The 72,089-nt window shown below is 42.9% G+C and overlaps 2 protein-coding genes across 3 annotated transcripts in view; both read left to right on the forward strand.

Moving 5' to 3' along the window:
- The first annotated feature begins 5,055 nt into the window (after positions 1-5,055).
- Positions 5,056-31,348, forward strand: LOC308095220 (TGF-beta receptor type-2-like). Of its 2 annotated transcripts, none has more exons than XM_080442193.1 (7): positions 5,056-5,337; positions 9,921-10,071; positions 12,482-12,672; positions 15,843-16,642; positions 18,226-18,367; positions 28,108-28,232; positions 30,146-31,348. In XM_080442193.1, exons 1-7 carry the CDS (start codon positions 5,265-5,267, stop codon positions 30,338-30,340), a joined length of 1,677 nt encoding a protein of 558 aa, XP_080298319.1. In that variant the 5' UTR covers positions 5,056-5,264; the 3' UTR covers positions 30,341-31,348. The 2 variants fall into 2 exon arrangements, with proteins under 2 accessions (XP_080298319.1, XP_080298320.1); XM_080442194.1 differs by having other exon boundaries at positions 15,864-16,642.
- Positions 31,349-68,931: 37,583 nt separating this feature from the next.
- Positions 68,932-72,089, forward strand: part of LOC308095219 (dolichyl-diphosphooligosaccharide--protein glycosyltransferase subunit STT3B) — a 143,996-nt gene continuing 140,838 nt past the window's right edge. The window contains exon 1 of the mRNA XM_080442192.1: positions 68,932-69,464. Within this exon, the coding sequence (XP_080298318.1) occupies positions 69,172-69,464 (293 nt within the window). The 5' untranslated portion in view covers positions 68,932-69,171. The remainder of the gene's footprint in view (positions 69,465-72,089) is intronic.

The following is a 72,089-nucleotide window of genomic DNA, read 5'->3' on the forward strand; positions in this document are numbered from 1 at the left end:
TTTTCTTTTAGCGTTTTGTTTGTTTCATTTCGGTCCTCGATTTTGCAAGAGAAGTAACATTCACATCCACAGTGCAGTCACATGTCTCCGTATAAAACAGATTAGCTTGTCAACTTTCTGCTAGATGCATTCATGTGATTCATGTGACTGTGACTGACATTATGTAAGTAAGTTCCATCCAGATTTAGTGTGCTGTGTTTATGCTGGTTGTTATGCCGATGATTTATGCTCTGTCATATACGATGGTGTCCCATGCCAGGAATAGCCGATCTACAAGCTCACAACGCATCACATTGCGATGCGTTGTGAGCTTGCAGATCTGCCATTTCTGGGACAGGAGGACACTGGCGCATGTATGATTCAGTATAAATCAGTCTCAGCGAGGCCTCCTCAGCTGAGACTCTTTGATGTAACTGTATCAAGTCATCTCCATACATGCCCCAGTGACAGTGTTGCCAGGTCTGCTTATTGTAAGTTCCCCCCAAGATTTGATTTGAAAATAGCAGATCTTTGCACAAGCTCACAACGCGCCGCGATGCGACGCGTTGTGAGCTTGTATCTATTTTCAAATAGCTGATGTATGTTTAAAGCGATGCGACGCGTTGTGAGCTTGTAGCTATTTTCAAATAGCTGATGTATGTTTAAAGTGCTCATTTGGCCCATAGTCGCTGCTTTTGGGCTTGTTTTCCTAGACCTGGTTGCTGTTGTTTCTGTCACAGAATCTGGCAACACTGCCCACTGACTTGGTTCACAGCAAGATATTCCTGTTGCAGGAGGACATTTCCAGAAACAGGATGTTTCCTAGAAGCAGCCAGGCATGTTTATTTACCACCACCACCGCACCAACATGCTCCCTTGTCAAAAAAGCTTTCAGCTCCGTTTTGGACAGTGCTCAATACTCTGCCTCAGAACAATAGCCTGATAAATGTTTGTGATACGCTGGCTGTGGCTTCGGAGCTGGTCAGATAAACTTTCCCTTCCTTCAGGGACGTCTGACTAATGCTGGGAGACAATGCCTTTCTCGGAACGGTCGGAGAAGATAGGGAGAGGCAGTTGTCGCAGGGCCCCCACTGGGACTTGTGCACGTTTTACCCCTGGCACGGAGAAAACACTGATAATCACTGGTGTGTGGCATAGGTTACATTCAGCACGGCTGAAAATAAACGGTGTGTGTGTGTGGGAGAGATTGTGGGGGGCATGCATACTGCGTTAACTCGAATTCCTTTTTTAATTGTTTGCTGTGTTACCAAGAGACAGGGTGTGATACGGTCATGGGTAACAGAATGACCTGCTAAATTGTGTGAGCTTAAATAGATTATGCAAATGTGTGTTAAAGGCAAGTTGGTCATAGACTGGCGGCCATAGATAAGTGGGTAGAGGGGCCTTCTGGGAATTGGAAGATAGCTGGTTCAACCCCCAGCTCACCTACTATGTTTTGAAGTGTCCCTGAGCAAGACACTTTACCCCCTAAAATCTCCCCCCCCCCCTGTGAACTCATCTCATCATAGTGACCTCAGCAGCCATCAGCTGTGTGAATCTGTAAAAGCAGGCAAGATGGATGCTTGTTGTCTGTTACTGTATGAGAGGTATATTTGTTCACAGCCTGTTCAACATAAAAACACAGGAGGAACAGTAGCATAATACAGTAAAGAGTAGACGTACGTAGAATCTCCAAAATGCATCCATACTTCTTATCACACAACATATCAGAGAGGGAGGTTGCGTAATGCAGCAATGGCCGAGTGGAAAAAACTCTAGCCAAAGTGATGTTTTTCCCATCTCAAAGTTCTATATCTCTGTCCAGGTGGCATTATTGTGAAGTGATCAGTAATTTGCTAATTGCTATTGTGAGTACAAGGCGTGTGATGGCTCTGTTGTTCGGGGAATTTGGGCGTGGGAATGCTCATGATTTTGAAAGGTGGTATGTGTGATGTTTATTTTTGTTGGAGATGGTCAGTTATGTTGAAATAGCACGGGGAACAGTACAACAGGGTGGATTCAATTATGTTTTTGTAGAGTATAGCAACAAGAGGTAGGGGGCAGCAGACAGTGCTCTGAGCTTATGGATAACATGGAGAAAGAAATACCTCACACGCTTGGTTCAGTTTGGTGGAGCGTACCAACCAGTGTGACTTACTACAGAATCTGTTGACAATATCTCAACATTGTGATTTGGGCTGTAAATACGTGCAGGGATGCATTGGACTGCTGCACTATTCACTATGCTTTTGTTTAGTACTTTCTGTAGCTGCTACAGTAAGTACTAAACAAAAGCATAGTCAATGGTGCAGCAGTCCAATGCATCCCTGCATGTATTTACAGCCCAAATCATCTCTGTTGAGATAGGCCTAATAATAGGAATTGGAAATCTTTGCTATAGTGTAGCAAAGATTTCCAATTCCTGTTCCTTTTTTGTTGTTGTGGCATTCTCCATTTCACGTTCAAGTGCGGGGGAGAGAGAGAACTTGTACATACAGTACAGTACTTTCATATACCTACTGTGTGTGTGGGAGAGAGATGCTGAGGAATGCAGCTAAAAAAAAGGCAGAGATAGACGGAGAGGTGTTAAGAGAATGTTAATTAAACGTGTGCAGCGGTTTGTTTGTCATCTGTGTTTTCTCAAGGCATGAGAAAATGTTGTCATCAGGTCTCTCTGTGTTTGCATTTCCACTTGGTCAGAGCAGTTTACAGAAACGCCACCACGCACCTGCCATTGAGCATAATACCACTGAGGAAGTTTGCTCTGTGCTTGTTTATCTGCGCTTGAGCAATGTCGAGGGGCTAGCCGGGGTGGGTGTGCTTTCAAGGATGAAAGGAAGGTTTCTTTTATTACCACACGGCTAGGCTGGCGGAATTAATCTCGGTACAGATGGAATGGCTGTAACAATGCACCACATACAGTACAACACCGATGCAAACAGAGAGGACATACAAAGTTAACAGAAACATTGACAAACTAGAGTCTGAGGAGAGATGAAAGTCAGACTGAATCACATAAAGTGATGCGTTGAAACGGTTTATGTTTAACCACATCATGAACTCTAGCATCCTTATTCTGGGGTGGACATTCGGCGTGTGTGTGTGTGTGTGTGTGTGTGTGTGTGTATGCGCGTGTGCGTGTGCGTGTGTGTGTGTGTGTGTGTGTGTGTGTTGGGGGGGTGTAAGGTGAATCTCTAGGGACATATGGGATCCGGTGTCCTGAGGTCGACAGGGAATAACAGTTTGTACAACTCAAACACTTGTGATGTTTTAGACCTTTAACTGATTCTCTTATCCAAACAACAAATGTTCCGTAAACTTCTGTCAGCAGAAGAAGCAATATATAGTGCACAGACAACATCACCCTATATGAGCCCTAGAATACTATGTTGCTTAGTATTAACCACAGGCGTTAACCACAGGTGTTAACCACATGCACTGTGTTGACATGCTATAGGGATTTTACAGTGAATCATCATGCAAGACGGAAGTGAACAGACTATAGGAAAGCATGAAATTGAGAACTATATCAGAATGTGCATACATAGATTTGTTATGTATACTAGATATTGTTGTTTTGTCATTTGCCATTTTCCTTATGATTATCTATTTTGAAACTGCAGTTTGTTGGAGCTATTATGGAAAATTATTTCACCCACGCTCTCACCCACCCCCCCACATTTTTTTTGATTGTGACGTGCCAATGAACTTGAACTTGGGGGTTTTACACACACACACACACACACACACACACACACACACACACACACACACACACACACACACACACACACACACGCGCGCGCTCGTGGACACACAGATATCTTACAATTTAAAAAAAAGCCTACAGAAATGAAACCATGTTTTATAAACTGTGCTTTGTGGTGTGCATTAGTCTATGTAGGAAGACAATTCTTCCTGTGAGGAGAGCTATAAGTTGTAAGGTCAGAGGGTCATGTCTGAGAGCTGACATCATGGCCCGAGTATGCAGAGCGAAAACATATGTTTGAAGGGAAAAAAATCCCCCAGCAATAGAAGAGGTAATTTATGGCCTTTACAGTGGACTTAACCCCTGAACGTCACCAATAAAAACCAACACTATGAGACAGGAGATTCTCTCACCACCTCTCATGTTCTGTTGATAAATGGCAGGTCTCTGGACCCTCTCCAGCAGCTAATGTACAAGCAGAATGTAATTTAGAAAGTGTCTCTGAGACAAAAAGGTAATGGCTATTGGCTAAAGAATAATGCACAGTTCCACCAGTATCGAGCGCTAACATTTCAAGGCGTATATCTCTTAAGTACCTTTCAAATGGTCTGAATGTTCTTCAACTTTAGAATCTGTAATCTGACATAATGTTGATAGGTTCAATGTTTTTATTGTCAAAATCACTTAGCTATACAGTTGGTATGGGGGTCAAATGCCTGTATTTCATGTTTCCTCAACTGTGTGGATCATTGGTTCCCAAAGTTCCAGGGGTCCTTGGAGAGGTTCCAGGGGGTCCCCAGCAAAATGTGTTACCTTTGAAAATAGCAGATATACAAGCTCACAGCGCGTCACTTTGTGCCGCGCTGCAAGCTTGTACATCTGCTATTTTTGAACATTTTTGAAAAATGTTGAAAGTGTTTGAAGTATTTTCTGGGGGTCCCTGGCACACACAAAAACGTTTCAAAAGAGGGGGTCCGCGGCCATATATATATATATACATTTTGGGGGTCTTTGACATAAAAGTTTGAGAACTACTGGTGTGGATAACAATAAAATAACATAGAAAGGTAAAATAGCAGTAAAAATATATAATAATTAGGCCTAAACAAAAGAGACACTAATAGGCAATAGCCTATATATGTAGTATACTGTAGAGGCGAGAAGTTATTTGCACAGAGGTTAACTTCAAAACCTATTTTGGAGCATGCATGCCATTTCAAGTCTCTGCTGCATTGAGTTCTGCTCTCATAATAACATGGTTCAAGACTCAGCGAGCCACGGGGAGAAAGAAGAAAAAAACGCAGTGTCCAATATGTCCAACCCTCTGTGAAGATTTCCTGTTTCATGAAAAGTGCACATAGAGTGTGTGTGAGTCATATAGTTCAAGCTGTGCGTGGTGCTGCTATAGAAGGATTATACATGTACCCTGGGCTGTGGTGGGAAGGCGCAACAGGCGCACCACAGAAAACTCTTCAGAACGTCGCGTATATTAAAAAGTTTTGATATTTCCCCGTATAGTCAGAGGTTGTCAAATTAATGAGAAAGAGAGCAGTGAGTGCTCTCGGTCCGTTTCTAAATGGAGCTACTTCGGTTTTCCGCGTTTTGGTGTGGAACGATCCTCTTGGGTAGTGTCGTGTTAGAGCCAACGGGTGAGTGTCGAACTTTTATTCGCTGAACCTCTTGATGGTTGCTGTTATTCTGCCAGCTTGTCAGAATTCGATATATTTCCAAATATTGTAATAGAAAGTAGCCTATTTTTAGAATTAAACGGCGTGAATTGCCGAAGGTTTCGTTTGGCGGTGTCTTTTCGCTTCCTTAAAGTAAAGACTTAATTGTCTGAATGTAAAGCAGGTGGGGAGATGCATACACGCACGACTACACGAGTCTACAAAACAGACGCGGTTATTTAAATATGAATAAGCACCTTGTTATGCAAATGAACAACTTCGACTTGCGACTCAAGTCAGGAGCCAAAAGAAGTTGTGTAATTGCTCATTGCGACAGGCTCATTCAACGTTGTGCATCACACGGCAAGTGGGTTAAATGAAATGTAAATTGCGCTCATATTTCAACATATTTTTTAAAAAAAAATCATTTAAGAATCTTGCATGGTGTATATACAAAAGTTTCCCCGCTTTGGTGCCTTTCCAAAGCTGAAAAGCACCACCTGTTGGCATTCACAACCTGCATAGCTCCTATCTGAGAGGAATTCAGCACGTTTGATGTTCAGCCACCACACACACTGGTCTGTCATTCCTCCATCTGCCTCAGACTCAGTCCCAACGGCACCAAGTGGCTTTGACTGCAGCTAATCCTCTCTCCTTCTCTCTGCAATTATGTGTAGCCCTGGGTGACAATTACTACCATTCACCCCTTGCATGTCCCCGCCTCCATGGGTTTAAATAACATGCTCTGTGAGACGACTCTTGCTCTAATGATATAATTACTCTGGCTCAAGCTATACACTAACCCTCAATGCTGAATTACTACTCCAAAATAATTCACCTTCGGGGTCCCAGATTTTTAAATTGCACTTTAGAAACCGTTTTGTCTGGAGTTCTCACGTCATGTCATGTCATACAGTATATACTGTGTATACACACACACACACACACACACACACACACACACACACACACACACACACACACACACACACACACACACACACACACACACACACACACACACACACACACACACTTAAATAGTAAATTATTTACTATATTATGTATGTATGTATGTATGTATGTATGTGTGTGTGTGTGTGTGTGTGTGTGTGTATATACACACACACACACACACACACACACACACACACACACACACACACACACACACACACACACACACACACACATACACATAGTTAATTATTTACTATATATATATGCTATACATTTAAAATATATATATATATATACATTATGTGTGAGATTTGGCATTCTCCAGCTAGGCAAAGAACTATATCCGTCTGCAATATCCTGCTACCGTTGAGAGGAAATCTCTAGCATGGTTTAGAGTGCCAGTTGCACCAGGATGGTTTCTGCTGCTGCTGCTCTCTGTCTTCGCACCGCAGGTTGTATTTATCTTCAAGCCTCAAGCCGCACTTCTAACTCCACCCTGCAGAAAGGGCAGAAGGAGTTACAGTGGGCCTTTTGTCCTCCTGGGTCACAGTGAGTGCGCGCCGCACCTTTTCCTCGAGTCAGTGAGAAGACTCAACATTTCCAAGGGTGAAGAGAGGTTGTATATTGGCGCTGTGAAGAAGCATGACCCCCACAGTGTGTGTGCAACCTGAAGGCACTGCAGAGGCTCAGAGCATGGCCGGTGCAGAGACAGACTGCATGCAAGTGCTTTGAAATAATGGTCTATACGACCACCAAGAAGGCATTTTCCTCTCCCCCGCCTCATAATTACACACTCAGGTCAAAACTGTCCCGCAAATGTTATTCCATTTTGCTGAGATAATTTAATTCTCTGTGTGACAGAACATCTTGAGGAGGAAACCTTGAAGCTGTTTGGGGAAGATGGTAACCTACTTTCAAGTATTGGTTTGGTTAAAGCAGGCCTATATGTTGATGTAACTAACAGGTTCAGCTTCCTGTGCACGTGGGGAATCAGACATGCCTCAAATGTGCGGTTGCAGTATATGGCAGGGCTATAGCGATCACGTGGCCTGGCCTGTATCTGTATTTCTCTCTCACCCACCCCACCTCCTGTCTGCCCCTCTCTGTTTTAGTAATTAAGAGTTTCTGATTTCTACATGTCTTAGTTTAGTTTTTTATCGTTGAAGATTAAATGAACAGATCTGGAATAAGTGCAATGTGTACCACATGGAGATCTCAGTTTTTACTTTCTTATTCGGAATGTCTGTCTCTCCTCTTCTCTTTCTCTCTCTCTCTCTCTCTCTCTCTCTCTCTCTCTCTCTCTCTCTCTCTCTCTCTCTCTCTCTCTCTCTCTACATCTCCCTACTCACTCTCTGCCAGGCCAGACCAACAGACTTACAGCAGGTGGCCTACAGTATGTGCTCTGTTTTCACTATTGTGGTCTGCAGTCTGTGTTGCTATACCTCAGTGCTGCCTTACCAAGAAGTATAACCATATTATTATATAATTATAACCAACCAAGATATACTGTAACTCTAATGCCACACTGATGAACTATAACATTCTGTAAACATGTTAAACGTGAGCGATGTGTTGAATGTGGCATGTTGAGCATGACACCTGAAAATTGGATGGATCTTGATTAGCTGTTAGTGTTTATCATTCATCAAATCCCTCAGAAAGTGAACCCAGCAATATCATTCACTACTGACATTCTTATACAGTAGTTGTGGTGGGGCCTCTGCAGTTATTGGTGTGTGGACACTGGACATCCCTTAACTCTGTCCCAGGATGGAAGTAGGGCCATATGGACATAAATATTATAACTATCTTTTACCAAATGCCTCAATATTGTGACAGTATTGTGGGGATGACTATTTGCTTTCACAAAACAATTTACACAACTAGATATTTGATAAATAATCATCTCTAATGCCTATAAAATAAAATAAAGCAGCCTTTAAAATCTGGAAAAGATAACACTTATGCCATATCACAATAATATTGTGATAATTAGAATAATATTATTACTGTACAGTGCAATATTAGAAATCCCAGATGATATCTAGACTCATATCATTATATGGATATATAAACATATTGCCCGAGATGGGAGTGGGCTGTCCCTCACATTCACTGGACATATTTTCTTAGTGATTCCAACACTGGCACAACACGGAGGGAGTTCAAGATAATTGACATCTCCTCCCCTGTGCAGCTTTCAACCCTTGGAAGATCCACTTTGTCCACATGCTTTAATGTGTTGCTGTTGGAGAGAGCAGCGTTCCCTGTTGTTGGAGCTGTGAAAGGAGAAGAGAGTAGTGAGGTCGGGCGTGAAGGGATCGTCTGTTATCAGCGATGTCTCCATCAGCAGTCAGTCTGTCTGAGAGCAGTGCTGCCCACCACAGTGCAAGGAAAACCCGATAGCTACAATTGTAGAGTTTGTTGTAAGAGCACAAAGCTCACAGACACACATGCACGTGTAGTGCATAACATCACACACCTCAAACAAACAAAAACCCTTCCAGTTCCTTTTTGATATTCACAAACTCAATTGGTGCCGCCACTGCCTGCCTCCTCTGATGAAGAGCGACTCACCGGCTCGACAAATTAGAGAGTTGTGTGCCGAGGAGGGGAGATGTGTCGCTGTACTCTTTGTTTGTTGTCGTTGCCTGTCTGCCGGTTGTCTCCGCAGATGATTATCCTAGCCCACAGGCACTCATCATCACACAAGCCTGTCTGGCTCTCTCTCTCTCTCTCTCTCTCTCATATACGGGTCTGTCTGCCAGCATAGTCAAGTCTGAACAAGACCCTCTCAGCCCGCTGGCACAGCACACTGCTCTTATTGTTAAGACTACACATGAAAGCCTGCTCCTCCCTCCCACTTCCATCTTCTAGGAAGAAATAGTTTGGATGTTTTATTATTATTATTGCGGTTTCTGTGCGTATCTGTTCCCACTTTACTGCCATCAGTGAATCCTGAGTGTTAATTTACTATTCTGCTACTCATCACACAGTTTTGTGTTTGTGTCTTGTCTCCGTCTCGTATTTTCTGTCAGAGATGGTCAGGTAAACCTTTGTCTGGGTTGCCTGCATCAGCTGCATGAGTCATAATTCATAATGCTGAGAAGCTGATTATTGACTACTTTAATGGTCTCATGGACAATTTTATCTTCTTACTTTAAACAAGTGAGGCAGGGACAGTCTGTTCTGTTCGTTAGGCTACTTAAGAGGAGCACATTCATGCAGGTCAGCAACTCTTGTCGGTTTCTTAATACCCTGCCTACAGCAATCGGTGAACAAAATAACTCGGGAACAGATGGGTGGATTTTTGTGAAACTTGATGGGAACTTTAGGGTCTTTTGGGTTGAAAAGGTCAAGGTGACACTGAATGTCAAGGTCAACTTTGAGAACAGATGGGCAGATTTTCTTGAAACTTGGTGGGAATAATCATTAGACTGCCCTGAAAAGATTAATAAAAAAGGTCAAGGTCACGATTACCCTAACCCTAAACCAAAATGAAATGAAATGGCTGAATGAAGCTCCACTCAGCTGAGCTCAACTGAAGCTGTTCTATGAATTCAAACCGCCAACTTGTATCCTCTCTCTTCCCTTCTCCATCGCAGAGGCCAACCTCAGAGGCATTATCAAGTTAAGGCAGCTGTGCAAGTTCTGCGATGTTGAAGCCTCCAGCTGTACTCCTACAGGTAGCTGTGTGGTGGGCTGTAAGATCACATCCATCTGCCCCCATGTGGATGACGTCTGCGTCAGTATTTGGTGAGTAAATGATAACAGGTGTGCATTTCTATAGTGCCTTTTTCCAAACCGATTTACAATGTGCGTTAAATTCACCCATTGACACAAAATCACACACCGACGGTGGACATGCAAGCCAGTACCACCCTCATCGGGAGCAAGTTAGGGGCTCAGTGTCAAGGACCTTTTGACACGAAGCCAGCATGAGTCAGGGATCAAACCAACCGCCTTCCGGTTCCAAAACCCCCACGCTACCTCCTAAGCCACAGCTGCGTATAACTGCTGCTCTATCTATATTCACCCCACCTGCATGCTAACGTGGTCAATGTTTGACTTTAACCACTTTCAATGTGGCGTCCCTATTTTGGGCATGTCATTGAAGCTGGTTGCAGATTATCACAGTTTACGTGCTTGTTGTATTATGTGCATTTTAGAACCAACACCATGGGGTGTAAAGCTGGGCTGGAAGCTAACGAGGTTCATGCATTAAAGGGAAAACGTTAATACTCTTGTGAAAATTATATCAGATGAGGAATGTTTTTAGAATGGCTGTGATATAAGCAATAGAGCACTAGAGGGATGGTGTTATTAGCTGCAACCACACAGCTAGTTTAAGCCGGTCTTCAAACTTTTCAAGCGCAAACCTGTTGGCAGCTTATCAAATTAAGTACCTTTTTTGCATTAGTTAAAATGAAAAGAATACTTACAAGAACAGATGTAAAACAGCCACTGTAAATTACATGTCAATATGATGCAGTACCTTAAAGGCCCATTCAGTGATGGAATTGTAAACAAAAGGGTAGTCCCACCACCAGAAATCGCAGTGGAGACATGTTTTTATACTCTTTATAGAAGTACACTTCTATAGATAAATGATTGTTATAAAGAGACATACGAGACATGATAGGCACCAGATTCAATAACTCACTGTATAATACTTAGATTTTTGAGGAAGCCATTGGTTTCCATTCATTTCCGTATGTGAACTTGAGATAGCCTAGGTAATCCAACACAGTGAACATTATGGCCCTAGTTTGAGATACTGTTTAGCCAACATTGACTCAGTTATTCGGGTAAGGTTGGAAATATTTTAATGGTCATGTAGAAAATGTGAATAAACTCAAAATCTAAAAATAAAAAATATACAAATACAAAAATAACAGAAAAAATGTAATGTTTATGTACAATAAATGGCAGAAGCTGTGAATAGACAATGACATGTATTGATAGCAGTACGATCCTTTTAATAGTATCATAGTACCCAGAGGGACCGGCTCTCATGAAAGGTCCTCTGAGAGCCTAACATTTTGTCTTTGAAATGACCTGTAACTATACAAATAATGTTTTCATTCATTTCAAAACCATTTGTAAACAATTTTTGTGGGTAAATTATGGCAACGTGGTGCATGGGTTGCTGATGCTGATCGGTTATAGTGCTTAGAGCCCGAGCAAAATGTTCCTCTAATCAATTTGATCTGAGAACATTTAACTTAAATGCCAAAAAAATAAACACAAACACAAGTTTTGGATAAATAAACACATAAACTGAACTTTTTAGCCCTAGTAAAAAAATTAATAATCTAAAATGGGTGATCTACAAGCTCACAGCACGTTGCGTTAGCATGCAATGTGAGCCTGTAAATCTGCTTTTTCAGTTTTCAAAAATGTGCCTACAATGACAAATAGGGACGCCGATATCGGCCAAACCTGTCGGGCTCTAGTTGGCGTGTCAACCACATAATCACAGCATCTTGGTTTGAGTGGACACATGTTACCTGTCTTTCCTCATCCCCATCTCTGCTCTCGGTTTCCTGTCTGAATAAGAAATCATTGTAAAAGTGTTGACAAGGCATGAGCACCTAACCAGCAGGTGCTATCAAATCTAACTGTAAATATGTGAGAGGTAGTGAATGACAGATTTGTATACTGTAGGTCTTAAAAGCGTGCGGCAGTGCTACTGTTTCTTATTATGCTATGTGATGACAGCGTACTGTAGTATGAGCTGATGTCAGCAGAAAGCTAATGCCATGTGTGAGCACGTACACACCCGTTCAGATACATTTCACAACAGCATGGCCAGTGCTGCTCAGCAGGGAGCCATTGTGACCTCTAATTGAATATGTATATTTCTGCACCTCCAGGGTTTGCCTCGCTGCATGTTCTGTATACCATATGGCAGTATATACGTTTCCTCTGAATAACCTCTGAGTTGCAATAAATGTCTTATTGCAGAGACTGTAGGCTGCTTAATCACAAATCACAATGACATGAACCCTAGCGTCCCTATTCTACATACTCTTTGTCCATGTGTGGCTGAAATATTATAGTATATTTGCACAACAGTACTCAGATTTCATCTAGATCTCAATAATCTCAAATCGGTTTCAAATGAAAGCCAGCTGAAGTGGAACTTGTGCTTTTTGTTGTCCAGGAGGAAGCAAGATGACAACATCACAGTAGAAACCATCTGCCACAACCCTGCTCATAAGCTGCGTGGCCTGGTGCTGGACGACTACAACAACAGCAAGTGTGAGATGAAGGAGAGGAAGGGAATGGGCCTACAGTTCTTCATCTGCTCCTGTTCTGAAGAGGAATGTAATGAGCATCTCTTCTTCACCCCCTGTGAGTTAAACCTTTATGTACCAAACGATTTAATGGACCATACCAGTGGTCTGGCATGTTGAGCCCATTAACTTTGACTCACTCTATATTTATGCCATTTGATCTTTTATGGTCTGAAAATCAACTTACAGAGACATGTCTATTGTCTATTGCACCCTCTTTTTTTTGTCAAAGTTCAGTCAGGTAACTCACAAATAGATTTTATTTATAAAATGTAAAAACAAGTGTGAATAATATCACATTTGACAAACACATTTCGGTGGTTCAGCCTTCCCTCAGCGTAGTCAAGGAAGGCCGAAAACACAAAAACACGCTGGTATGCTGCCCATGCCTAACTAAATTAAAAAAAGAAATACACCCAAAGGACATCTCTGTGAGTGCTCATGATTCTTCTTCTACTCGAAGCTGTGAATAGACAATGACTTTTATTGATGACAGTACGGTACTTTAATATCACATTGGTGGATTTTTGTAAATAATGTCTTGTATGGATAGTTCCATGTAACACTGGTCTATGCTTGCATAATGATAATGATAATTTGTTATGTTAGGTTACTAAGACCGCTCATTAACGGCAGTAACCAGAAATGTGTTTGTTCAGAACTGCCATTTTAATTAACTAGGTATAATTAGCTATAAATGCTGTGATAAAGATGCTGTGTTAGTGGATACAGCCTAGCGAGCAGCTGTTTGCAATAGGTTCCCGTGATTTGATGATTTCTCCTGGTCGAGCTATAATTTACATACAAACACACAGACATAAGCTTTTGCCACACCAGAAATCAACTGGTGATGGATGGAAGTTGCAGAACCCAGAACCCTTAACACTGTCGAAAGGTCTTCCAAACAATTCTTCTTGATGCGGAACAACAGTACGGCATGCAGGAACAGCCACAGCGGGGCATGTAGCATGTTTCTCCATCTGTAGAACATAACACAGTCACGTCAGCATCACTCTGTTATGCAATCCCCCATCAAGCTTGTCATGTAAAGTGTCACGCATGAACACTAACACGTGTGCAGTGTAACACGCTCTTCCAGATACATGATTACAAACAGGCTCTCTGCACTTTTTTAAGAAGCATCTTGGCTTGTAATCCCGGGCCCTGGAATCAGATGTATTTTGACTACGGCATCCAGGCAATAATAACACGGAGGTAACATTTCTGGAGACCTGGCTCTTCGCGTAGAGTCTTAATTGAAAGCATCTGTGCGTCGCAGACGACGTCATGGAAACACATTCCCTTGGCTGTTTGAGAACCGCTCCGCTTCCCCGGGTTGACTGGTACATGACAGCGTTCATAATAAAGGAGCTGTTGTAGAAATTAATGGAGAAAACCAGAAGACATTAATACCAGCAAATGCTCTTAAATAACTACCTAAACCACCCCTGAGCCTCTGCGCTGATGTGCCAATCAAACCTCACGCTCTGACTGCTGAAAAAGACACCAGTCCCCCCCCCCCCCCTCACACACCTCATCTCTGAACTGACCTCAGATGTGTTACATTGTTGAAATTAACCACGTAGGCCCTACATTATTCTTTGTATTTGTTTCTTTTTTTGCTTTATTTTTTTCTTTTTGAAAAACATTTTCTCCTATAATAGTTTTTAGTGTTTTTATTGTTTATTTAGATCCCCATTAACTGCCACTCTACTCTTCCTGTGGATCCAAAACATTAAAAAGCTAAACATTTAAAGGTCCATTTTTAAATAGCAAGTGAAGTAATTTAGCAAGGTTATATACAAACCTGCCTAAAGCGGCATCCCAAATCCCCCACCATCCAACCCATTCCCTTCTCCCACCTACCTAATGACATGCCCAAAAATAGTGATGGCCGGTTGAAAGCGGTTAAGCCCCCTTGTATTTTTTGCCCAGTCCCCCAGCCCCCCCCTTTTTCACCGTGGCCAGACGTTCAGAGCTGTAAACCTCTCATGATGCGAGGCTCCGTCCGTCCGTCCGTCCAGAGGTGCGAGTGGGAGACGAGGACGCGCACAGTGACAGGTTTGTTGTGTGAGACATCGCCGCCTCTCACTCTGCGAAAAAAACCAAAACAAACTGTCTGGGGCCACGCTGAGGATTTCAGACATGTGGTTTCCTGTCTAGAAAAAAAAAATAGCTCCAAGCAGAGCACTAGCGAGATGTCCTCCCTCCTCCCTCCTCCACCTCCTCCTCCTCCAGTATACTGTATGGCTCCCAAGCACAAAAACATTTATACTACTGTACAAATATGTCAAAAATGTTTATATTGTTTGAAAATATGTAGAAATTGGACAAAAGATATTTAAAAACATGGGCTGGGTGTGCAAAATATGTGTCATATACTGTATATAATAATATTTTAGATCTACAGTATTTTGGCCACTGAAAGTATTATTTTCCCCCATATATTTTCTTTCTGTATATTTCAAAATGGGCCCAGCAAACCTTGATGCATTGTCATTATCTGGCACACACAGTAGCCAGCAGAGAGAACGTGATAATGACTCACTCACAACTCATCAAACTGAGCAGCATTCTGGGAGTTCTGTTGTGACACGTGTTGCCTATGTCTGGAGATATTCTTTTATTGCGTTTTTTTCTTTTCTTTTCTTAACCAGCCTCAAAGAAACGGGACTATAAACATGAGCATAAACTTTCACTGGTTTCTAAAGCAGACACGCCGCCCCTCCTTCAAAATATCAGAATCAGACGTGAGCTATAAAGAGACACAATATGTGGTTGACTGGGTCATGGTTTTGCGAGCAGTCTGTGTTCGCAGACCAGACGCTAACTTTAGCTTTCCGATGCTTATAGACATTCCTCAGGGAAGTGTCAGGTTCCCCTGCAGTGCTGAGAATATTACTTTACACTCACCCAGATGCAGATATGGTCTGCAAAGATAGAATGGGAGTTTTATTTCCTTTCACAATGGACGATGAATTATCACATGCACGGATCCAGACAAGTGCAACTGGAAAAAAGAATACTGTAAACTTGTCTAAAATAGAACTCAACCCTATTGCCAAAGAACAGAGAATGTTTAAAACTCAGTCATTTAAAAAGATTCAAATCAAACAAAACATTTCTAATCTGTAACACGGATACCTCTTCTTTCCTCTTTCACATGCCTCCTTCATCCCATTCTTCCTCCTCTTTCTTTCTCATCATCATCATCACCCTCATCATAAGCCTTTCCTCTTGGTTCCTCAGACTCAGACTCGCTGGATGTCCAGGTGGTCTACGTGATCCTGGTGAGCCTGGTCCCCCTCCTGGTGCTGGCGGTCCTGGTGGTCACGTCCTTCTATTTCTACCGGGTCTACCGGCAGCGCTACACGGGCACCAAGCGCAAGAAGGGCCTGCTCGGCTTCAGTGACGCCCACGCCATCATGATGGAGGATGAGGGCTCGGACAGCAGCTCCACGCACGCCAACAACCTCAACCACAACACGGAGCTGCTGCCCATCGAGCTGGACTCGCAGGTGGGGAAGGGGCGGTTCGCCGAGGTGTACAGGGCCAAGCTGAAGCAGAGCTCCGCGAGCGGGGAGCAGGGCTTCGAGACGGTGGCCGTCAAGATCTTCCTCGACGAAGAGTACGCCTCCTGGAAGAACGAGAAGGACATCTACTCAGACGCGGACCTGCGGCACGAGAACGTGCTCCACTTCCTGACGGCCGAGGAGAGGAAGGCGCAGAAGCAGTACTGGCTCATCACGGCGTACCAGCCCCGCGGGAACCTCCAGGAGTACCTGACACGACACGTCATCAGCTGGCACGACCTGTGGATCCTGGGGGGCTCGCTGGCACGCGGCGTGGCCCACCTCCACAGCGACCACACGCCTTGCGGGCGCTACAAGGTGCCCATCGTCCACCGAGACATCAAGAGCTCCAACATCTTGGTGAAGAATGACCTGACCTGCTGCCTGTGTGACTTTGGCCTGGGTCTCCGCCTGGATAACTCTCTGTCTGTAGATGAACTGGCCAACAGTGGACAGGTACGCCTTTGCTTTAAATAATAATAATACCTGGAATTTATATAACGCTTTTCTTAGTACTCAAAGTCGCTTTACATGTTTGTGGGGGGAGCCAGGGGGAGAGGGTGAAAAAACAACAACTTAATTAGTAGAAAATAAACTAAGATAAGCAAGTAAGAATTACTCAGAGTAGCTTGTTTCACCTTTTGATGCACTTTTTATCCACAAGGGAAACATCTGCCCTCCAAAGTGTAGCCCAAACACAGGGTAAGCTATGTTGAATTGAACTGTAGACAAAGTAATTATGTCAATTATGTTTCAAAATCCACAAAAATTGCCACAAATTATATATTTGAGCAATTATGCAGGAGAGTATTTTTGAGTAGTCAAATTACATCAACAATACATTATGAAACTATATGTCCAGGGTCCAAATTAATGTATATTATTTTGAAACGGTACAGTATATGTGTGCAGTAAATAAATTGTGTGTGTGCGCGCACATGTGTTTGTTTTAGATATCGGGGTGTTTCCGGTTAGAAATTGGTCTCTAACCAATTGTCCATCCTGCTATCCCTTTCAAGATGTGAACATCTGTTCTCAGAGATCATCATTCTTTCATCGTTGTTCTGTTAAATCCTGGTGCTTCAAACATGGATCAACGCAGGTCATTAAGGACATTTTAAAAGACATCCTGCAGAAGCTTCTGATATTTCAATCTCTGGAAAGGAGAGGAGAGAGGATTGTTAATGGTTCGAACCTTACTTTCATTGTCATTTGGTGTCATTCGGGGACAGTAAATGGCCCTTGGTGTGTTTGACTCTAATTAGCTGTTGGCCTCCGAGGCATTATGCTGATAAAATAGTTGTAAGCGGTGTTAGCTTCTTGTTTTACTGTAGTCGTCAGACAAACAGGCTTGATTGATTCTTAATGGAGCTATTACAGGGGAGTCGTTCAGACTCTGTTATGAATATGAGTCATTATAAAAAAAGCTTCACTCTTTGCTGCACAGCACATCGACTGCATCGGAATGCCTCTAATGCATTAAGCGTGCCAGTGAAAACATTTCCCGAGGTGCTAATGATAAAGAGTCCTAATGTTCTGCTTGCCTTTCAGCTGCCTTTCTTTATGCACTCCTAACGTACATCATGTACATAATGTGCGTGTGTTGATTCAGCGTACTGTGATATAATGCATACGTGCACAGTGAGATATTAATGCAAAGTAAATGCTGGTGAATATCTTCTGTAGCTGTTAAGTTTGTCTACTTTGTCTGCCCCTCTGGCAGGCGGCCAAGCATAGTTTAAAAGTCATGTTTTGTTTTGGAGATCTGGTTGCTGTTTGTACATACAGTAAAACAGCCTAAATTAACCGTAGCCAAAGGTATTTGAAATCCATAACTTTAATGTGCTACCCTGGATTCAAACCCAGCGTATGTGCCAAAAGTTTTATTGTTGAGGTTAATGCAGAATGCCTTTTGAGTTTCATGCAATACCTCTTGTCAACCGATTTCACCACTCATGCTATAAAGCTGGATTTTAGCGAAAGCGGAAGTAGCCCGTTAGTGAAGTTAACCGCAGTAACTCATTGTTGTGTGGTTTCAGGTGGGTACTGCCAGATACATGGCCCCAGAGGTGCTGGAGTCGAGAATCAACCTGGAGAACATAGAGTCCTTCAAACAGACAGACGTGTACTCCATGGCGCTGGTGCTGTGGGAGATCACGTCCAGGTGCAGTGCTATCGGAGGTAAGGCGTGTTCACACACACACACTGCACACCACAGAACTGAGGGCAGCTGAATTGCTGCCCTAATTCCTTTTTTAGTCATGACTACATGTTGAGTCACATCAGTGTTAAGGACTCCAGGCCTTCTGCAACCTTCTGCAGTGTTTTTCTTTTCACCCTGGGCCTTACCTTGTAAGTGTACATGATTGGATTATTAGAAAGGCAGAAATGGAACCAGGGATGTTTACTTCAAATGATATTGGTAGCAAATGTGAGTTAAATAATTATATGAGGAGCCACATTTTATTTTATGTATTCAGGTCTCTTCTCACTCGGTCAAACTTTTATTTAAACTTTTAATTACAAATGTTCTCTGGGTTTGATGCAGGCACTAATGCCGGCACTAACTCCTGCCAGCGCTAAGTATTGAGAGTCTAAACCATCACAGTGGATGTGGCGTTCCTGATGTGTAAGTGTCAGCAACATTCCACTGACCATGTACAAGCTGGATTAATGACAGCCAAAACTAACCGGCAAACAAATATCACATACCTCTTCCCCTTTATTTGGAGAACCACTTTAACAGGATAGGTAGGATGCACAAACGGAAAATAAAATTGCAAAATAATATGCAATTAAATCCAGTGTTCTTGTGTTGGATTTTCACATTTCATTAGGCTCACCTTTTGAGTTGGTTAGTTCCATTTGTATCGGTTTGGCTTCTTTGTGTTAAACTGCTGCTGATAAACATTTTCGTCACCACCACCCTCAGCCGTAGCGCCGTGATTGGCGCATGTTGAAAAATATTATACTCAGTAATTTTCACCATTGCGAACAGAGCGACATCTAATGCAGCATCCAGTTGGAGAGGTAGAGTAGTTTGTTTTTGTTGTATGTGGATTTCCTAGGATATACCACCCTTGTGAATGGACTAGTGAGAGAGAGAGAGAGAGTTTAGCGTGACATTGCACATGGCCAAGTGCAGCCGCAGAGTGACATGACTCCCACCACTCAAGCAAAGAGATTATTTTTATCACCTTTAGGAAGCTCACCCTCCATGTGAGCTCAGTGTGAAGCCCTGGGATCTGAACTCACCCTCATTACTCAGTGTGGGAACCAACGTGTAATGTGTCAGGCCACTCCATCCATCTTGTGGAGGTCTCAGGATCAGCCTTAAGCTCAACTAATGTGCTGTTGTTCTTGTTTGTCATTCAGTTTGCAAAAACAAGGCCAGGATATGTGCAAATAATAGAAATGGGTGATTATCTGAAGGTAAAGCACGGGGTCAGTATTTCACGTCCACAGAGTCATTTGTTTTGACTTCCTCGAGTGTCTCTGTGGTCCAGTTTGTCGCTGTGACCGGTCCTGTCTCCATTGTGTCAGGGCTGTGATTGAGTGCTGACCGCCTCCACCACGGCCGTTTCCTGTTTTGCCATCATCACCCCCCACCCCTACCCCGCACCCCACTCCCCCGTACCCCCCCTGTGGCACCTTGAACCGTATCACCCTCTTAACGTGGCCCAGGGCTCCTCCGAATAGAAAAAACACGAGCTGAAGTGACCCTGCCGTCCTCTCGCGCTTTCCTCTCCCAACAGCAGGGGGTGAAGAACATGCATGGCCCATGGGCACACCGCTGAAATGAAAATAGTCCCTTTCCTGTTTTCCGAAGGGGCCACTGTCCCAAGACACCCTGTTATTGGCAGGCTGAATTTACTGCCCCTCAGCTCCCTTCACATGAGGCCGCTGTGGGAGTCAGACTGTATGGAGTTTGTAGACTAGACAGGAAACGTGTTTATGGTTTGGGTTCATCTAACTAGGAGGATCCAGGAGTTACTTTTTCCTACCTGGGAGCCATTTTGAGGACTATCCACGGATGGCAAATCTTTTTTTCTTTTTTTTCTTTACATCCCATTCACCTTTCTTTGGTTTGTTTCCAGTCAATGACATGATAACTCACAGCGTTTATTCATTCACTCTCCATACGTTCAGTCTTGACAGGCAGACACTGCATTAGTCACAGTGAAATAGAGACACGTTAAACATCAGGGCCCTCGGGCCTTCAGCACACAGGGATATTCCTCTTTGTCTCCTTATCCTCTCATCTCCTTTTCCAGAATATTTCAATTTTATTCTTTCTTAATTTCTTTCTCTCTCTTTTTCCTCCTCTCTGTCCTGGCCTGACGCCAGTGAGACGGCAGTAAATGAGTTCCGCTCTCGAGCTGCAGAGACACTGTAGAGCAGTGGTTCCCAAACCTTTTAGCTCAAGACCCAAAAGAGAAATGAGTTTGCCCGGGACCCAAACTAGTGAAAATGGCAGATCTACAAGCTCTGCTAGATCTGCTATTTTCACTACTTCTTAAACTTTTTTTTATGTATTTATGGAAATTATTAGATTCTTTTTTAATTGATTAAAAGTTATTTAAAAAAAAAAGTTTAAACTTTTTACAATCTTTTGAAAGAATATATTTTTTTAGATGAAAGAATACATATATTTTTAAATGCAGGCAATGGAAAAAATGGGACATTTACTCGCGACCCCTAAAAATTGGTCTGCAACCCAAATATGGGTCCCGACCCACTGTTTGGGAAACAGTGCTGTAGAGGGACAGCCGTCCGTCCTGGAGAGGAGGGGAGGGGAGGGGAGAGGAGAGGAGAGGAGAGGAGAGGAGAGGAGGGGAGGAAAGGAGTCTTCCCACCCCTGGATAGGAAGAGGAACGGATAGAAAGAAGCAGCTGGGATAATCCATGTGTTTTGGTTTAGTCTGCCGTCTTTCCTTGCATTCCGCACACTGTTATCTTCCCCACCCTTCTTTTTCTCTCTCTCTCTGTCTGGTGCCATCACTTCTTCCACCACTTTACTCTCCACCTCCTCTTTCTCTTGCATCTCTTTATCCATCTCCCTCTCTTTTCTACACCCTCTCCCTCATAGCCTCCAGAATGTGTGTGTCTCTCTCTCCTGAGACTATAACAGTGAAATGAACAGTGGTGGAAAGTAACTAAGTACATTTACTTAAGTACTGTAATTAAGTACAATTTTGAGTTATTTGTACTTTACTTGAGTATATCCAATTTCCAATACTTTTACTTCTACTCCACTACACCTCAGAGGCAAATATTGTACTTTTACTCCACTACAATTATTTGAAAACTTTAGTTACTAGTTACTTTGCAGATATACATTATTACATTATAAAACATACATTAACCACTTAAGCCCTGTTTTATACCTAGGCTATTTGAAAATAGCCGATCTACAAGCTCACAACGTGTTGCATCGTGACGCGTTGTGAGCTTGTAGATCTGCTATTTTCAAACATTTTAGTACTTTTACTTTTGGTACTTTAAGTACATATTGATACCAATACTTTTGTACTTTTACTCAAGTACATTTTGAATTCCGGACTTTTACTTTTACTAACAGAGTACTTCTACATTGCAGTATTGATAAGCATTTAGTCAAGGAGTTAACATTGGAGCGGACGACCGGAAGCATTTTTGACATGGATCCACATCCGGGCTCTGCTTCTTAGAGACTCCTTGGGATGATCCCAAAGTTTCGTTAGAGCCGGACCGTTTTTGGCACTCAATGTGTTAAGTAAAACATTCCACCACTGGAAATGAACAATGTGTTGATGATGTTAAATGTGTGTACAAACACGTCCAGTCTTCTACCGTGACTCATCTATAGGAATAAAGCACTGACATGACATGCAGTCACTCAGCCACGCTTCACTGTGCTCTGATCTGCCACATGCCGAGACACGTGTGTGTGTGTGTGTGTGTGTGTGTGTGTGTGTGTGTGTGTGTGTGTGTGTGTGTGTGTGTGTGTGTGTGTGTGTGTGTGTGTGTGTGTGTGTGTGTGTGTGTGTGTGTGTGTGTGTGTGTGTGTGTGTGAAACTGATATGTTTACAGATAGCATGTATTTACTGTCTTATTTTTCATCACCTGTAATGAAGTCACCATGCTGGTTCACTCTGGATCTCTGAGTCACACACACACACACACACACACACACACACACACACACACACACACACACACACACACACACACACACACACACACACACACACACTGACTCATCTCAGTGCATCATTAGAATTACTGGATGCATGCTTGGTTTCCTTGTCTCTCTTCTCTGCATTGTCATCTGTCGCTATACGCTGATCTCTGATCAGTTCTCAGTGGCACTCAACCCCACACAGCCACTTTTCTCACAGTCGCTTAAGGTCCCCGATCTGATCTCAGACCTGCCATGCATGGAGAACAACTTGGTTTCAGTATCATTCCTCTACCTTCCAGCAGTATGCGGAACGAGAGAATACGCCCCAAAAAAAAGCAGACAGGCACAGAGAGAAGACAAAAAAAGACAGACATGGAAGAGATAACGGAAAAAGGAATCCCTGTGAGAAAAAGAAACGGAAAGAGGAGACACCAAAATGAAGAAAGAAAGAGTGAGAGAGTAAAAACAGACAAACAGAAAGAGAGTGATTGAGAGAGGGAGAGATGAGGGGAGAGGCCAATGTTCCTTTAAATGTCTCCTGTATAATTTAGCTGCTCCAGATTTAGGACTTGGGACGATGTGGAGGGCGTTTCCCAGGCGGGTGGGGTTAAGACGGGAGGGGGAGGGGGAGGGGGGGGTGGTGGGTGGAGACATGCCTTCAGTCCCCAGAGGAGAGGGATAGGAGACGCGAGACGCGAGGTTAGGGCAGCTGCTGGCCAGATGTCAGCCATCCAGTCCGCTGTGACTGGGTGGAGTGAGTGTGCGTGCGTGTGTGTGTGCGTGCGCTTGAGTCAGAATGCATGCGTATATGTCTGTGTGTGTGTGTGTGTGTGTGTGTGTGTGTGTGTGTGTGTGTGTGTGTGTGTGTGTGTGTGAATGCTGGTCTGTGACAAATGACTTAACAATGTGTGAACATCGCAAAACAAGTGTCAGAGCTACCCAGGTCTAATTACAACCATGAGAACACTCAGAGTCTCAGGAAAAACATACATTACTAATTACTAATAATTAATTAGCGAGTGCTTGTTAAAAACTGTGCACGGTTGTGTATCCTCGCACTATTTAGGGAACAGAGATATGTTGCGTTTTGCAGCACCAATGCTTGGTATCATTATAATTAGACAATTCTCTAATTATCTTGGCTTTGAACAAAGATAATCACTCATGGCGACGTGGGTTAACGTCTCAAAGTCACGTTTTTACATAACCCTTTTCTTTTGTTTATTTCAACAGTCGTGGTTAAGAGAGGGCTTGGCTCACAGTAACAACCACAGTTCAGTCAGTACAACTCACAAATTGAATTAAAATATTTGTAATTGATATAAAATGAGCAATACATTTATTTGGTTTGGCGATGAATGGCTCTGCTTTTAGGTACTCCGATGGAGCACACTACATTTCCCCTACCGAATAGGGGCCTGCTGACTTCCCATAGCAAATAAGAGCAGAATCAAAACAACAAGTGGTCCTTTAGCTATCTTACTGGGGTAGGGGTTCGCAAACTTTTCCATGTCAACGACCCCCAAATTAATGTATTTAGCCACACACCCCCATCTGAAAATATTGTGTCAGGGACCCCCATACAAGACTTGTGTTTTTAAAAAGTTTCAAAAATATAAAAACATTGTTCATATTTCTTTTAAAATTTAAAAAAAAAAGATCTACAAGCTCACAATGTGCCGCATTGCGATTTTCAAACAGTGTTAAAGTGGTTAAACTGGACCACTGGTGTAGGGTAAGGAACAATCCTAGAAGCACCAACAACAGCACAGTGAGCAAGCAAGGAATAAGCAATGCAAACTTCCTGTTTTAATGGTGCGCTCTGTGACTTAAGTATTCGATTGGTTGAGAATAGAAGTGTGGAACCGAGACCAACCCAATGGTCGTCCGCCAAAGATTTTCCTGACGGCACTTGCTCAGCGCATGTCATTGTTGATGCTCATTTTGAGTGTTAAAAGTACAAGCACCCATCTAACCTAACCCAATGGGTGCTTGTCGGAGGTGTGTCACATGGCATCATGTGGTGGATATAACAGGTGCCCTGTGCAAGGTTCCTTAAGGCTACAGCATACTCCTTTTGGAAACGAAGTGCGGCAAGGTAATAACCAAGATTTTGGTCATAAACTCAAGGTGCGCTCATGTTTCATATTGCTTTATTTCCCCAATCTGCCAGAATGGACAGTTTAGAAGAAAGGCTGGCCGAGGAGGTTAGGAGGTACGAACCCCCATAGTCCCTCTCTGAGGGACTATAAACACAAACTAGATGGCAATTACGTCATGCAGAGAGATGGCGCACAGTTTGTCCACTGTGTCTGTCACCAGACATGGCGAAATCTTCAAGACAAATTAGGTTAAAGCACGTCAGAGATTGATGTAAACAAAGAGTGGATCCAGGTGGGAAAAGAATCACTGTCCCAGCCGTGGGCGGTGTCTAGCATTCAGCACTCAGAGCAGAGCTGCATCAAGTATAAAACCATTTGATCCACAAGTCAAAAAGAACATTTGGACTTTGTTTGAAGTATGCTTCCAGCTTTAGACAGGGTGGTGGACAGCAGACAGGACCACTTCCTGTACGTATGAACGAGGAAGCCAACTAGGGGCATAATGCTTCATAATAACGTTAGGTGGAGCAGTTGGCAGATCTATAAAAGACATAATAGTCTGGAGCTATGGAAACATGACAGCTCTGCCAGAAACATACTTAGATCATCACAAAGCTCCTGCAGCCTGAGCCGACAGGAATCCATTAAGGATTCCCCCCCCCCCCCCTCCAAGATATGTTTGTGGCATTTTTATGCTTTATTTCATATAGGTCCTTGTTGAGAGACAGACAACAGGACAGACAGACGTGCAAGACACGACGGGGGTCCGATTCGAACCCGAAGCATAATGGTCTGCACTAACTGGCTGAGCCACAACACCCCAGTTCAGGAGTTTCTTAATTCTGGTTGACTGCTTGTCTCATGGTACTGAATTAGTGTCGCAGAGTAAAAACCTCTTTAATCGCTGTAAATTCCACTTACACTTACTGCAGACATGGAAGCTAGTTCACTATTCTCACGTTGTGCTATGCCTTGCCGTGCTTGACTTGCAGTGTTGCTTCATGAAAATCTTGTTGTTCTTGCAGTGTTTAACCTTTGCAAACCACTGCAATCCTTCCTGTTTCTCTGTTGCATTTTAATAGCCTGTCCTATTTCAGAATTTAATTCAAGGTTTGACAAAAAACAACCACCTATCCTTCCTGTTAAGACCAATGTTGACATAATTCCATTTTGGAAAATACCGCTTGTGTTTATGCCGCAAAAAAGTGTCCACGTGAGCAGACTTTGTGATCCATTGTTTTGGAGTGAGCCTCTAAACAAGATTTCACAACTGTTTTCAGAATGGGTTTGTGTAGTCGTGCATGTGGTCATTACGCTCCCTCATGACTGTCAAACAGAAATGAAACATCTGTCTCTATGTTCTAAATATTGACTGAGGGGCGGGTACCATGTATTTTAACTTCAAACGCTGAAACCTGACCCTTTATTCCTTGCTACAAAAATGCATAACAAATGCAAAAAAAAAAGAAAGAAAAAACAGGAAGTTTCAGCCTTTAGTTTCAGTCCTGCTGCATTAGTCTGTGTCCTACAACACTGTGTCCACAATTCCTGTCTGTGAGCTTCATGACTTCCTGTGAGCCTCTCTCAGCAGTGCAGGCTTCTGCAATTTTCTCAACGCTGAGAAGTCATTCTCCCACGGGCACGCATCTGATCTCGGCCCACTTCCTCCCATGTGATCACTGATAGTTTACGCTTGAAATCTGTACGTACAGCAATACTGGTCGTCGGTATAGCTTTTGGCATTCATTCTCTTTAATGATGGCTGTAACAGATGTATTTGGTAGCTGGATACTTGACATTCACAGTAGAATCTATTTCTAAAATGATCAGTGTGCCCTTGCCCTCGAACAACCCTCCTTCTTCCCTTGACTCTGTCTCTAGCTGAGGCTGTTCTCCTCTCACTGTTGAGTAGGTTTCGATATTGAGTGATTGTGCTGCTTCTAATTCACAGCCCCTATCAGGCTTTAATCACAGTAAATCTGCGGGAACAAACGTTTTTTTTAGATTCGACTTAAAACCCTTCTCACACTCTCACAACCCAACAGTCAGACCTCTCTCCCGCTATCTGCCCGGATCCCTGCTGAAACTGCTGTTCTTTTAAACAAGAGCTCTATTGCTTCAAAGGAAATACGAGTCTGATTTGTTGTTCTTAGCCCGAGGAAAGATTAAATCAATGTAAAGATAAATATTCTTTGGAAACTCTTGACCCGAGGTTCCCAGACGCCGTGCACTCCGTGCCAGTGCTTTGAAACGTTGCCTTGAGTAAACTGCTCAGCCTTCTGTATGTTGTCTTTGACGAGCACTCTTGGAGACTGGTTGTGGAGGAGAGTTGACGCTCAGCCCAGTGCTCTGTTGGTGAGATGCTTTAAACACACTGACAATGAAGGCAAAAATGACATGATATCAAATAGCAGATCTGCCCTCAGGCCTGGTTGGCCCAGTGACACATCATTTCTTCAGCCATACTGTATGTTCTGCTGCTATTGCCGTTTTAAAGTTACCACCTGCAGTCTAGCCTTAGGGGCAGCTGTAGTGTGGAATGTATACTTATATTAGAATATACATAGTTGACTGCTGAAGTAGAATGTGATGACTACATTTAATCTGGTACCTTTGCTGGAGTCCTACCATCTTTTCACGTCTTCAATTCAGCAGAACTTTGATTTGTTTCATTTCGTGTGTGTTTCAGTATTAATTGTACTTTTAGAGACCTTTTTTCTTATTGGCGTGTGTGCGACTGCATACTGTATATTCCAGACCTACTGCGACGGATTTCACCAAATGTATTCTCTCTCCTCGGCTGCCCTTTAGATCACTTTCAGTTATGGTAATATTTGAATATTATATTATACTGTATATATCGTTGCTGTCGGGCAGAAAACTTGCCTCTCCAGCACAAAAGTAGCAACAATAGCCGATCTACAAGCTCACAGTGCGTCGCAACGCGATGCGTTATGAGCTTGTACATCGGCATACATTTTGGAATGTTTTTAAACTGAAAGTGGAAGTGGTGAAGTCTGTTGGTTTTATAGATATTTAACCAATGAAAAGTATTAACAAGAGCTTGTGACTAAATAATAACTACATTGGATCTATTGGAACACAGGCTCATGTTTACATTTCTTGAAAAGTAACAGTTTTGAATTGAACCCATTAAGACCTGGAAGTGGAACGCATCTGTGTCACTTACTGATTTGAGCTAAAAAGCATTATTTTACACTTTGGCTATTTAAAAATAGCAGATATACAAGCTCATTGCGCGGCACCGAGTGCCGCGCTACGAGCTTGTAGATCTGCTATTTTTGAAAAATCATGAAAATATGTGCAAATCTTTGAATATATTTTTTAAGCGAGCATTTGTAACTCAAGTCTTTGCCTCTGGGGGTCCCTGGAACAACATATTTGAGATGGGGGTCCCCGGCCAAATACATATCATTTTGGGGGTCCTTGACATGAAAAAGTTTGAGCACCACTGATATAGAAACATACGTTTTTCAGAATACTGTTGGGATTTAGAAGATTTTGTAGAATCGGCTTCAGGTCTTAATGGGTTAAACATAGGCTACAAGGTTTCCACCCGACTGCGACAATATAGTACTTTGGCGCATTTTAAAACAAAGTCTCATGAATGTGTTTGTTCTGTGTGTTTGGTTACAGAGGTAAAGGAGTATGAGCCTCCCTTCGGGAGGATCAGAGAGCATCCCTGCGTAGAGAGCATGAAGGACAGTGTTCTCAGAGACAGAGGCAGACCTGACATACCCAACAGCTGGATCAACCACCCAGTAAGACATCCTCTACTTCAGCCATTCAACAACCTGTAGGCCCTCTGGTGGGCCGCGAGGATACTGCAAGTGTGCCCATTCAATCCGGGAACGCATCTCTTGTCATTTTAGATTTCTTTGGCTGTTAAAAAATAGCATATATACAAGCTCATAGCACGGCACAGAGTGCCGAGGTACGAGCTTGTAGATCTGCTATTTTTGAAAAATCTAGAAAATGTGTGCAAATCTTTGAATATATATTTTTTAAAGCACACATTTGAAAAATATTTTGTTCCAGGGACCCCCAGAAGCAAAGATTTGAGTTACAAATGTTCGCTTTAAAGAATATATATTAAAAAATGTGTTGTTTGCATATCTGCTATTTTTCAATAGCCAAAGAAATCTAAAGTCACACAGATGCGTTTCCGGATTGAATGGGTTAATATAAAAAGATTATGTAAAACAAATGCTACGTACTACGTTGATTGATCCAAGCCGGAACAAAGTGGTTTGATTATTAAAAATAAACATGCTCTGAAAATGCACACGGCCCACCCATCTGACCACTTAACACTGTTAAGTGATCAAATGGGTGGGCCACAAACTCCTTTTAAGATTCTCAAGTGGGCCCTGATCCAGAAAAGGTTGGGAGCCACTGCTTCCACACCAATGGCTCTTAAAGCCAGACTTACACTTTGTTGTAAGACCATGTTGAAAATAGACAATCTATAAGCTCACAATGCGTCGCTGGTGCGACACGTCGTGAGCTTATAGATCGTCTATGTTTGGTGTGCGCCACTGTCGTACGACGGAGCATAAATTGGGCATTACTGTTAACGTTAGCGTTGCTTGTGGAGTCAAGACCCACTATTTTGATTCGTTGGGCAGTTTTCAAAATAAATGTTGCAAAAGTGTGATGCAATACAAACAAACAAATGGAAAAAGCACAATAAAACCCACATAAAATCCAATGACATTGTGTCAAGGAACACCAGTAGAGCATCAAAGTAAATAGAAATGTTCTCAGAATAAATGAAAGGGTAGCAACAAATATACAATTACATAAAGCCTTCCTGTACAGGTGTCTTGAGAAGTGCATACAGACACTTCCTGCCTCCTACGGTATCATACGAGGAGGACAAAAAATGTCAAACAGATTTATTTTGTAATAACAGTTACTGTATATGTGCCGTTTAAGTCTTAAATTGAGCCTCAGAGGTCTCAAAAAAATGTGCACTGAAATCCTAGTCTGCAAGATAACCAAGTCCGCTGTTTAATTCACTGTTGAAATTGGTTCGGTTTCTCATCCTAACTGATGTTTTTGAAGGTCTAAAAGTTTTAAATTGAATGTACCTCGCTGGAACATGCGGACACACAGAGGAGGAGTGTTCCAACCAGCTAATCACTCCTCTTAACCCTTTAAGACCGGGAAAGCATCATTTGTGTCATTTTAAGATTTATTTGGCTTCACGATTCTTTAAAAAATAGCAGATCTACAAGCTCATAGCGCAGCACTCGGTGCCGTGCTATGAGCTTGTATATATGCTATTTTTGAAGAATCGTGAAAATGTGTGCAAATCTTGGAATATATATTATATATATATATTATTTTCTTTTTTTTTAAAGCGAACATAATTTTGTAAAATATTTAGTTCCAGGGACACCCAGAAGCAAAGACTTGAGTTACAAATATAACTAAAAAAAATTATAATCAAATATTTGCACAAATGTTCACGATTTTTCAAAAAATAGTAGATCTACAAGCTCATAGCGCTGCACTCGGCGCCGCGCTATGAGCTTGTATATCTGCTATTTTTGAATAGCCCAAAGAAATCAAAAAATGTCAGAGATGCGTTCCCAGATTGAATGGTTTAATACAGGAAAAAGTATTCAGTGAGTGATCGTGTGTGTGTGCTGTCTTGCTCCACCTGCAGGGCGTCCAGATTTTGTGTGCCACCATCGACGAGTGCTGGGATCACGACCCCGAGGCCCGCCTGACGGCCCAGTGTGTCGCCGAACGCTTCAACGACATGGAACACCTGGACAAGCTGTCCGTGCACTCGGACAGTTCGGAGGAGAAGATCCCAGAGCCAGAAGAAGATATCTCCTCCACTGTGGATGAGAAGTAAGAGTGCTAACAGCTGCAACTGCTGCCCCCCTCTGGGCTATCTCATGAACTGCAGCCAAAAACAAACATCCTGGTGTCTGTGTGGCAGGAGATGAGAGGAAGGTGGGATGTTTTCTTTGCTCAGGAATGTGTGACGGGAGGAGAGAGTCCGAACGTCGTGGATGCAGAAAGGGAAACCAAGTCTGAAACACCAGGGGATGGACTTACCCTGTTAAGTGCCCCAAAGACCGGATGAAGCCATACATGACCGTGGGAGAAAGAATTACACTATAAAGCCTTTGTAACTAAATACTGTTTTGCACTTTATCGGTGTATATATAATATATACACATACCAAATTATAAATAATGTATATTCAGCTTCTGTTTATTGAACGCGACAAAGTAATGCAGGAAATAGGAAATGGAGGGACCAAGTTTTTACCAAAGAAGGGAGAAATGGGAGAGGTGCGTCAGGTGGTAACACTAATATCCATTTGGCCCGGTAATCGACCGGCTGCTCGGACATCTTCGGAGTGTCTTTGAACGGATGACTAAAGGAACCAGGTGACAACGCTCTGCAAGGAATCAAGGTTTAGGAACGGTTTCTGCTGCCGTGAAATGAAAATGACCCTGAGCTTGCAAGCGGAGGGGAAAAAGCAATCGGAAGCAATAAGCGGAGGGGAACGCTGAAGCATAATAAAGACAGTGAAATCAGCCTTGAAAGGAAAAAGGGAATACTATATGTATATATATTACTCTGAGGACTTAGAGCTATAAAAGATATAAAAGTCTATTTAATCGGAGCCGGAGGACAAAATGAGATATCAATATCATTACTAAACGACTGGAAGTCTGGAAGTCCATCAAGGTCCAGCTTGTCTGCCATGAATGCTGGATGTCTTCATAGACGTTTTTATGACAGCAAAGGGAGTTTTTCCTCCCTTTCTCATTAAAGATTTTTTTTAATCAAAATCCTTTGTGTATAAATGTTCAAAGCCATAATTAAAAGAGATTCAGTATTCAATTTATCAAGACTTTCCTGATTGATTCTTTTTTTTTTTTTCAGCTTCACTGTTTGTTTTATTGCTCATCTTAACCTCAACTGACCTCGAGTCAGAAAGATAAAACCATAGAGGTGACATGTCATTAAGAAACCTCATTCCAGAATGGTACCATAATGGCAGACGTTTTGCCTGAGTCCTGTTCTGAACTTGCTGTAATTGGAACCTATGGGTGAAACAGGCTTTTGTTGTCTTTATAATCCTTGTAATTTATACCAGTGGTTTTCAACCTTTTTCATGCCAAGGACCCCTAAATTGATATACATTTGGCCGCGGACGCCCATCTGAAAATGATTTGTGCCAGGGACCCCCAGAAGCAAAGATTTGAGTTCAAAATGTTCGCTTTAAAATATATATTATATTCAAAGATATGCACACATTTTCAAGATAAAAAAGAAACAGCAGATCTACAAGCTCATAGTGCGGCACTCGATGCCGCGCTATGAGATCTGCTATTTTTGAATAGCCAAAGCTAATCGGTTAAAACGATTGTGACGCTATGTTAACTAATTTAGCTGGGGACCCCCTGGTACCCCCCCCAAGGACCACTGGTTGAGAACCACTGATTTATACCAATAATTGTGGTGAATAGGCTGTGTGCTAACGTGGTGTGTGTGTGTGTGTGTGTGTGTGTGTGTGTGTGTGTGTGTGTGTGTGTGACTCCAGGTAGCGATGTGTGTGATTGGTCGGTCAAGTTGTACCTACTGCGTAAAACTTAATAATGTTGTAGTAGACATAGCAGGCCTATATTGTAATGGCGTTGGAACAACAGATGTTCAGGAGGCGGGGATACACACCTTTACTCCGCCCCCTTACCAATCTACCTGGCGCTATTTATACCTTGTCAGAACTACCCAGAAGCCCCTTATTCGCTTTCGTACATCCGTACTCAAGCTCATAACGTTTTCAGCATGATTAGCAGCAAGAGCACCTTACCTCTTCCAGCCAGTCCAAGTCCCGCCGTTCCATTTCTCCCAGCGCCTCCGCATTCTGCTTTCTCCAGACACCTCAACTTCACGTCTGTCTACCATCATCCCACCATCCGGTCAACCGCGACATCCTTCAGGTCGGTCCCACGCACCCACACAACATCGCCCGACTTCTTGGGAACGGGAGCGGGGCCGAACCGCAAGGAGGCCACCACCGAGCAGCTCGGCGTCCCCGACGGCCAGCAACGCCACCGTTCCCCGCTAACGCTCGCCTCACGGCTCCCCCGGTCCGTGCCACCACGGCTCCTCCAGCTGTTAGCTAGTAGCTACTAGCTACAGCCACAACGCTAGCTACAACAGCCGGCACTACAACAACACCGGGGCCTTCGTCGCGCCAGTCGCGGTCCGATGACGTCACGCACCACTGAAGCTACCGCGGCGACTCCGGATGACGTCACCCGCCGCTCCGGGAGGCTTAGGGCTGCCTGCCCAGAAGAGCACTGCCTCCACCAGCCCACATATCTTCTTTCCAACTACTACTCTTCCAATACATTTCCAATCTTTAACCCTGTGCCTGCTACCCACCCCTAATGTCTGTCTTGTCTATCTTATCATCCCTCGTACCGCAGGCTGCATTTTCATCCCCCCCCACCCCACCCATCGCTACATCCACCTCAGTCTCCTTCCTTTTCTCCTACCACCCAAGCACTGCCGTGGCCACACCTGGCACCAGCGCAGCCCCCCCCCCCCCCCCCCCCGCTTTCACTTTCGAGCATGCCACCCAATCAAACCCCGTTGCCACAATCAGCGGTGGCATCGCCTCACTCTCCCCCCCTGTCCTTTCCTGTCCTCCCCTCAATAACCCCTCCCCCCATCCACCCCCCCCCCCTTTTCTGTTGCTCCCTCCATTCATGAGCTACGCTAGCATCATGCTCCCATGCTAGCTTCTTACTATACTACCAAAATTGCTCCCACAGCTGCTATAGCCATCACTACAAGTTCCTACCGAACTACTGTAACATGTGTTTCTTCCTAACACTGCTGTTACCTCCATTCATGAGCTATGCTAGCATCATGCTCCCTTGCTAGCTTCTTACTATACATACTACCAACATTGCTCACGTGGCAACAGCTGCTACTGCTATTATTACAACTGCTACTGCTATTATTACAATGTTCCTACCGAACTAACATTGTCTCCTTCCTAACATTGCTGCTCGCTCCATTCACGAGCTTGCGAGCTTTCATACCCGACATACTACCAATATCGCTCCCGTGGTTAGCCGCCACCGCTATCACTACAATGTTTCCAACTAACTAACATTGTTTCCTCCACAGAGATGGCTGCTTGGCGCTACTAACAGACATTGCCAGTCCACAGACATTGCTGCCCGGTGTTACTAACACCTTTAGCTACGAACATCGTTAGCTCTATCCACAGCGCTCCCTCCACTACAGCGCTCTCCACAGTGCGCTCGCCCCTAGCGCTCCCCCCACAGCTCTTTTGCAGCGCGCTCGCGCCCACAGCGTTCCCTCCCCTCCATCCTCTCCCTCCCCTCTCTCCTCCATCTTCTCGCCGCCCTCTCCCCCAATCCTCTCGCCCTCTTCACCCTCCATGCGTTCTCTCCCCTCCATCCTCTCCCTCCCCTCTCTCCTCCATCTTCTCGCCGCCCTCTCCCCCAATCCTCTCGACCTTTTCACCCTCCATCTCATCTCCCTCCTTTCTCTCACCCTCCCCATTCTAGCCCTGCCACACGGCAACAACGGTTACCCCTGCATTTTGCCAGTACCATAGTCACTATCACGTTCCCGCCCCAGAGTTCCAACTCTCCTTCTTTTCTAGCCCTGCCACACGGCAAAGACGGCTACCTCTGTTCCACTCCAACAGGCTCCTGCCTCTGAGTTTCCAACTCTCCTTCTTTTCTAGCCCTGCCACACAGCAACAACGGCTACTTTCTTTCCATCCTCCTTTCCCACTCCTCCACACGTCAGTTTCTCATCAGTTAGCCACTCGGTCATTCCGAATTCTTCCCCGTTCTAGACCAGTTTGGCGTGTTTTTTATGGGGCCCGTCAAAACAGAGCAGGCTAATTCCTTAGTCTAGTAGTTGCTCTCTTTGTCTCTTTTGGGGGGTATCGGTCCATGAGTGCCGTGCTGACTACGCCATCGGCCGTCCACGTGTACTGTGCTGACTACGCTAACGACCTCCTCCCCAAAGACTCCAGGGTCGGCGACCCTCCCCGGAACCCCTTTCACTTCCCTCCATTACATTCTATGTATTCAATAAATACCCTAAACTTTCCATAAAGGTGTGTTTCTTTGCCTAGTGAAATGGCGTTGGAACAACAGATGTTCAGGAGGCGGGGATACACACCTTTACTCCGCCCCCTTACCAATCTACCTGGCGCTATTTATACCTTGTCAGAACTACCCAGAAGCCCCTTATTCGCTTTCGTACATCCGTACTCAAGCTCATAACGTTTTCAGCATCCCTCCACCACCCCTTTCACCTCCACAGGTTGTGCTTTCCACCACTCCCTTTTCTCCTTCTATATCCCTCCCCGTCTCTCTCCCTCCTCCTCTCTCTCCCACTTCTCAGGTTCCTGCTGGGGGTATCGGTCCATGAGTGCCGTGCTGACTACGCCATCGGCCGTCCACGTGTACTGTGCTGACTACGCTAACGACCTCCTCCCCAAAGACTCCAGGGTCGGCGACCCTCCCCGGAACCCCTTTCACTTCCCTCCATTACATTCTATGTATTCAATAAATACCCTAAACTTTCCATAAAGGTGTGTTTCTTTGCCTAGTGAAAAGCCATATATCTGAGTTGGCAAATGAAAAGCGTTGAGTGTTTTCAAGCTCACTTCAGATATTCAGTCAAAACTGTTTAGGTCAGACTCGTACGGCTCCCATTTGCACAGCAGCCAAGCTGAAAATGCATAAATACATTTAGTTGGAACAAATGCGCTTTGGGAATGCCGTGAAAGTGACTAATCAGCAGTAGTGAGTTGAGCTGTTGTCTCTCAGGAAGATCTCCACGGTTTACACAGCTCTCATTTCCATAATGGAGCCCGGCAGTGTGTGGGCTGCATTGCAGGTGAATTGGCCAAGGCCATAGGCTATACACCGATGACAAAATGATTAACTATGTTTCATTACAAATGAATTACCACTGGAGTGTCAACGGCAGCATTACTCTTCATTTTTCTCACTCCAATAACCGTGATACCAATTTTCCACGAGCAAGTAAGTCAAATTCTCTAAAGAAAGATAAATAACAACAATGTGGGCATCTAAATGACCGAGGAAGCAGTTCCTTGTATCGACAATAACATTTGTTACTGTCAGAATGAAGAAGATAATGTCTTGGTTTTGCTGCCAAATTCAAAGCAGCTTCAGCGGCGTGAGCCACAGTGTGTTTAGATGGTGTTCCATCCATACAGGATGAGAAGAAACACATTTTGGTTAACTATGTGTAAACAATTCATTTACAGTGTATTAATCATGTAGCATGCTTAATTAGCTGTTTGTGAATATTACCCTCTATTCAAGTTGATGAAATATTGCTTTGCTGCTGAAACTTAACTCAGCCGATCAAGTTAGTTCAGCTAAGTACTCGGTACTTTACTTGATTGATCCCTGTGGGGAGATTCATGCTCTGCATTTGACCCATCCTAACTATCCTATCTAGGATCAGTGTACAGCCACAGAACCTAGGCCAGTGCCTTGCTCAAGGGCACCAGAAGGAGACTAATGTGCATGTATTTTGTTGTATGAGGAAACCAGGTGAACACCGAGAGAACATGCACTCCACAAAGTCCTCAGTCGGATTGAATCCTCCCCACACATGTCTGTGTTACAACTGCTGTTCTGTACCCTAGAGACTGCGGTGGTTCTCAACCTGTGGGCTGGGGCCCACTGGTGGGCCATGAGGATATCGCAAAGTGGGCCCCAAAATAATTGGCAAAACACTACGATTTAAATAATATAACAATAATATATAAAGTAAATGTCATGGTATTTTCGTCTTTAGAACCTTGAAATGTGAGTTTTCATTGTGATACTGCTAAATAGGAAATTAATGCACGCTACTGTACGTTACAAGCCGGAACACAATCGATTGATTGATCATAACATGCTCTGGAAGTGCACGCGGCCCATCCATCTGGCCACTTAAAGTTGCGTGGTCAGATGGGTGGGCCACTGAATTCTTTTGAGATTTTCAAGTGGGCCCTGATCCAGAAAAGGTTCAGAACTACTGTCTCATCTGCCAGGGACTGGGAGGACGTCGCGCATCCGTCCTACTACTCCCGTTCAACACACCCAACACATTGAACGGCACCTTCAAGCCTCCTGACATTGTTTCAGTGTCCTTGAGCAATCAAAAACAAAAATAACGCACATCCTCTGTCTTTGGTGCTGAGCCAATAAAAACCTTTTTCCTTGAGCAAGACACTAAACCCAAACGGCTCCCAATGCTTTTCTTCTGCTCTGTGTGTGTGTGTGTGTGTGTGTGTGTGTGTGTGTGTGTGTGTGTGTGTGTGTGTGTGTGTGTGTGTGTGTGTGTGTGTGTGTGTGTGTGTGTGTGTGTGTGTGTGTGTGTGTGTGTGTGTGTGTGTGTGTGTGTGTGTGTGTGTGTGATGCTGCATCCTGCATTCCCAAAAATCGATGTCATGCCCAACAACATTAGTGCAGCGGGAAAGATGAGAAAACAAGGTGGGAATCCAAGTCAGCTAGGATCTACCCAGAGACACATTTGTCATTATGCCAATTCAAAATCTTCCTCACACGTGTAGTCCGTCACTGCTAAGCCCTATAGTTGTCTATGTGGGAGGGTGTAGACAACCACGTGTCTCCTCTGATAAGCATAAAGTCACCAGCCACTTGTTTTCACCTGTCAATGTAGAGGAACACACTAGGTGCCCCGACCAACCCGTAGGAGTCTTTCCACCTGCGAACACAACTGGTTGGAATGCCTGTCCAAGCCGGAAGCAGTGTGGATGATTCAAACCCCAGTCTCCACGGTGGTTGGCTGGGCAGGACTCAACCCGTGAACTGTATTGTTCTACTGTATTGAGCCTGTAAAGCAGAACCAGGAATGACCGGTCATGCTCATGTCACATTTACTCAGCGATAACCATAAGGAACCTCTAGTATATTAAAATTGGCTTAAGGGAGGACTGGCTGGCGGGCGGGCGTGCGTCATTAACGTTTCTTGTGCACCCCAGGAAGACTTGTAGTTGCTAAGGTGTCAGCTAATGGGGGTCCAAGTAAAACAATAAAAGACAGGGCATAAAATATAGTACATTTTAAAGACCGAAAAACTATTTTAAGGCCAAACATGGAAAAGAACTTAGTTAGAGCCTTATTTATAACTGGGGCAGTGATTCTGCGTAATGGAATAGCCTCAGGAAAGCGGATGGCTGCACACATAATAAATATTATGTTGTCCCGGGCTATTAGAAGCTGGGAGCGCCCTCCCAGCATGCCCCAGGGCACATTCGGTCGTGTGTTGGTTTATTATTGTCTCCGTCTCCGTCAGGCCAGAGACTATGTTTTCGCCCCTGTCCGTCCGTCTGTGTGTCTGCGTGTGTAGCTACGATTAGCTTTGAAAGTCTGCGGGAGAGGTCCGTTTTGCACAAAATGCCACAAATCATGAACGCAGCGTCCGATTGCCGTAAGGTTTTGCACACACATTCCCTATAGGCCAAGGAAGAACCTCCATCCCAAATCGATCAAATTAGCCTCATGGTGGTGCTATAACAGCCCACTTTATGTTTTGGCCTATAACTCCGAACTGTAGGACGTTCAATAAAAAAAAAATCCATGGATTCCTTAGATCGGGACCCAACTCCGCCCTTTTGTGTTTTCTTCTAAACACTTTTTGCTTCTACTCTTTTGTCCAAAGCTCATACAAATTGGTACACATTATCCCTGGGGTCATTTGATCAAGATGTATCACTCCAATTGGTTATTACTGCCCTCCATGCGGGACCTGGATAGGGAACCCGGCCTGGCAGAGACCTGCGTTTCCAAGGAGTGCACTTTTCTAGTTGTTTAATTGTGTTATTGTGTTGTTATTTACAGTGGGAATGTGTTGTGGGGATTTATGTGTGATTATTGTCATTGGTTTATGTTCATTTATCCATTTATGGTGTGTGTGTGTGTGTGTGTGTGTGTGTGTGTGTGTGTGTGTGTGTGTGTGTGTGTGTGTGTGTGTGTGTGTGTGTGTGTGTGTGTGTGTGTGTGTGTGTGTGTGTGTGTGTGTGTGTGTGTGTGTGTGTGTGTGTGTGTGTGTGTGTGTGTGTGTGTGTGTTTGTTTTGGGGGTTGCACCATGGTAGATGGGGATGTTTACAAGGAGTGCCCCTCTCATTTGGGTGCTCTATGTTCGAGTTGGTATGGTATACGTGTAGCCCCTAGAGGGAAGCAGAGATAAAGTGATGTTATAAGTGACACAGGTATCTAAGGCCTTTCTGAACAGGCAGGTAAGGAGGCTGCCAATCTGTGGGTCCTCACAACACCATACCGGTTACTGTGTTGTGCCAGGAGGAGGTTTGTTTGAGTGTCAACTTGAAGAGTGGTAAGCCTGTTTGGTGTTTTATTGTTTTTATAATGTGTTGGTTTACTCTCGTTGTTATACATGGAAAATGTTTGTTTTATATCATCAGGTGTGTACCGTTCATGTGTTTGAGACAAGGAGTGTTGTCTGCCCGGGGAATTGTGCATATATACTGGATACATAATGTGATAATTCCATGTACATGGAAATGTGAAGGAAAAGAGCTTTATACATTGCTGCATGTGATGTGAATTCTGTGTAACATTCTACATGTTTATGTGCTGACGTTCAGTGCACAGCTGCAGTTGAGAATGTGTGGCAATTGTGAACCAAGTCAGTGCATGCATGATGCAACCTTACAGATTCACATGGTAATGTAGTTTGTCTCATCTTTACTTTTAATATTACGCTGTTTGTATTTGGATATTTGTGTGTTATAAGTTAACTGTGTTTTGCACAGTGGTAGTGTTTCCTTTGTAGTTTGAGTACATGGCACAAATCAGCTGGCCGGCTGCAAGCGAGCATGGCTTTGCTCCTAGATTTAAACGTATGATGATAAGTAGAGTGCAGAGCTGGTTAGCTGGTTTGACCAAATTTCTATTTGTTTATTTGTTGTTTGTTTGACAATCCATCTTCCTTATCGTAGCTAAAACGGGTAACCCAGCTGCGCTTGAACTCCCTTTGTGTTGGGCTGCCATAGAGGTGAGGGGCTTGATACACAATTTGGACTGCTGTGTTAGTAGTGCTCTATAGAGTTGCAGTGTTGGTTGCAGTGTTGGCCTTGAGGTCAAGTGTAAGGTGCTGTGTCATTAGTGTGATTTCACCCATTTTATTCCCCTCTCTAAGCCTGCAACCAACAGGAGTGGAGCCCATGCAAGCTGGTTCTTTTGGGTAGCATTTGGGGAAATGATATATGTTGTATGTCATTGCTCACTTCAGATTTTAAATGAATTTGGAATAAAACAAAGTTTCCTTATTTGTACTAAATACTAATACTATATCTAATCACTATAGCGGGGTTACATATGGTTGAACTTGGAGCCACCTGTAGTCGTGCGGTGTATGGCTCACAAGCTGGCGCAGGTTTCAAATAAAAGTGTTCCTATTGAAAGCCATTGTGTAGGCTTTTCTTTCCAAGCTGAAATCCACCTGACATTACGTTGGTGTCAGAGGTGGGATGGCTGAACTGGAAGGGACCCCTTAAGCTTCGCAAGGAGATGCCTGGGAAGGGCCAACACCATTGTAACAAAGCTAATAATGTCAGCATTCCACAAGGACAACAAGCGTCAAGCGGAGCCACCTACAGTACACAGCAGTGAGCCAAGGCACTGTTAATCCCAGTCCACACAAATGATTCACGATGCAACAAAACTGTTGCAATATGTTGCAGAGAGAAATTGCAGCGGCCTGAATTGACCCGTTGCGGGCCGGTACAGTTTGGGGATTCTGCTGCAAGTGGTTGCAAGTTGCAACTCACGGCATTGCAAATCAGTGGTGTGGACGGGGCTTTACACCGACTTCACAGATGACCACCTACTGATGATAGCACTTATTTGGAGTGAGGACATGGTAACAGAGGACAGGGATGGCCATATCCCCTCAGCGCCAAGGTGTGGAGTGTCGCATTGGGCCCGACCAGGGCGAGCTGAGGCCTGAGGAGAGACTTCAGTACGATGGGCAGCACATGATTGAGGGGAGGCTATGTGCCTGTGTCCTTCATCATCATCATTCGAGTGCCCTCGAGATCTGCGACACAAGCTGCTTCCACTGGTCTCTGTTGCTCATTGCCGCACCAAGCTCATTCACAGTCAGTCCTGTCCAGAACATCTGGAAATGTGAGTGGTCTGGTTCCTCTTGATGGGCATGGTAGTCTCCACAGAAGAATATCCTAAATGACCTGGTCTTTTGTTCTGTGGCAACTCCAGCAAAGCGGAGTCGTCTTTGTGCCACAACAACTGAGATGGAAGGGATCCACCATAAATCTGAGCTTTAGTGGGATAGTTCCTCCATGAAAGGTTCTGTGTCCTCAGTTCAAAGTGATGACATCTGTGGTCTGATTAGAGAGGTGACCTGATCAGCCTTGGACTATGAAAGCGTCCTGTCTATCTCATAAAGTTTTGTTGATTGTGTTTTATAACCTCCCCCACGCTGCCGTTTCCGTTTGTTAACTTTACCCTAAATCAATAGTATTTTGCACCCGAACTCACTGACTTTCTTGTTGGTGTCGGTGCCCAAAAAGGACTCTTTTAGAGAGCCAGCCAGCCTCACTGTTATCGACGGTGTGCAGTATCGGAGGTGACATCTGAACAGGGGGGTGAGATTCGACAGCTCCTGGTGGCTCACCGCCTTCGGTCCAATTAGGTGTTAATGGCTCTGTGGGGGAGATCCACATTGTGATCGCCAAGACCCTGAGATGACTTTGGACCAGGTCCTACTTGCTGAACTGAGACCAACAACCTCTTATCTTCAAGTAACAATTGTTTTTCCTTTAATGCCAACTCATACATTTTATTTCCATTGAAGCATCAGGTAGTGGTGTGGGTAGAAAAATGTTAGATTCTTTTTTCCTTATATAACTCCACTTTCAACTTCGAGCCTCAAGGACTTATTTGATACTATCTTCACTTACCACTGGTAATTGGGCCATACTGAAACATCGGTGTGGCCGATAAACACTCATTATTTGACTTTTTGGATGACACTTTTTTGATGGCAATTATGCATTCACTGTGTACTGATTTTAACCACTTACAGCCATGGTGTCCATAATTTGGGCATGGCAATTTTGAAAGGTTTTTAAAAAATCTACAAAAAAGCATGTTGCTTTGAGATGTGCTGTGCGCTTGTAGATTTTAATAGGGTTTAAGTGGTTAGTTCAGTGTATGTTCCTTTTAGTCTAAATACATATATTTTAGCTTATAGAAACTTTAATCAAATCTGAGAAAATGTTGCACTTTTTGACAAAATACCGATCAAAACATCTGGCATTGGTGGGCCTCTAATGGTGATATCAATGTCATAGTGCGAAGCAAGTTTATTTTCTTTTTCTCCCCAATTTAGTCGTTATGCCAATTGATTCTTACCCACACACATTTCTGTGTTGTCATTGCTGTTGTATCCTACTGGCTCACCTGCCAGTGAGGAACCCCCACCGGGAGGACGTAAAGCCTTCGTCCTACTCCTCCCGCCCAACACTCCCTGCTGACAGACAGGTGCCGCCCCAGCCGGTACGATTTACGTGCAGTGACAATTATCACCCGCCCGGCTTACCTCCCCCGAACACGGGCCGATTGTGTTTGTGTAGTAGACGCTCGACAAAGCCGGATGCACCACGGTGGATTTGAACCCTCAACCTCTGCAATGGTGGGCAGGCACGGAAGCAAGTTTCAACAGTTGATCCTTAGTAGACCGTTCCAGTAGCCTACCTCCTGGAGGACTCCTGATTAAATCATTTATTTTTTGCCTACTTATTTCTAGGACAAACCTGAGATGGCTCACTATCATAGCCCACTAAAGGGCAGCCTGCACTAAAACACCACAAAACACAAAAAATACCACAAAGATGGCAGTTACCTTTCGATAGTGCAGCAGCACCACCTTTTGCTCACACAGGTGCTACTACATCACTACATGTACATCATTCATAGCCATGCTACACCAAAGGTGCCAAGACTCCAGACTAGTGTTAAAAGCAAACAGCACTCAAAACGGCAGCGTGTGCGTGCGTGTGTGTGCGCATTGTACCAGATTACTTATTGTACCCGTTGTCAGATTACTTATTGTACCCGTTGTCAGAGCCCTTTATCATGGTAGTAGAGGTCAGTCTATGACGTCAGTACCATGACATCAGGGATTTCCATATATGGGCATTAAAGGGAAACAGACAGACAGAGAGAGATAGATACATGGATTTGAGGATAATTCACTGCCTCTGGTCATCTGCGATATGCACGCCAAGTTTAAAGTCGATCAGTAGGACGTGTGTGTGTGTGTGTTATGTTGTTTTTTTGCATCCATAAAAGTATATGAGAGCACAATTATTGGGGGTTGGCTCCTTGACATTACAAGTATCAAAAAGGCAAAGTATGAAAAAAATAAGAAAAGTAATAATAGGTCTAATACAAAATAAAAAGATAAGAACATATAGTTGTAGAGTATGTAGTATACTATAAGAAAGTATATGCTACCATATCTGATGTCCATTTATCTGTTTAAGTAATTTATTCACAATTTCTCTTTAAAATATCTTGTCCAATCCACCAAAAATCACTTCCAAATAAATGTCTGCATTTTCTCTTTCAGCCAGTAGAGGGCGTAGTGGTTCCATTAGATAACCCTAACACTAATTTAGACCACCATTACTCTCAAAAGGAAATACACTGTTAACTCTAGTCAGAATGAGATGTGTTGTGTGCAAAAGGGCACTTGAGTGTTTTAATTGTCAGGAATGAGTTCTTTACCCTTTCAGTTCTTTCTCTACTGCTATGGAAGCCAGTCATTTGCCTGTATATCTGTCTGAGAAATGCTATTATAGGCAACCACAGTATTGTTCTTGTTTTGTTAAGGTTGAGGGATTCAATTCATGTTGGCCTGTCACAGTAGACTATCTTATGCTCAGAGAAAATGACAAACTGAATGCTATAATCAATATTATTATAGCACTATTATTATGAGTCATGCGCCAAGGCACTGCACAAACAAGCTACTGAAATTACATGTGTCCCTCTCTTCCTCTTCCTCTCCCTATTATTTACACAAATTACACACACACACACACACACACACACACACACACACACACACACACACACACACATTTTTTACTTCTCACACACACACACACACACACACACACACACACACACACACACACACACACACACACACACACACACACACACACACACTCTCTCACATTTTTTACTTAAGTAAAAGTACCAATACCTCAATGTAGAAATACTCTACAAAGTCCGGTATTAAAAATTTGCTTCAGTAAAAGTACAAAAGTATTCACATTAAAATATACTTAAGTACTGAAAGTCAAAGTACTCATCCCATTTCACAAGTTTCCAAATGTATAAAAATGCTTTGGAAAATAGCCGATCTACAAGCTCACAATGCGTTACAACGTGTTGTGAGCTTGTAGATCGGCTATTTTCAAATACCCTAAGTATGCATAGGCCTGAAGTGGTTAATGCATGTTTTGTAATAATCTAATTCTACAAAGTAACTAGCAACTAAAGTTGTCAAACAATTGGAGTGGAGTAAAAAGTACAATATTTGCCTTGATGTAGTGGAGTAGAAGTACAAGAATTGAAAATTGATAACACTCCAGTAAAGTAAAAATTCCTTAAAAGTGTACTTAAGTACTGTACTTGAGTAAATGTACTTAGTTACTTTACACCAGCTTGCGCACAGACACAGACACAGACACAGACACACACACACACACACACACACACACACACACACACACACACACACACACACACACACACACACACACACAGACACACTCTTTCACTCTCATCCTTCAGCTTCAGATTTGATTACAATGTCAGGTAAGCGTTACTGTGCAGCCGTCCATCAGCGTTAGTGAAACCCTACACCTGTGGCTGTAGAGCAGCTGCTGTCAGATGCTCAGTCATCATATCTGCTAACCTGATTAACCCTGCGGGGGGGTGGGGGTGGGGGGGGCAGGGACCTTCAGCCAACAAACACCTCATTACTTGCACACTATATGCACAAATAATAAAACACACACACACACACACACACACACACACACACACAGAGTAGGCTACACACAGAGCATAAAGTACCCATACAAGCAAATGCAAAACACTTGAATACGTATCACACACACACACACACACACACACACACACACACACACACACACACACACACACACACACACACACACACACACACACACACACACACACACACAGAGAGACCTTAGGTGGGCTCGGTAATCCACAACCCAGCCACAGATGGAGATACTCTCTCCTGCCAATGTCGCCTATCATTGTCCCACGTGGGTTTCCATGGAGACGCCTGCCTCTCACATCAATCAAAGAGGCTGTATGTGGGATGTGTGAGTGACTGAAATGCACAAACAATATTTTAAGCTCAAGTATGGGGGAAGACAAGGAAAATAGAATTACCGCTTGATCAAATAGCATCTGGGCATCCTCAGCCTCGGCATGCACCAGAGATCATTTCCCCACCTCTACCAACCCCCTCGTTTATTTCTATGTAGCCTAATATTCATAACAAATTCAGAATCACATCAGTGAAATGCTCCTCTTTTTTCTTTCCATTTTCCCCTCTTTTTTTTTACAAATCACCCTAGCATGATGTTATTTATATTCCATTGGTTCTCAAAGTGGGGTCAGTGGACCCCCAGGGATCCTTGGGGGGTTCCAGGGGGTCCCCAGCAAAATGTGTTAATATAGCATCACAATAATTTTAACCACTTTAACCTTTTATACTTTGACTTGAAAAAGTTTGAGAACCACTGATTTATTCCACACAGATGATCATATAGGCTCACAGCAAGGACATAAACGGACACAACATGCAGCAGTAGCAATTGTAACAGTGGCAGTACATTTTCTGTGCAAGGATCAATTCTTAGTCCACTGCTTTCTTTTTTCTTTTTTTTAAAGATATGTTTTCTCGCATTTTTCACTTTATTTCGAGAGGAGAGTGTAGAGAGACAGGAATGCAATGGCAGAGAGCGAGAGAAGGAGAGACATGCAAAATATGATGGGAGGCAGATTTGAACCCTGGTCCAGCAGTTCACAGGGATCACTGTGGATCGTGCACTAACTGCCTGCACCACCAGGCACCCCGGCCCACTGCTTTCCAAGGGTTATGCTCCCACTTGGCGCCATCGTACAGAAACCAAATGTATCCTACCATTCATATGCTGATGATACACATTATACAGTACATTTCACTCTCCGCTGATAACCTTAGCCCTGGAAATAACCTTATTTTATTTTTTTGTAGCAATTTTCTTATTATATACTGTACATGTAGCCTACATACAATACAGCAATTCTGAGTCATGCGCCAAATCTTTCAACAAAATCTATGAAGGAACTCTAGGTCAAAACCAAGTTTTGGCAGGCCTTACACGCTCCTTTTTAATTGTGTTGTAACATCAACAATTGAATGTCCCAAAACATTCTACAGCTGAACAAAGACAAGACTGCGAGATCCTAGTTACCTAAAAGCTCCCAAAGCATGCTTAGATGATTTGCTGTACTGTTTGATGGCTCAAAACATTTACAGCTAAATAATAACAAATCAGAGGTAATTCTATTTGGCCCTCCATCTTCCACTGCAATAATTCAACATAATCTTGGTTACTTAGCTGCTAATGTAAAGCCTACAGCCTGAAATTTACGAGTGATTTTTGTCAATTAGTTCAGAATGCAGCAGCCACACTGCTAACAAAAAAAAGAGCATAGCACATTATGCCACTTTCAAGATTATATTGATTACTTTTAAGGCATGGCTCGGTCTAGCCCCTTCCTACATCACAGACCTTTTAACACCACAGGAGCAGGAGCGTAGCCTGAGATCCTCGGGCAGTGCCCTTCTGGTTGATCCAAAGTCTCGACTGAAGACAAAAGGCGATCGGGCCTTTGCCACCATGGCGGCATGGCCTCTGGACTTTGGAGTGACCCGCCTGAGGAGATCAGGCTAGCAAGTTCAATGTTCTATTTCAAACCACTTTCGAACCTTTTTTATGTCTACGCCCAAATCTCTTCGACAAAAATAGCCAATCTCCTGTACAAACTCACAATGTGGTGCAACGGGATACGTTGTGAGCTTATATCTAGTCTTTTATTTTGTTTCTCACACAATTGTTGTGTTGTTTTGAGATTTGATGCTGTGTGAAGGGCTTTCTAACTCTGTTTTAAAAAGTGCTATACAAATAAAGTGAATTATTATTGTGTATACTGTAGCAGGAGCAGTGGCATTAGTAGCAGCAGCAGCAGCAGCAGAAGAAGTAGTAGAAAATGACTTCCATGGGAAGGAGTGGCAGCTAAGGTTCATCCATTGCTATGTGTGGACTGCAGGAGAAAGGTGATATTGTGAACATTGCTGTGCAGTCGTCCTCATTTGTAACATTTTGGACTCGCTCTTGCAATCCAGCCGTCCCAGTTCACCTCTCCTTTACAATGATTGATGACACTTGGGTTTATTCATTATTCAATTAAATGTCATTGCGTTCAAATGATGTAACCCATTAAGACATGTGACCAATTCTACAAATGCCTTCTAAATCAGTAGTTCTCACACTTTTAAAGATTTTTCTAAAATGTTCAAAAATAGCACATGTTCAAGCTTGCAGCTCGCACGAAGTGTCGTGCTGTGAGCTTGTATATCTGCCATTTTTGAAAAGCTCAAATCTAAAATGACACAGATGCTTAACCTCAATTCCATCCTAATCTAGAAAATCTCCACACACACACACACACATACACAGGTCTGGATAGAAATTAATGGTAGGATTTTCACATTTATGACAGTATCATATTTTGTTTAACTGTAAAAACTGTATAGTAGAAGAAACTCAGAACCATTTATAATATATCAGTGCAGCTCAGTATTGGTATCTCTCCCTACCACTGTCTGACTGTACGCCTGCTGTGCTGCCGCCGGCACCTTGTTGTGTTTACAATAGATGGCAGTTAACCACCCACTGTGCATAAGCACCTACCACCCTGCACTGAAGACCACTAGGGCCCCAATTACATCGCCCCAGTAGAACGGTACTTTGGTAAGTAACTCCTATTGCAAAGCTCAGACTGCTTGCTGCTGTGGTTCACAATACTGGCCGAGAAAATAAAGGTTGACATTGAAGGTCCAATATTCAATGATAACTGGGAAAGATATTGTTGTATTCTGTGAGCCGGTCGATGGCAAACTTGTGTGTCTGATATGTGTGGCTGTGGCAAAAGAGTACAATATCATTATATCAAACAACACTATGAGAGACATCAAACGGAGTGAAATATGTCAAGTTGAAGTAGCCTATGCAGGATGACACCGAACGCAAAAAGTCAAACAAACTTGAAAATAGCAATCACCAAAAGTCAAGCGACTCATGATGGAGCTGTCAAGGCTAGCTACGTGTATATTATTGCCAACAGTCAGAATAGCTGCTGTGTTGAAGCCACACTCGGAGGAGGAATTCATAACGTTTTAATCTAAAACCCCTTTGGAAAGGGAATCATATCTGAATTCTATGATTTATTGATAGCGTTTTTCTTCACAATCCTCTGACTCTAAACTCAATGCTTGGGAAGCTGATTTACAGGAGGAACTAACATTGGAATATTGGAGTAGTGCATGTAAGGTAGCCCAAATATAACTTTTGCAATATAATTGGCTTATGAGAGTTTATATTACACCAGAAAAAAACATAATAAGTGTATATATTAATATTCCAAACCTATGCACCACATGTGGTGAAGATAAAGGTACGCTGCTACATTGTTTTGGGCTATGTCCAAGAATAAGGGAATTCTGGGAAGAGATTTAGACTAAAGCTGGCAGCATACTTCAAAAGAAGTCTAAATATCTTCAGCAGTTCTCTGCAGACTGAATTGTTTTATATTTGATGCGGCTTCGCTCTGTGTGCTGCACGTTAGATGCATTGTATCACTTTAAACGGTGCTGGAACACGTGATTTCTTTTCACACTTGGATCTGACTAAAACAAAATCAATCACAAGCAACCTTGAATTTATGACCAATCACACAGGATGTTCACATTGGTGTCATCTGCGGTGATGGTCGGCTTAGTTAGAAAATTTAAGATGTGCAAAAAGTGTGTTTGTTCGTTTTCTCCACAATCACGTCATTCTGCTCATGAGATGCAGCATCTCGTTTTAATTTCTGCAAGAAGTATGCTGCAGCCTTAATTCATAGAACTGGAGCCAAAGTTTTTACACTGTGGCTCCTAGAGGCAGAGTTACGGTGCGGCTCCTAGGGGCCGAGCCATCTAGAAGAGGGTCTGTTTGTGTGTCTGTACGTGACTAATGTCATGAAACACTGGAACATTTCTTGTGCACGCTACCAGGCCAGGGAAATAAATCCCTGAATATTTGTATCATTGTGAATATTTCCTTTTTGTGTGAAATTCTTTTTCCCCCACATTTTGTGAATTCATATTCTCAAATCCACCATCCCGCCATCACTCCATATTATATTCTTCAAGATAAAACAAGAGAAGTTTCTAAAGGTTTGGGGTTGATTTATATTATTATGTCAAGAATACTGATATCACTTCCTTGCTTGTGAACCACAACAGTGTGTCAATACAATGATGTGTCCAAACAATTAACTAATTTAATATTATGCCTGCCTAGCCAAGTGAAATCTTAAATTTGCTCTTAAACTCATTCGTTATTACACCACAGTTTTGGTCCCAGTCTGCCATTGATAGATTATGATGTTGTTTGCACTACCATATTGCATTGTGGGATATTTATACCGGCATTGATATTTCTCAGAAATTAGTATGCATTCCACATACTATTGAGTACATATTCAGTTCTAAGGTGTCGGACATACTGAAAAATCTCCATAGAGTTTTGCATTACTAAATGGCATGCTTATGGAATTTCAGATGCTCACCCCTGCTCTCTCCACTCTTGGGCCTCTCTTCTCTCCCTCAAATAGCCATTCGCTTACAGCTAACCCGGACAGCATCTTTAGGTTTTGGACAGATTATCGTAAACTGATAATGGTGGCCAAGCATGATTCTTTCCCGCTCCATAGACAATTGTGTGGAGGATCGTGTAGCTGTCTGGGTTCTACCAGGTGCCATTAACATCACGTGCACAGGCTTTTATCTCTATATTTGGGTTATTGTCTCCGCCAGGCCGAAAGGCATGGCGAGAGTATGTTTTACCCCCTGTCCGTCCGTCCATCCGTGTGTCCGTCCGTCCGTGTGTCCATCTGTCTGTGAACAGCTAATCTCCGGCACCGTTGGCCACGATCGCTCCGAAACTGTGCACGCACACTCCCTGGATGCCAATTCAGAACCTCTGCCCCAAATATTTCACATGGGCCTGTTATAGCGCCACCAGGAGGCCGATTTGTGCAAAACCCATTTACTCCTACAGATTTTATCCAAACGTCATGCAAATCGGTACACAGTATCTCTATAGTCATGTGATCAACACGGATCTGTCCGATTCTCCATATTCCATCCTCATTGGCTAAGGTTGGCTTCCAAAGTTTGCAGGATTGGTCCGTTTTGAACAAAATGCCTCAAATCATGAACACAGCTTGCGACTTCCGTGAAATTTCACACGCGCATTTCCACTAGGCAGAGGAAGAAATGGCACCCATTTCACATTGGCCTGTTATAGCGCCACCAGCAGGTCTAATTTAGCAAAACTCATTTTTGGAACAAAATGCCTCAAATCATGAATGTGTCCGATTGCCATGAAAGGCCTAAGAAGAAATGACACCCTTTTCACATTGACCTATTATAGCGCCACCAGGAGGCCACAATAACGTACCTGACCTGTGCTCCGAGGAGCACTTTTTCAATTATATTGTTATTCTGTGACAAGCTTCGGGTTGTCGAACACACCATCATCTTTCCAATGCTGCCTTATGATTCTTGTCATCTCAGGGCTGGGTGGTTGTGCCATGTACAGTACCTGGATGATGTTGTGTTGTACAGTGAAATGTGGGACCAACAACTGTCTAGGATAGATGCACTGTTAGTTGAAGCGAAGCTCGCAGTGAATGTAGCCAAATGTGAATGTAGCCAAATGTGAATTTGCGCGCTACTGTGGTCCATTTAGGAAAGGTATTGGGTGAAGCACAGGTATGGCCTGTCTGGCAAAAATGCTTCCCATTGACTGTGTAGCCCTAGGGCTAAAATGAGTTGATGTTGTTGCTTTTTTTTTTTTTTTTTACAATTTACAATTTGCTTGAGGGAAAGGTTATGTTTATTTGATCCCCGGACTGCCAACAGGCATTTGAAAAATTGTTGCTGAGCACTGCTCCTGTCCTGGCTGTGCCTGTGCTCACATTAGACAAAGCCTTTTCAGATCCAGGTGGATGCAAGCCAGGTTGGGCAGGGGCTGTGCTTTTGCTGAAAGATGATGATAGGCTTGTGTGTTACTTTTCATGCAAGGATCAGTTTAATTATTGCACCACTGAAAAGAGGCTTTGCTGTTAGTTCGGGTCCTATGTGCTGAATTTTCATTTCATTTATAAAGTTGTACAAATACTACATTTAGTTTAGAGTTAATTCAACACTCCGGATTTTACAGCGTACTGCACTTTGATGTGTATGTGGGGTTTGGGATGCATCTCCTGGTGGTGTACTAAACTCCCTTTAGTTTTAACAGTAACTTCTCACACTTTTATGGTGTAATTCCTTTTAAATGCTTTATTTATTCAATATATGGACAACAATACACTGACCTTTTTCAGGGGTTTTACAGGGGGTTACAGGCCCTGTAGACTGGAGGAGCCAGCCCTATCGAAGGTCTTGAAGGGCGGATCCAAAGCCTTGCGCTCGGTGCCAGCGCCGCTTCCTATTGCTTCACCAATCTATGTCCCCGCCCTCCCCCCCCCCCGGCCTGTGCACGGAACACGCTGACGTCACCAAATTTAGAGCGACGCCCCTCTGCACTCTGATTGGTTAGGAGATAACAAGGTTCACTCCCACTCCTAAACCACCGTTCCTGCAAGGTTCCCCCAGGCTTTTTTCTTTTGAAAAAAAAAAAAAAGGCATGGGTTTCCGAGGCTACAGGCCCTGTACCTGCCTGGCCTTCCTCCCCTGCCCACTGTGTGTGCCTGTACTCTCTCCATCTCTCTGTAGGAGGTGAAGTGGTGCTCCGGTATATGGGTAATTCTTCCAATTGGCAGAGGATGAGAGGTCTGATCTCTCCGGCCTGGGGGCTCTCTGCTTTCCCTCTGATGGCTGTTTGCTGTTGCGTTTTGTTTCTTTCACATTATCCATTCTTTATTTCATTCTTAATATACATGCTTATTTTTCACTATTCTTGTGGCTTCCCCTTCATGTTACCACGCCAAGTGTGCATAAGAAATGGTTTGCAAGAAATTTGCAGAATATGGTGTATTCAGTGGGCTAAGCAAGCCACATCAGATGTTACGATAAGGCTAAGGCTTTAGCTCGACATCTACAAGATTTGATCTTCATGATCAACTTGTACATCTAATTGACTTCTAATTGTTTTTTTTTATGTTGTTTGTTTTGTTTTTGGTTTGGTTTTCTTTTCTTTCTTATGACTTCCACAACATTATTGTATATTAACAGGTGGGATGGTAAGCCAGACCCGAGAATTAATTAAATGATTGAGACAGACAGAGAGAGTGAGAAGTATGAAAGAGGCTGGATTAGAGTGGAATATGTACAATGCCCAGTCTAAGGTCATTACACACCGGCGCTTATGCGAATATACGCAAAATTCGGACTCGTCCCGAATAAATAAAAGACGCCGCTTCGCTTTTTCGCTTTTTCGCTTCATGGAAGCTTGCATTGACTTTATAAGGTTTAAAAAAAAAAAAAAAAATCGCCCCTGGTGTGTAAGTGAACTTCCAATAACATTAGTAACAGTAGTAATAGTAACAACAGTAGCAGCAGCAGCAGTAGAAGTAGAAGTTAGTAGGCGAGTAGTAGCAGCAGTACATGCTTCAATGTATAATATACAGTACGTTATCAATTTCTATGGCATTTATTCAACCTTTCTTTGACTAAGTGTCTCATTCCAGTTAATATTACATCAAATACTAAAGCAAACAGGATGTAAAGGTCATTTTTATGTATGGCTGCAGCTCCAAAGTAACCAGTCTGCACTATAGCCGCTAGAGCCATAGCACAGCAATGACTGCCAAACACTGTCTTACAATTCAGTCTCAATGCACATAGGAGTTTACAGCACATACAGGCTTGATGCATCACTTCAAAGGCATCTGTCTGCCAGAGTTGCAATATCGATGGGTCAGGAACTTTTTAAATCTCAGTTTATCCAGCTTATGGCTCCTGGAGCTACAACACTTTTGTGCCAAAACACTGCTTTTCTGCCTTGAAAGGTTGTGTTTGCCTGCATGGAAACGTGAGCTCATTATGCCACAAGAAGCCACTGGAAGCTGTTGGTGTGTAAGGATTACACATAATATTTATGACCTGGCCTAGTGCAGACGGCCAGGCCAACCCCTAGGCCTTTAAAGGTTTAATGACATTCACTTTTACACCACATTCAAAGTCTTTGTCCTGGTCCTTCAAAAGTGTACAAAAAGTTTTAAGTGAAAATTCCATTCCATTGATCCATGGCAGGTGTTTTTCTCTCACATTTCTAAAGCCTTTTCAACTGCAATGAAAAAAGAAATCTTTGCCTGCGGGTGTCGCTGGTGAGGGATTTTGCCTGTCAATCATCGCCTCTGCTCCGCCCCCCCCAAAGGAAAGGATAGGGGAGGGGAGGGGCGGGGAGGGGAGGGGCGAGGAGGGGAGGGGCGAGGAGGAGAGTGGGCGGGATTAATCGACTGTGACCTCACTGTCGAAGGGCCAAGCTCAGATTACTTTTCAGCCTAATTATTCAGAAAACCCCAGACCACAGAAAATCCACTGAATGTTCTAAATTCAGTTTTTTTGGGTGTAATTGAGATCATAAAACCCCAAATAAAACATTGAAAATAAAAAAAGTGAATGTCATACCTTTAAGTCTATTTATACGCCATTTTTGTTGGTGATTGAATGCAAATGCTTCGCCTCTATTTCCACTTATTGGTGGCCTACTATGCACACTTGACCAGTTTTTTTATATTATATTGTTACCCTTTTTGTTACTAGTGTTACTACCTCTTTGTTATTTTTTTTGTAATTACACTTTTTATTTCTTTCAGTCTTGTGCACAAAGACATCACAAACATATATATCCTCTGGCACTTGGTACTTACATAAACAATAAACAGTCACAGGTAATGTCACACAACATAACACCTAGTCATAGTAAAAAAGCGGTCCCATGCCCCTTCATTATTATTTACTCTAGCTAACATCCGTTCATATGACACTATTTCTACCATATCTTCAATCCATGTTTTGGGATCTGGTGAGGATGTGCTCTTCCATGATCTCAGAATAGTTTGTGCGGCCGTGACCAGTGACCACCCCTACCTTTATACTTCCTCTTTGTTACCTGTATCTTATCCTCCTTCATCCTCCTTCATCCTTACTGTGGTGCTGCTATGACAAATTAATTTCTCTCTGGATTAATAAAGGTCTAAATCTATCTATCTAAGTACACCTGAACTAACATAAGGGCTTTCGGCCAGAGCTACCTGCACTGGGCAGCAGACCAGGAGTTGATTTGCCATTAAGATAACAGTAGGCAGTCAAGGGGCCAGAAGTAGAGATGAAACTGCTGGAGTATTAAGAGCCACTTTCCACAGCCCTCCTCTCACAGCAGGATGCCTCTTTCTATCTGAAGATCAGATAAACACCTTATTGATCCCCAGAGGAAAATGCAGGTGTCATAGCAGTAACAGCCTGGGTCTGGGGAGGCAGTGGCTCAGGGGTAGAGTGAACTGGAAAACCGCAAGGTTCCCAGTTCGATCCCGGGCTGGGGCGCTCCCCTAGAGTTAGTGTCGAAGTGTCCTTGAGCAAGACGCTGAACCCCTAATTGCTCCCGATGAGCAGGTTGGTGCCTTGCATGGTTTCCTACGCCATCGGTGTATGAATGTGTGTGTGAATGGGTTAATGGCACAATCAATGTAAAGCGCTTCGGATAGAAGCGCTATATAAATGCACCATTTACAGCAGTGTGAATGAAACCCAGGTGTCAAGAACCAAACCGTGACCGATAAGAATGAAAATAAACAAAATAAAATGCTGAGCTGTTGGGCCTAGATACCGGCACTGGATATCTGAGTATGTGAATGAGTGAGCATGGTCTATCTATCAGCACATATACATTTACAGTGAATATATTAATATGTATACAGTACATCTATCTCTATGGCCAGTGAATTTATAAATGAATATATGTACAATCAATCAACAATGAGTGTATAATGGGTGTATATGTACGGTCTATCAGCACCGATCCTATGAATTAATACTGTCTATCAGCAATTTACTGCATGAATGAATGTATGTACAGACAGACTATTAACAATGAATATAATATGGATATGTGTACATAGTAAAAATGTGAATATATTCACTGTCTGTCAACAGACCTCTGCCAGTGAGTATACAGTATGGGTGAATATATGCACAGTCTATCAAAGTCTGTGAGTGAATATCAGTTTCTCAACAGTTATCCTTAACAGGCATCTGTCAAAGTTTGGCAATGTTCAGTACATCCTATTAGTCCACGTGGAAGAGCAGGAGTTAGTGGTCAAAAGTCCTGATCTCCAGTTCAACTCTGAAGATAGCCTTCCCAACCAGAGGCCTGTACTAAGAAGCAGGATTTGGGGCTAGCGTAGTAACATGACGTTTAACACTGGGTTTTCAGGATTAGGACGGTAGTTCACTTCTTACCATATGCATGGCTATCGTGTCATCTCAGTTGGTAGAGCACTCGCCTTTGGACCATAAGGTCATGGGTTAGATCCCGGGCACCGCAAACTCAGCGCGTGAGTGGCACGTTGTGTGGTGAGTACTGGGAGCTGATGGTTGCTCTCCACCTCAGCAATCCATCTCCGAGGGGTCTCGCGCACTGAAACGGGGATAGACTCCTGCGTTCTCGACTGATACCGACATGCTGAGCACCTAACCTGCTCCAGAGTAGGTTATGTTACTGATCAATCATTTCTCTCGGATCCCATGGAGCTCTGCATGTGGATCGTGAGAGGGCAAGAGTGTTCAGAGAGAGACGTCTGTCTCGGACGATTGTTTATGAGAGATATATATCTTCTCAGTGAGTTATCTCTCTCATCCTTCTTGAGCTGTTGGCTGCAAGCAATATCAAAGCTATTTCATTCGGCTTTTGTACCGTTATTGGTATCCCTTGTGTTGATATTACCCCCGACATACCACGGAAAAGAAGAGCAGCAGCCTGTTACACAGGACCTGAGCCGCCTCAGGAAGAATAGCTTGCCCTTATTTGGGGTCACTGGTTCTACATTCTCCACTAACTTTAGGGTTAGGTTTATGGTTAGTGTTAGGTTTAGGGGGGAACATGGAACCCGGGGAACATTGATTATGCTCCCCTCTTATTTCTTCTTGTTTCTCTTAGAGCAGGGGTTTTCAACCAGTGGTCCGGGGACCACCAGTGGTCCTTGGGGGGGTTCCGGGGGGTCCCCAGCCAAATGAATAGTTAGCAACCAAATTGACCCTTATGTGTCTGTAACTAACGGGTCCATTTGGTTCCATTTGTACACTCTCAGAGTTAAATGAACACTAATGATGATGATACAGTGTAGATTGGGACCCCCAATAAACCTAAATGGTTGGGTCCCTGGCATATCTTTTCAAATGGGGGTTTGTGGGCTAATATGTGTCAATTTGGGGGTCCTTGGCGCGAAAAAGGTTGAAAACCGCTGTCTTAGAGGGCCTCAGTGTCCAGGGATTTGTAGGTTCCCATCACCTCCTCCTCTCCTCGGATGGTAATGGAAGTTGGGTGCCTCTCCTCTGCTCCATGCTTGTAGTCCTCCACCAGGGCCTTTCCGATGTTGAGCTGGAGGTGATTGTTGGTGATCTTATAGGAGCAGTTGACTTTGAAGAGTCCAGGCCTGTCTGTATAGCTTGCTATCTCTTCTTTTGACAAGGCTCTCAGTTCTCTTCAAAGGAGTCCCCTCCAAGGACAAACTAAGGTGGTATTCTATAGACGCGTGTACCACTCTAGCTCCTCTCTTATAGAAATTCTGTAAAGCAAGTGTGTGTTAAAATGGAGTTGTGAGTAAGTGCTGCTCTATCATTTACAAGTGTAGTGCTGTGTATCTGTTTAATATTCTCAATATAAAAACATGTATTCAACCTTTGTTTAACTGAGAGTGTCTCAGAATAGTCGATATTCCATCAGATACAACAGCAGACACGATGAAAAGGTCATTTTCATATTGCTGCCTATGCAGCTATGTTCCATAGTAACCATTCTGCACTTGCAGAACTACTGTAGCACAATGACTGACACATGCCGTCTCACAATTCAATCTCAAAGCAAACAGGAGTTTGCTTTATAGCACCTACAGGCTTGATGCATCCCTTCAAAGGCTTCGGTCTGCCAGAGTTGCTATATTGATAGGTCAGGAACTTTTTAAACCTCAGTCGATCCGGCGTAAGCTTCCTGGAGATACAATATTCTTGGGCCTCGGACAAGTTTGTTTGCCTGCATGGTAACGTGAGCTCATTATGCGACGAGAAGCCACTGGAAGCTGTCCGAGTGTCCCTGAATGCAGCAGATAGATGTCACTCTGTCACTCTGGCGCTGCCTGGGCTTTGATAGCATGGTCAGTGATGACATCAGTAGCCATCAGAGGTTTGGCAGGCAGCCTATCAATTCCCCCTCCACCCCCAACTCCTCTCTCACCCCCACCCCTCTCCACATCTCTCACTCTGAACCCCACACCCTCTCTCCTCTTTCTCTCTTATCTTTCTCTCTCTGTTTCCCCCTCTGTTCTCTCCTCTCATTCCACCTTCCCAGGCTGTCCTTGTGTGCATCACAGAATCCAGCTACGTTTCCTTTCATTTCTGAAGCGTGAATGGCGTTGTATCAGATGACTAGTCCAGGGTGACCAGGAGGAGAATCGATCGGACACAGATGAAGAGCAGAGACCAAGGGCCCCCTGCATATCGAGTCCCATTTACTCAAATACCTTCTTTTTTTTTTAATGGAAAAGAAAAAAATAGAGTGAAAAAAAAAGAACAGGCATGGGCTATAGCTATAGGTCATCTCTTGGAAGACGTGTGCAGAATATAGATAGAACAGAGACAGAAAGTGCTGTGTGGCTGGACAAATGGCTAGAACTATCATACGCGCAAATGAGAGACACTTTTAAAACATTTCTTAGCAAATAAAGCGTGGGAAAGTATCATTTAAGGACAGCTGTCTGGCGAGGATAGACAGCATCTGGAACCGACTGTGCCCCATGGCCATATATTGTTTATGGAAACGCTAGACAATTGTCTTTGAGTTGTCAAATTCATGAATTTGTTATGAGCTTTGGAAAGGAGTGATACAGCGTGAAGGACCATAGTACACAGCATTTGTAACTCTGAGAGTATAGAGTCCATTTGGTTACATTTGTGCACTCTGAGAGCTAAACTAACATTCAGGATTTTACATTTTTTTGATTGATTGGATACTTTATTAGACAGAAATGTAAACAGCACAGGTACAGTCAGACATTTAGGTTAAAAGGATATAACACAAAAAAGTCCTGGGGACTTGTTTCCATTGTGGTCCTATGTATTCAATTCATCAACTGTGCAGTATCACTTGAACGTGTCTCTGTAATATTATGATGTCTGCTTCGTCCTCTCATTTGCAGAGTAGCCGGCAGAACATTGCAGTCTGCTTTTCAATGTTGTCACTGAGGATTGGCAACTCAAGAATGTGAGAGCAGGGCCATTTGTCAAGTCAGGGTGGCAGGGAAATTGGGAAACACACTTCAAATTTTAACATTCAAATCATATTTCTTCACCCCCTTGGGGATGATGTCAGGGCAAGTCTAACTTTTTTCCCAAAGAGCTACATTACTCATGTTTGATTGGCAAGCCGCTTCAAACGGCACAGCTAAACAAAGTCAGGGCACTGTTTATGAGCCCTCTTGTTATTCTAAGGGGGTAGACATGCATGCAGCGTAGCCTGAAGTCTGACATTCTGCTTACAGGGATTTGATATCTCTCAATGCTATTGTCTGCCTCTCTTTCTACCATGTCTTCTCTCTCTCTCACACACGCACTCATTAGCTTCACTTATCACGCTCTGCCTCTATCTCTTTCAGAAACTTTCTCAGGCTAGAAAAGTGCCAGGCCTGCTCGCCTATGGCTTTGTCAGTTGTGGGGTGCAGAGTCTGCAGACGTCAAGACACGAGGAAGCTGCGGGGGTAAATCGAGTTTTTTTTTTAAATGACAAACGCTGCACCTCTTCTTGTCACATGATTCCCGAGACCATTGTGCCTAATTTGGCGCATCTTATTCTTTGATGTTATTGTTTAAATAAAGATTCAACGCCATACTGGCTAGTGAGTAGACATAATAATCCATGTGCTGTCATCTTTATTGATGTGCTCCTTTAAAGTGTGTAATAATTTGTTTTGGCTACACCAATCAGTTGTGTCGTTTTTCCTATTTTCCTATTTTTTGCTAACTTAAGTAGACTAAGGTTTGGTTATGTAAATAGCAAATTCTTTGGAAAGAAGAATGTTATGAATGTTTGCACCGGCAAAAACTACAGTGACATTTCCCAGAAATATACAAGCATCAGCTGTCACAGCAGGATGTGGTCAGGGACTTAGTTAGTCTGCTGGTGTTGTGGAAGAAGATTTCCAATGAAAATATCCACTGTCCTCATGTTCCAAAAGCTGTTTTCCTTCTTTTAACCTCCACATGAAATTCAGAAAATGAAAGTTTCTCTACCAGATGACAGACGGCGTTAAGGGCCCAAGGCAGTCCTGCAACCTGAGCAAATTCTCCCCAAATAACCCAAGATGATGAATGATGCCACATTCTATCACACGCTACATCAGCATTTCACACGGGGTGACACGTCATGTGATTCTCCTAAGGGCTGACCAGATCAGACCAGCCTTGATTATGGATGGTGTCTGTGTGACTCAGAGATGCAGCGCTGGGTCATGATGGCGGGTGACCCTTGGCATTAACAGGTTGCTAATCCCATCATAACAAGGTGAAATCCAAGGAGCGTATAGCGCAGGGCCCATCCCACAGGGCAGTCTGACAATCGTTCAGTCACCACCACTCACATCAGTGTTGAGTGTCTGACCCGAGAGTGCCGACAACACAGCCTGGTGCTTGGTAGCTCTCATTCACACCCGGAAGATTTTAATAGTACGCTACTTTACATTGCCCCTTTGGCTGTTTGGTTTAATGAGGCATGCTCTGAGTGAAATGGTGTTTCACTGATGAGGTCACACAGGTGACTCTGCTTGGCCCAGCGAATGGCCTGACACCATCAAGGACATAGCTTAACCACTTAAACCCTATATACTCGTTGAAGTATATAGCCTACCCTTTTCCCTCTACACCAAATCTCTTCGCTGAAAATAGATTATCTACAAGCTTATGGTGCGTTGTGAGCTTGTAGATTAGTTATTTTTTACCAAATGTTTGCCAATTTTCACCAAATGTGCCCAGAATAGGGTTGCTAGGGTTCATGCGTTTAAAGGACCATACCGGTGGTCAGGCATGTTTAACTCAATAGGACATTACTGCTGACCATTTTCCAAAGCATACTGTGGTGTGATAACTTCAGTACACTAAATATATAACTGTATAGTTGTTTCTTGTCAATGTTAAGTTTAAGTTAAGTTTTTAATGTGTTTTAAAGTGTGGAGTGATTGAACATTTAACTGAGAAGATTTAATTATAAACAAGTGTTCATGACTTATTACCTGCACAATTTTGTTAATGGCTAACATTGATTCAATTATTCAGTTCAGGTTGGTATTGTTTTAATCACTTTGGATAAAATGTAAACAAACATACTGTACGACGACAACTGCAACCTCTAAAAATGAAGAAATTAATGGCAAAATGGCCTATGCTTATGTACGATATGGCTGAGTGTGTAGACAGTGAGTGGGTAGACAATGACATGTAGACTGGTGAGGTCCTTAAGCTGATAGCTTGGCACCAGCTGCCTCAACACGTGTTATTCCCCTGCCTGCAGCGATACGTAACAGGGTATTGATGGGCAGAGTTTCATGAAAGTGGGTGGAAATGAACTGTAGGCTGTCCTGAGGAGATGATTAACTTTTGGGTTGACAATGTCATAGTCGAGAAAACATAGACCAAGATATGTTAGTGCGGGCACGGTTTGCTCCCCCAGGTGCATTGATTTAATTATTCATTTGTGTGTTTCCTTTGTGCACTCGCCCTCATTTTGAAGGGTTTGGTGCTTGAACATCATTACCTAAGAGGGCATAAAGTCTGTTGTCATAGAAACCTGTTTAATTTCAAATATGTTTGCTCCGTGCGTAATTAGGCTAGGTAGTATTTTTGTGGCACGTTCAGCATCCAGGCTTTGTGCTCTCGTCTCATTACTGTAGTGAGCTGCTGCTGAAAACAACTCAACAATGCTTGCCCTCCACAGGCAACACGCAAACACATTGTCCAAAATGGTTTGATATTGCACCTCGTTGTGAAACCGAGCTGTTACATTTAAGTGCTTAAATTTGTTTTAATGTATCTGGTGCACAGCACTCCATATACTGTAGAGTTCCCCAGGCAGTGGTTAATCACCCTCATACAACAGATCACTGACTTTCAAAAGTGTTCTACGCTCACATTAAGGAAGCATCCTGTTCACTCCGCTCAGCTGTTTTGTTTTAGTTTTTTGATCGAAAACACAGATCCCCCTCCGTTAGCTTTAAGACATGAATGGATACGGAGACGCTTCTCACAGGGAAGAGATGTAGCAGAGAGCCAGCAGTTGTGTTTACGTGAAGATGAAAACCCGGGAAGGTTACGGTGCCTAACTTACGTGTATCCTATCTATTTCATTTTAACAAGCGTGATGCTGTGCAGGTGTATATTGTAGAGCACAGTGTGTATTAGTTCTGCATCATTTAATTACATTTTTGCCTTTCTTGTTTGCTTCTATTGTAATGCAGAAGCATATTCCAAGGATAACTACAGTACAATCTCAGAATACTGTGTGCCTACTCTTTTTTTAGACATCCACATCCTATTGAGAAAACAGTTTGGGCTTTCAAATTCCCTCCTGCGATACAATTGACACATCCACACAAAAACTGGGGGTGTTGTTGAAAAGTATACTGAACCTTTGCCATTGTCAGAGAGAGATAGGTGGGGCATTCAAGGTTGACCGCTTTGTTCCACATGCCAATAGCCTACATAACAAGCTTTACAATTGGGTGAATGATGTGAGATGATTGTTCATTCCCAGTGAAATTGCTTAAGCCAGTCGATATTGTGCAGAGACACAGAAATGTCTCTGCAGGCGGGCTTTCTCTGGGCTGCATTCTTCTTAATCACTTGTGCTTGTTATTTAGATTCTAAACAACCATCTTCCAGGAAGATGAGATGATCAGACCTTTCTTGACCTGTTGTGACACTGTCACAGACGCATGCAAACCAGATGTACACGCAGAACAAACTCCGTAACGGAGGCGAAGGAGAAGGGAGAAGAGAGAGACCTGTGAAGAGACCTGTGTACATAGGTATCTACTGGGAGTGTTTGCTGGACTGGCCTTTTAGCAAAGAAAAAAAAAACAAGCATTGTGAAAATTCATATCGAATAACTCTCTGGGGTTTTAATATTCACAGGGAAGCGCCGCCTCTGCACAAAAAACGGCAACAAATGAGGAAGGAAAAACAAACTGAAGTCAGCCTCGTGAGACAGAAAAAGGCAAAGCAGCCCCGCCTGGCAGCTGCATTCATTTTGGTTGGCTTTCATCTGAGGCTGGCCTTTTGACAACGGAAGTGATTGAAGCAATCTTCACAGCCCGCATTTCCATTTGTCTCAAAGGTCACCTGTTCAGGGTGTGTAGGTAGAGGGGACCAGGTGGGAGGTTGAAGCACTTATCATGGCATTATGGAGATAAATAGGCGTTGATGAATGAAAGGCACGTGCGTGCGTGTGTGTGTGTGTGTGTATTAGAATACTTGTGCCAAATATCCCCACAAGTACTAATTTGAGAGGGACATTGTGAGGACAATTTTCCTAGTCCTCACAAGAGAAATGGCTGTTTCATGGTTTTGTATATTTGTATACGTAAGCTTACAATTAGGAAAAGATTTAGGTTGGGGTTAGGCATTTAGGTTGGATTTAGGATTTGCCAGATTTATACTTAGTTGCATCCCTGACACCGGCACTCAGGCTTTAGGGTTGTGGTTATGGTTATGGCTAAATAAATTATAAAAATGGCCAATGATATAATTGCCATCCTAAAATGTTGATGTCCTCACAAGTATAATAATGTGTGTGTGTGTGTGCGCGTGTGTTCCAGCAGCCATCTTTCTCTGCATGCTGTTTTTTGATTGTGTGATCTCATCCTCTTCTCTCTCTCCAATCCCCATCTCCTCCATGTGAACCCCATAACTTTTCCACACTCATGCCTTTATTCTCCTTTAATATCTGCACTTTATCTCTCAACTCTATTCCACTGTATTCTTATCATTTTATCCGCTCCTCTCTCTCACTCACTCACACACACACACACACACACACACACACACACACACACACACACACACACACACACACACACACACACACACACACACACACACACACACACACACACTCTCTCTCTCTTTCTCTTTCTCTCTCTCTCTCACACACTCTCCTCTCTCCGTCTAAAGCACCATTAAACTCGACCCAATCGTCACCCGTTCACTTCTCCACTATCCTATCTTACATTTGGGAGTGGCGCGCATGCGTGGCTGTTCGCTGTTCGCCTCGCCGTTCGCCGTGTGTCTGTGCCTGCCTCAGCCTCAGTTAACAGGATGTCATTCACCTACCGAGCCGAGTGCAGCTGACCAGAGCCGAGCGAAAAAACCTTGTGACATGATGAGTAAATAAAAAGCATACTATTGCTTAGTATTATTCACTGTTTACAAAACTGAAAACTTCAGTCTTTGTGGGTCTGATGCATTGCATGATGCCACAGCCTCAGGTGTTTCACAAAATTACAGATTAGTAGCTACAAGTATGGTCAAAAGAGCCAAAATGAGTGTAATATTCCTTCTTGACTGATGCAAATAACTGCAGTTGAACATGTTTGCATTCCAGAGATTGATTCTCTAGCATTTGTTCTAGATTTGGGACAGCAAATCACAAGCTCACAACACGTCACGACACTTTGTGAGTTCATAGACTTGTTGTGATGGGTAGAGTGCAAAGCTGGTTAGGTGGTTTGAATTTTTTGCTTTGTTTATTTGTCAAACCATCCTCCAGCTCTAATGTGATCAAGCGCGTCCCAGCTGTGCTGGAGCTCTCCCTTTTGTTGCGGCTGCCATCAATGTGAGGGGCTTGTACACTGTTTGGACTGCTGCTGTGTGTTTAACTAAGGCACCATATTTGGGTTTGTAGTGCTGTTATGTTGTTCTGTGTAGTGTTGCGATACGTGTTAGCTTTAATGCCAAGTGAAATTATGCTGTGTGTGAAGTGTGTGATTCACCTGTCTATTCCATTCTCTAAGCCCGCAGCCAACAGGAGCAGACCAAGCCAGCTGGGGAGTCGGTTGCCAGCAGTTGGTGGAAATGCTAGACGTATGTTATTGCTAACCAACCGAATATTTGAATTTAGAATTTAGAATGAAGCGAACAGTCTTATTCTAATTGCTTATGTTGTATCAATAAAAGTATATACAGTATTTTTTCCTATTATACTCAGTCCTGTCTTTAATTATTGGGTTACAGAAGTTTGTATGATATACTACAAGTTTGTTGTATTTGTTTTGTATATTTCTTCATGTCTGTATTTTCATGAATAAAATCCACTCTCCCTTCTTATAAACATTTGAGCATGTGAAATACACTAACAAATAGGTTTGAGTGATCTTTATTTATAGCGGTTTGTTGTGTGCATCAGTGGGAGACTGCATGTCAAACAGTTCAATTCCTGAGCATATTTCACATTATTTTCACATCTGTTATGTTCTGCGAAAGGAAATGAATTAAAATTTGGGGATTTGTTGCTGCTTTTGTTGCCCTTTGCCCCAGCCAATTTTCATCATGGAGCTGAATGATTCATACTCCTACAGTAAAGCGTAAGGTATTCAATTCAAGTGTTGTGTTGATTTGCTTTGGAACATTATTGAATCATATTCTAAATGTACAGTCACATTTCCTAGAGATCAGCAATTTAGTTGATAAGCAGTTTGTTTGGGATTATAGGCTCTTTTGTTTGTTTTAGACAATTTGATCCAAGAAGACTAACTTTACGCAAGAAAAGATTCAAAGACGGCAGCAAATAAGTTAAATAACTTACTTGCAGCTTGACTGCGCACTGCTGTGAGACTCTACTTGACTTGAGACTTGAAAGTGAATTCCAGGAGCAAAAGCTTAATGCCACTATAAATGTATCACTATCACAGAGTGCGCCGATAGCCGAGTGATTAAGGCGCGTGCCACATAGGCTTTGATGTCTGACAGGCAGCGTATCCTATCCTGAGTTCGATTACTATACTGTACTATCGAATAAAGGCAGAAAAGCCTCCCCACCCCAAATGAATCACAATCACCGACCTAGTTTAGCTCACTGCTTTGCATGTGGTTCTACCTTCTTGAAGCATTTGTTTGGAGTAACCTTGGTAACGAACAAGACACTGCCAACTGCCATGGATATTTGAATACGGGATGGGACTGTAGAATTTTAATATTCAAGGAGAAAATCAGGACCTGACGACTTGGATTACTCTTGGATTACTCGACTTGGATCAAATGACTTCTGATTTGACTTGCATGTGTGTCAAATGACATGTGACTTAACATGGACTTCAGTCGTCGCTTTGGTGTCTGCAGCTCATTCAGAACGCTGCTGCCCATCTCTTTACTGTCAAAGCAAGACCACATGACTAGGTCCTATCCTTGCTCCATTGGCTCCCCGTCCGTTTTAGAATTGATTTTAAGCTCTTAATGGTGTTTTTAAAGTTCAAAATGGGTTAGCTCCCCCATTCCTTGTAGATCTTCTACATGACCACACCCCATCCAGAGCTCTGGGGTCATCCGTCCAGCTGCTGCAGGTTGTGCCTAAGACTACTGTAGGTTAAAAACTAGAGGTGATCTTATTCTGTATTCTATTTCTGCTGGCGGAGGCATAAAAATCCCAAGGAACTTAATGAATTTAGACCTATAGCCTATACATCTCTGGACATGAAGATTTTTTTTAGAAGATTTTAAAATATTATGGTTATTTCCCACATTGATAGCAAATTAGATAGTGTATAAGCACCTGCATAAGGACCAAAATGGAAATACGCTCTTGAGCCTTTTTGTGTTTTATCCTTTATACAAATGTTCATGTATGCATTTTTGTTAATGAAAATGTGGGGAAAAATATATATGCTATATATGAGAAATAAATATCATGTGACACTTGTATTTTCTTTTTACCACTTTCACCCTGGTGTTCCCTATTTTGGTCATTATTCATGAAACATTTTACAGCACACATCATAATGTCCTTCTTCTATAAAGCACACTAGATATAGGACATAAGTGGTTACCTAATCAGTTTAAAATGTTAGACTTCCTGACAGATAGAATTGAGCAGGTTTTGGTGAATGGACATTATGCCCAACACCAAGGCCTCAAATACAGGCTCAACCTGGAGTGTGTCCTAGCCCATCCTATCTGATATACAGATAGTTGCAGGATTTCTCAAGACTGCACTTATCTTGTGAAATTCCCTGATGACAGGCCCCTCTATTGTCTCTTCTCCAGGGCTCAGAGTCTGATCATGGTTGTGACCTACCTGACTTTGTCAAATGGTGTGTTAAAAGCTTGGTAATTCATTATTATGAATTGATTTCAGACAGAATATAAATAAACCAAAAGCCAGCATTATGGCAAGGCACAGTTTTTGACTCTCAACTCAAATGTGATGCAGTAAACAGTCGGCACTCAAGTGTGGACAACAAAGAATTCACTTAATGTAGAAGCTTAATGCTTTTTGTGTCCGTGAGACTATTATGTAAAAAAATAATAATCAAACATTCATGGAAATTGTTTTGACTTTATCATTTAATTGCTGGTTGATAGGATTGTAAAAGTCTGCTCTATAAGATAATTGGAGACTTGTGCAGGTGGCCCAGACAGAGAAAGGCATTATTAGCCAACCTGACCATGTTCTGTCCAATGAATTCACTTTCATGCCTTCTGGCCGGTGCTATAATGTGCCTCTTAGGAGAACAAACTGTAACAATAATAGTCCTTCATTCCTTCCGCTATCAGGCTATTAAATGCTGACAGTAGTCATTTAACTGTATACTATATGAAACATTGCTTTATTCTATTATGTTATGTATGCCCCCCCCCCCCATTTGTTTGCTGTGCTCATTGTTTCCTTGTGTTGACCTGGGTGTGTTGATTTGTTACTCTTGGTGTGTAACAGCCTTAACTGTGAGTCTTCTGTCTTTTTTTGTCACGTCTGTGGACTGGGTATGCTGCAAAATGAAATGCCCTTTAGCCTTTGGGATAAATAGTCATCAGAATCTGAAAAAGACTTGGAAACAGCTCTGCTCGCCTCGCCACTACATAGAGGAAACATTTATGGTGGAAATTCAATAATAGGACATTAAGATAATTACTTACACAAGAGGCTCCAATGCTTCATGGTGGAAAACTAAATTATGCCCTTCTTTAGAGATTGTGTTTCAAGGATCTTTCCCTCTCACTATGAGTTAAATACACAATTATATGAGTGGAACAGGGATAATGATCATTGTAACTCTGTTTCTTCCTGTGCGATCAAATTATGTTTATTGATCTCAGGTTTCTCACTAATTTCCCATTTCTGCCTTGTGGCTATATAAGTGGGTTATTTCAGGTGTACTATGCCTGCAATCAATCAACCTAAGCTTAATAGCCTACAGGTCTTATAATATATATATATATATATATATATATATATATATATATATATATATATATATATATATATATATATATATATATATATATATATATATATATATATATATATATATATATATAATAATAGTAAATCTATGATAGGTGTCACATTCCAATTAGTTTTTAAGGCTTAAAAGAAGTAAGAAGACAAAAAAATAAAACAGTCTAACTTTTACAGAATGATAAATGCTATGCTATTTTTCTTTGCTGGGGGAAGAAATCATGATGAGGCACATCAATCTTTATTACCAGCTATCTCCCAGTCCAGAACGTCCAAGGGCAACAGAAATATTGCACTCAGGAAGAACATTAATCTTCTTTCACCTGTCTATAGATTTTATTTCCTTGTCTGTGTGGAAATACATTTCTCCCTACACAACAGTAAGGACTCTTTAGATGTAGTTTCTCATGTTACTGTTTAGAAGTTGATTCATTTGTTGGTCCATTCTGCAAGCTAAAAAGGCACAACTGTTTTAAAAGGCAGATTTTACTGCGTGATGAACGTCAGAATGACTCATTTTCATAGAAAATCAACTGTCACTTTGCGGTGGAAGGCCATTGGTAAAACCCTTTGTCAATCAAGCCAATAGCGTTCCCTGATAGGCTATTATAATAGATTTGAATGCACAAGGCTCCGCAGTCTTTGGCCCCGCCCTCGTTGTACCTGTCGTTCTGTGACAGGCTGAAAACGCTTCCTTATCGATGAATTTACACATCCCATATCCCGGAGGGGTGGTTAATGCTGCGATAGGCTAGTTCCGTCGTTAGGGGAGACAACTTTGTCGTCAGGGGACTGAGACAACTTTCTTTGTGGACAGACCCCGGACAGACACCAGCTCCAGTGATGATGACGGTGGTTGTCTTTTCATGGAGTGTGTGAAGAAGAGTTATCTTATTATTAATAGCCAGCGAAATGGTTGAATCTAGATGATACAGTATTACAGCTCTTATTTTGCACAGACACAGTCATTATGTTAAAATGTATGGTATCGTATCGCATGATTTCCCCCGGCCCAAAAATAACAATTATTTCATTTCAAATTTCTAAATTTACCATAGCGATAACATGCACCTACCCCTGAAGTTTACGGTACACACACACAGAATAATATTATTTACTAATTTGGACAACGGTTGCCTGACAACCATCTATCAAATCACTGCGTGGCCGTCCGTCCAGTCTATGGCACCGCATCTCCCCGTAGCCCCGCCTCCTCCCACCCCTCTCTCTCTCCACCGGCGTTCGGTTCAGTTCAGTCCGGTAGCAGCGGAGCGGGCTTTTTTGCAGGGCTTGCAAACCGGAGCATGAGAGTGCGCATTCGGGGGATGTTATGGTTGTAATGCTAGTTTTCCAGTAAAACACAGGGAACGGGGGAAGAAAAAAAACAAACAAAACATAGAGTGAAGGTCACTGAAACCGGGGGAGATAAGGAGGGAGCGTGTGGCTGGAGGAGGAGAGGGTGAAAGAAACCCACCGCACACACCAAGCAGACATGGCGGAGCACCACGCACCCGGCGAGGGGAAGCACAAAGCGTCCTCCCCGGCGGTGCAGCAAGGGAGCAGCCGAGCAGCCGGCGTCCTCCAAGCTGCAGGAGGTGGAGGTGGAGGTGGAGGTGGAGGAGGCAGCAGCGGGAAAGTAGGCCTGTCAGGCGGACTAACGCAGCCGGCCGGGTGGCAGTCTTTGCTCTCGTTCACCATCCTCTTCCTGGCCTGGCTGGCAGGGTTCAGCTCCAGACTTTTCGCGGTGATCCGCTTCGAGAGCATCATCCACGAGTTTGACCCATGGTAAGGCTTTGATTGATTGATTGACGCACTGATTGATTACTTTATTAACAGTTTGCAAAAAAAAGCACAGAAAGTACAGTCTGCATGAAGGTCTGCTAAAAGGATTCAGGGTCCATGTGTATTGCATTCATCGAAAGGTATACAGCTTCTCGTGTGTGTGTGTTGTTATTGTGTTGTTACCCAGTGTTACCAGCAGCGGTGTAAAGTAACTAAGTACATTTACTCAAGTTGTCAACTGTACAATTTTCAGTATTTTTTACTTCTACTCCACTACATCTCAGAGGCAAATGTTATACTCTACTACAATTATTTGAACATTCTAGTTAGTAGTTACTTTGTATATTTTGATTATTGTTACAAAACATCATTGTGAGCTTTATGTAGAATTGTAGATCTGCTATTTTCAAAATATTTTTTAAATACATTTTATACATTTGAAAACTTGGGACATTCTGTATAATGAGTACTTCTACGTTTGGTACTTACTGTACCAAATTGGTTTGGTAATTACCATTTACTAACGTAAATTTTGATGCCAATACTTTTGTACTTTAACTCAAGTCAAATTTAAATTCCTGGCTTTTACTTGTATCTTGAGTATTTCTACATTGCAGTATTGATACTTTTACTTAAGTAAAACATTTGAGTACTTTTCCCACCACTGGTTACCCAGTCACATCATCAGCAGACTGCTGCTGATGTATTTACTGCTGCCAGCAGTAAATACCCGTTGGTGGTAGTTTATAGTCTTAATAACAAAGCAAATAAGATAAAATATCGATTTTTATAACTTTGTCCTAAAAGAAGTCTTGCAATAACACAAAGCATTATAAGTGCCTTATAAGTGCAGCACAACAGAGGCTAGAAACACTATGCTTCAACTTTAGTTGGAAATACTGTGTGTGTAATGAATATATGATTGCAGTTGGACAAGCATGCATTTTCCAAGTTGAATTGAGGGATTATCGGTGCAGCGAAGGGGGGGATAATTATAGTATGATCGATTATTCAGAAGATAAGATTTGGCAGAAATTTGCAATTCGGTCCAGATTTTCCTGTTACTTATTACATTTATGAGATGTGGTTGTTCCGTCTATTGCAGTGGTTTGCAACTTTGAGCCACGGACCACCATTTGATGAGATTTAGCCTCTCAGACCCCAAGACTTAGAATATTTTGTTATCGTTGGGTACGATTTTGTCCACAATTCCATGCTGTATTGATGTGGTGTCATACGAGAGACAAACGTTGATCAAAATAACAATTCTTTAATTAAATAATGCAGATGTTTAATAATAATTGAACTCTTGAGAGTGTAAAATGAAACCAAATGGACCCTTACGGGTCCATTTGATTTCATTTTACACTCTCAAGAGTTAAAGATCTATAAGGGTCCATTTGGTTACCAACTCTCCATCATTTAGCTGGGGACCACCTGGAACCCCCTCAAGGACCACTGGTGGCCCCCGGTCCACTGGTTGAGAACCACTGGTCTATTAAATCAGATGATATACGACTGTGCCATTCCCTCTGACATAGCATCTAATAACTGTGGCAGTGTCATAATATGACACCACGTATAGGGATTAAAAACCCGGAAGGCAAGGCAGTTGATCTGTCTTCTTCCCCTTTTCATAACCACACACACTGGAATTATTCTTTCATAACGGTGTCACATAGTTTGTCCAGAAGTTGCAGTGCATCCATCATTCACCCTGTGATTGTGATGATAGTCAGACTGTTTCATTCAAACGGTTTGAATTTGAAATGATTTCATTTTTTGGTTGGGTGTCCAAGAACAGGCGTTTCCTGTATTTGGTTTCCTTATCTGACAGACAGTTTGTCACAGCAGCTTGTTTTGAACTACGGTACATTGCATTTTTATACTTGAGAGCCAAAGAGCTGGGATTGGGGTTGAAACGGGCCACCTGATCCACATGTTTTAAAAATGTTTAATTAATGCTGATTTCTGACTGGTTCATACACTAAGAAATGTTGTAGACTTTGTTGGAGGGCAAGTGTTGCAAATTCCTTCTAACCTCTAGTTATTTCCCCCTGCTATCAAATCTGATTATGCTGGGGTTCTTGTAGGCCAGCTCTTAATCTGAAAGATTTATGGTCATTCACTTCTGCCCTGGATTATAAGGCCGCTTTTTTTTTTTTTTTTTTACCATGGCAGTGTGTGGTCATTCTAGCAGTTACATGGTGCTATGACAGCATTTGCAATAAATTACAAGTGCATTTCTCTCTCTCTCTCTTTTCTTTACTTTTACTTGGAAACACATGGCTAACATCATTATCTTTGTCCATTTCGATGCATTTGATTTATTAATAACATTTATTCAATTATTTAAGGTACACCTTGATCAGCTCCCTTTGTTTTTCAACATGCTTTTCCAGATGAAACCCTTGTCCCTATTCTGGGGGCGGACATTAGGCAAAAATAGCAAATCGTTGTGAGCTTGTAGATATAGATATTTTCGGCAAAGACATTTGGTGTAGAAGGGGGAAAAAAGGAGCAGACCCATGAGCCCTGGGGGATCCCAGTCAACAAAGTATATAGGTCAGTCATGTCCAAAGTATCGTGGCACAAAGGCAGATTTTATATGGCCTGTGGCTTCCTTCT

Source organism: Gymnoscopelus braueri, assembly GCF_963280865.1.
Source record: "Gymnoscopelus braueri genome assembly, chromosome: 11".
Lineage (NCBI taxonomy): Eukaryota > Metazoa > Chordata > Actinopteri > Myctophiformes > Myctophidae > Gymnoscopelus > Gymnoscopelus braueri.

Coding starts and splice junctions, on each gene's coding strand:
- LOC308095220 (XM_080442193.1), top strand. CDS start 5,265: ATGGAGCTACTTCGGTTTTCCGCGTTTTGGTGTGGAACGATCCTCTTG. Junction 12,673..15,842: donor GCATCTCTTCTTCACCCCCT/GTGAGTTAAACC, acceptor CCTCATCATAAG/CCTTTCCTCTTGGTTCCTCA. Junction 18,368..28,107: donor CAGGTGCAGTGCTATCGGAG/GTAAGGCGTGTT, acceptor GTTTGGTTACAG/AGGTAAAGGAGTATGAGCCT.